Source organism: Cynocephalus volans, chromosome 2 (genome assembly GCF_027409185.1).
Source record: "Cynocephalus volans isolate mCynVol1 chromosome 2, mCynVol1.pri, whole genome shotgun sequence".
NCBI classification, from domain to species: domain Eukaryota; kingdom Metazoa; phylum Chordata; class Mammalia; order Dermoptera; family Cynocephalidae; genus Cynocephalus; species Cynocephalus volans.
In genome coordinates this window covers 99,980,683-100,052,771 of record NC_084461.1, presented here as the reverse complement: position 1 = coordinate 100,052,771, position 72,089 = coordinate 99,980,683, and positions in this window count along the sequence as shown.

Sequence of the window (72,089 nt, the reverse complement as noted above, 5' to 3'; positions counted from 1 at the left end):
TAAACATTGGCATCTTTGTTTTCACTAACTTTTAACTGAAACATCATTTCCTTTAACTAGTAATACCACAGCAGTATTAGTAGTACTTATGATTTTGTTACCAACACATATCATAGATATTTTCACAGCACCTTAGGTTATTCAGTTAACTTGAAAGATTGTTTTATGCACATTACTACTTTGGGAGGATGATAGCTTATTTTAGGTTTTAATTAAAAAGCCCATATATTCATAAAGTCTGTACCCAATCCTACTTCCTGGAGTGTTTCTGTTATGTTTTCTTGAAGGAGTTTTATTGTTTCAGGATGTATATTTAATTCTTTAATATATTTTGAGTTGATTTTGGTATATGGTGACAGGTATGGGTCTAGTTTCATTCCCCTACATATGAATGTCCAATTCCCCCAGCACCACTTACTGAAGAGGCAGTCTCTTCCTCAGTGTGTGGTCTTGGAGACTTTGTCAAAGATCAGATGGCTGTAGATGCATGAATTCTCTGTTCTCTTCCATTTGTATGTGTGTCTGTTTTTATGGCATAGCATGCAGTTTTGGTTACTATTGCTTTGTAACATAGTTTAAATCATAGGTAACCAAAGGAAAAATAAACAAATGGGATTATATCAAACTAAAAAGCTTCTGCAGAGCAAAAGAAACAACTAACAGAGCAAAAAGACATCCAACAGAGTGGGAGAAAATATTTGCAAAATATATATCTGACAAAAAATTAATAACAAGAATGCACAAGGAACTCAGATAACTTAACAGCAAAAAAAAAGTAACCCAATTAAAAAATGGGGAAAGGAGCTGAATAGGCATTTCTCAAAGGAAGGTATACAAATGGCCAACAGACACATGAAAAAATGCATAACATCACTTGGCATTCAGGAAATGCAAATCAAAACCACTTTGAAATACCATCTCACTCCAGTTAGGATGGCTAATATCCAAAAGACTGACCATGACAAATACTGGTGAGGTTGCAGAGAAAAAGGAAACCTCCCACACTATTGGTGGACTGCAAAATGGTGCAGCCTTTATGGAAAACAGTATGAACGTTCCTCAAAAAACTACAGATAGATCTACCATATGACCCAACTATTCCACTGCTGGGTATTTACCCAGAGGAATGGAAATCATCATGCTGAAGGGATACCTGCACTCTCATGTTTATTGCAGTGCTATTTACAATAGCCAAGAGTTGGAATCAGCCTAAATGCCCATTATCAAATGAGAGGATAAGGAAAATGTGGTACATCTACACAATGGAATATTATTTTGCTATAAAAAAAATGAAATACTACCATTTGCAGCAGCATGGATGGACTTAGAGAAAATTATGTTAAGTGAAATAAGCCAGACACAGAAAGAGAAATACCGCACGTTCTCACTTATTTGTGGGAGCTAATAAAAATAAATAAGTAAATAAACAAATGAATGGGGATGGGGAAAGAAAACACAACAATCACAATTCTTTGATTTTGTTACGACAAGTGGACAGATATTGGGGGGAGGGAGGAGATGGAGGGAGAAAAAGGAGGAATTGGTAAAGGGACATGAAAATCAACTATATTTTGTATTGATAAATTAAAATTTTTAAAAAGTCCATATATGGCTACATCACACTTAAAAATATTTCATTAATTATATTTCAACATAAAAGTTTTCTTTTATAATCTGACGTACTTCAGTTTATGCAAGAAAACTAAAAACATAGTTCTAGAAGAATACATATTCTTCTCAAGTGTACATGAAGCATTCTCCAGGATGGGCTGCATATAAGGCCACAAAGCAAATTTCAATAAATTTAAAAGGATTGCAACCATGGAAAGTATCTGCTACAGACTGACAATTGTGTCTCCCAAAGTTCATATATTAGAAGCTTAATTCTCACTGTAACTGTTGAGGGTGTTGAGGGTGGGACATCCTATTATGGTAATCCTACTATGGAAAGGTGGGGGTCTTGAAGAGGTGATTAGATTATAGGACCATGCCTAGTGAATGGATTAATAATGGTGGTCAGTGGCATGGTTCTGAGGGCTTCAAAAGGAGACCACGTGAGAGTCTCTCTGTTTCTGCTCCACCATTTTCTGCCATGTGAGACTCCTGCATCTCTGTAAAGCCACCACTGAAGAACACCCTCACCAGATGTGTTCCCTGGACTTTGGACTTCCCAGCCTCAGAAACTGTAGGCAATAAATTTCGTTTTCTTATAAATTATCCAGTTCCATATATTTTGTTAAAAGCAACAGAAACATACTAATACAACGCCTTCTCCATCAACAATGAAATGAAGCTAGAAATCAACAACAAAAGAAAAGCTGAAAAATTCACAAATATGTGACAATTAAACTACATACTCTTAAACAATCACTAGGTCAGTGAAGAAACCACAAGGGAAATTAGAAGATATTTAGAGACAAATGAAAACAAAACACAAAACTGTCAAAACTTATGGGATACAGCAAAAGCAGTGCTCAGAGATAAATTTATAACTACAAATACCTACATTAACAAAGACATACATCTCAAATCAATAGCCTAACTTTACACCTTAAGGAACTAAAAAAGAAGAGCAAGTTAAAATCAAAGGAAGCAGGAGGAAAGAAATAATAAAGATTAAAGTGAAGATAAATAAAATTGTGAATAGAAAAATAACAGAATCAATGAAACCAAAAGTTTGTTCTTTAAAAAGATCAATAAAACTGATAAGCCTTTTAGCTGGATGAACTAAGGAAAATGGAGAGAAGGCACAAAAAATTAAGATCATAAAGGAAAGTGGGGACATTACTGTTGACCTTACAGAAATAAAACAAATTATAAGAGGATACTGTAAACAATTGTACACCAACATATTCTATAACCTAGGGGAATAGAAATTTCTAGAAATACAAAAATTACTAAAACGTATTCAAGAAGAGATAGAGAATCTGAACATATCTACAACAACTAAAGAGATTTAATTAGTAATCAACCACCCCATAAAGAAAAATCCAGCATCAGACCTCACTGAAAACTCCACCAAATGTGTAAAAAAGATTTAACATCAATCTTTATCAACCTATTCCAAAATAAGAGAATAGGATGGAACATTTCCAAACTAATTCTGTGGGGCCATTATTACCCTGATACCAAAGCCAGACAAGGATACCACAAGAAAAGAAAACTACAGACCAATATCCATTAAGAATAACAAATTGAGCAAAGTTGCAGGGTATAAGATGAACACACAAACAGTTGTGCTTTATACACCAGCAATGAATAATCAAAAAAACAAAAAATTAAGAAATTAATTCCATTTACAATCGCATCTAAAAGGATAAAATGCCTAGGAATAAATTTAACCAGGGAAATGAAAGACATACACTGAAAACAGTAAGACATTGCTGAAGGAAATTTAAAAAGACATAGAATTACCACATGACCCAGAAATTTCACTCCTAAATATATACCCAAAATGATTGAAAAGTGGTATTCAACTTCCTAATAATCTTCCCACCCCTTATGCTCACATGAAATTCATCATTCACACTATCTGCAATTATTGAATAAAAATAATTTTTTTATTTCACCTTATGAATTTGCTACTTAATTTAATTCTCACATACTCTCTTAGAAGAAAATCCAGGTTCTTTGGTATGGCATCTAAGGACTTCCATGAAATGGCTTCATCTACTTATCTATATCTATATACTTATCTAATTATCTATATCTTCTTGCCAACTGTCTTAATCTGCTTGAGCTGCCATAACAAAATCCCACAGACTGGGTGGCTTAAACAACAGAAATTTATTTTTTCACAGTTCTGGAGGCTGGGAAGTCCGAGATCAAGGCACCAGCCAATTCAGTTTCTGGTGAGGGCTCTCTTCCTGGCTTGTAGATAACCACCTTCTCCCCGTGTCTTCATGTATGGAGGCCTTTCCTTGGTGCATGAACTGAGGTTCAGCTGAGGGGGAGAGGAGAGAGACTGAGTTCTCTGGCATCTCTTCTTGTAAGGACACTAATCCTATTGGTGTCCTTAGCATTAGTGGACACCACTAATTCTGGGTGGTGTCCTATGACTATGACTTCATTTAATCCTAATTAATAATAATAATTAATAATACTTCCTTAAAGGCCCTGTCTCCAAATATAGTCACACTGGGGTAAGGTTTCAACATATGAATTTGGGGGGACATAACTCCTGCATCCCACCTCTTTCCGGCTAACACTTACACATCTGTCAATACTCAGCTCAGTGGCCTCTCTGTCCCCAGACTGGGTTGACTGTCCTTTTGTGCTCTCTGTACACACTTCTAGCAGCATAAAAATTTCATGGTGTTGTGATTTTCTGTTTTTTTTTTTTTAATACACCAATGGTAGCCTCAGCACTTATTACCATCTCTAGCAGGTAGAGAGCTCTAAATAAATGTTTTTAAATTTTAGAACAATGAAAAAGTGAGCAAGTATTTCAAAATGTTAAATTTTGATACTGAGTTATTTTGTATAAAGCCTTGGGGGAGATCATTGACATGAACAAAAAAATAAAATTCAATAGTAAGCTTAGAAGGCTTAGTCTACAACCACAATTACTTGAAGTTGATACGACAAGCAAACAGAAAGGACATTGTTGGGGGGGAGGGGGGAGGGAGGTTTTGGTGATGGGGAGCAATAATCAGCCACAATGTATATCGACAAAATAAAATTAAAAAAAAAAAATAAAGAAGGCTTAGTCTGTAGTGTTAATGACATCATATTGACTCTGGAAAATTTTCATTGTGCATCATCACAACTGAAATAAATAGAAAGAGTTTTGGGCCATGATAGGTCCCCAATGACTTGAGGGGAAGTCACCTAAGTGAGTTATTTAAAAAACTCGTTTTCCAAACTGACTTTAATTACTTTTTCATCTACCTATCTTTCATTTACAACATTATCTCCTATGTTTATTTCTAATTAAGAATAAAAATGTATTTTCCTTCTCTGCAAAGTTGATTTGTGTGGGGCGGGGTGGGCGGGCTTGCCTTGATAAGATGTATTTTGGAAATCTAATGAATTAAATAATGATATATTCTGAACAATAAAAAGCAACTCCTCAAATTAACATGCTTTCAACCTCCAATACTAGAGAACCAGTCCTGGGTGTTTGAGGAGAATTCCTCATGTAATGTATGAGTCAGAGTTGCTTTTCGCCTACATACTATTAAGGAAATAATGTATCTCTTCATTTATTCAGGTCTCTGATTTCCTTCATTAGTGTTACATAATTTTCACCATGCAAGTCTTGCAAATATTTTGTAAGATTTGTACCTAAATATTTCATATTATATGGTGCTATTGTAAATGGTACTACTTTTTATTTCAATTTCTAATTTTCTCTTGGTAGTATATAGAAATATAATTGTTTTTCTTTAATTAACTCTGTGCCCTGAAACCTTGCTAAGTTTATTTTTTGACTTAGTACCTTTTTCTAGATTTGGGGGACTGTTTTTACATAATCGTGTCATCTGCACAGAGAGATAATTTTATTTCTTCCTTTCCAATCTGTATCTATTTTATTCCTTTTTCCTGGCCCAGGTGGTGCTGGCTAGAATTTCCAATACAATGGTGAATAGAAGAAGTGGGAGCAGACGTTTCTGCCTTGTTCCCAATATTTGGGGGAAGCTTCCAGTCCTTCACCTTTAACTATGATGTCAGCTGTAGGTTTTTGTAAATGCCCAATATCAAGTTAAGGAAGTTCCTCTGTCTATAGTTTGCTGAGAGTTTTTACCATAAATACTGAATTTTATGAAAGGCTTTTCTACATCTACTGAGATAATTGGGTTTTGTTGTTGTTCTTGTTTAGCCTGTTAATACAGTCAGTTACACTGCCTGATTTTCAAATGTTGAGCTTTGCATCTCCAAAACAAATTATACTTGGTCATGATATATTATCCTTTCTATATATGCTGAATCTAATTTCCAAGCATTTTATTGAGAATTTTTGTATCTGTTTTCATGGGGATATTGGTCTGTAATTTTCTTTCCTTATATGTCCTCATATAGTTTTGGTATCTGGGTAATGCTGACCTCATACAATTAGTTAGAAAGTATTCTCTCTTCTATATTCTGAAAGTGTTTGTACAGAACTGTTTATTTTTCTTTCTTAAATATTTGATAAAATTTGCATTGAAGCAGTATGGGCCTGGAGTTCTTTTGTTGGGTATTAACTACAAATTCAATTTTCTAAATAGCTATTAAAGGTATCTATTTTTGCTTATGTGAGCTTTGGTAGGCTCCCTACCCGCTCTGCCCCTCTCCCCAAGAAATTGGCCCATTTCACCTAAGTTGTCAAATTTATCAAATTTTATTGATTTTTTCGAGAAAAGCTTTTGATTTCTCTATGACTTTTCTGCTGTAAGTTTCATTGGTTTCTGCTTTATCTTTATTAGTTTGGTCTTTTTGCTTACTTAGGTTTAATTTGCTCTTCACTTTCTACCTTGTCAAGTTAAAAACAATATCTCACTGGCTTGAGCTCATTTTTTTTTTTTCTAACGTAAACCTATAATAAATTTCCCTCTAAGCAATGCCTTAGCTGCATGCCACAAAGTTTGATATGTTCTATTTTTATTCGAAAATATTTTCTAATTTCTCTTGTGATTTCCTGTTTGACACTGGGGTTATCCTGAAGTGTGCCATTTGATTTCTAAATATTTAGGAATTTTTAAGATATCTTTCTGTTACTTCTAGTATAGTACTGTTTGACTCAAGGGGGAAAATATATTTTCAACTCCTTTTTAATTTCAAAGGGTTATTTTTTTGGCCAAGAATCTGACCTATCTTTGTGTATGTTGCATATACACTTGAAGAGAACATATCCTCTACTGTTGTTAGATAAATGCTCTGTATATGTCAATTACATCAAGTTGGTTGAGAACACTGTTCAACTCTTTCATGTCCTTAGTGATTTTCTTTCTTCTTTTCCTGTCAATTACAGTGAGAATGGTGTTGAAGTCTCCAATTTCAGTTATGTATTGGGTCTGTTTTCCCTTTCAGTTCTATCTAGTTTTGCTTCATGTCGTTTGAAACACAGTTCTTAGGTACATTCACCTTTAAAATTGTTATGTCTTCTTGGAGAACTGACCACTTTAACATTCAGTAATGTTCTTTATTTCTAGTAATATTCTGTGTTCTAAAGTCTACTTTGTCTTCTAATAATATAGCTACTTCATCTTTCAATTAATGTTTGTATAGCATATTTTTCCTTCCCTTTACTATATTTATATATATACATAAGGATATATATATATATATATATATATATATATACACATAAGGATATCTTTGTGTGTGTGTATACATATATATATCTCCTTATATACAAAGTGGGTTTTTTGAAGACAGCATAGAGTTGGTTTTTTTAATCCAGTCTGATCACCTAGCATTTAATAACTATGTTTAGACTTTTAATTTAATTATTAATATGGCTTGGTTTAAAAACTCCCATCTCTGTTTCCTGTTTGTTCCATATTTTGTTTCCTTTTTCCTCTTTTGTACATTCTTATGGATTGAATATTATTTATGATTCAATTATATTTCCAAAATGGATTCAATATTTAATACCTGTTTTTAGCATTTTTAGTTGTTGACCTGGGGCTTAAAATATTCACTTTGAATTTCTCAGAATCTACCTTCAGAACCATTATACTGATTTTTGGGTAGTATATGGTCCTTACAATTTTATAATCCCAAGTCTTTCCTCTATGCTTATTAATGCATAATACATTGATACTATTTTTGCTCTGGATAGTCAGTTAGCTATTGAGGCAGGGGTAAGCAAACTATATTCAACAGGCCAAATGTGACCTCCCACATTTTTATAAATAACATTGTATTGGAATACAGCTATACACATTTGTTAATACATTAAACAAATGTTTACATGTTATGACTGCTTTCATACAATGGCAGAGTTGGGTAATTGCAACAGAGATTGTATGTCTACATACAATCCTTACAATGCCCAACCTGCATCCCCCAAATCTAAAGCACCTACTTTACTAGCTGGCCCTTTAAAGAAAAGGTTTGTCAACCTCTGTTTTAGAGCAATTAAAAATAAGAAAAATAAATTTCATATTTACCCCTATTTATTCTAATTTCAGTATGTTCATGTATTTGTGAAGATCCAGTTTTTGTCTGATAGTATATTCCTTCCACTGAAGAATTTCCATGAATATTTCTCACAATGTCACAATGTACATGTAATAGCAATAAATTCTACATTGCTTTTGTTTGTTGGTTTTAAGAAAGTGTATGCTTTTCCCTCATTTTTGAAAACTGTTGCACTGGGTACAGAATTTTGTGTTGATAGATTTTTTTCCTCCTTCCAGCACCTTAGTACTTAATTCTAATATACTCTATTTTGCATATTCTGCTGTAATTTCCATCTTTGCTCTTATGTATACAATGTGACTTTTTCCCCCCTCTGTCTTTGGCATTTATCTGTTTGAATAATATATACCTAGGTGTGTGTGTGTGTGTGTGTGTGTGTGTGTGTGTGTGTTTGATATTTGTACCATGTGGTTTCGTTGATATTTGTCATTAATTGTGAAAATTCTTGATCATTATGTCTTCAAAAATTTCTTACACCCTATTCCCTTTCCTTTCTCTGTTTTGCATCCCAATAGCACATATGGTAGGCCATTTAATATTGTCCCACACTTTTTGAACGTTTTGTTTTTGTTCACCCTTTTTCTTCTTTGAGTTTCAGTTTCAGTAACTTTTATTGAAACATCTTTATCTTCCCCAATTCTTTCTTCAGTTGTGTCAAGTCTATTGATGAGCCCATTGAAGGTATTATTCATCTGTTATTAGATTTATTTGACAGCTTTTCCATTTGATTCTTTTTTATACTGTACATCTCGCTGCTATAATTACTCATCTTATCATAGATGTTGTCCACCTTTTTGACCACAGCATTTAACATATTAATCTGCTCATAAATGTATAAGTTATTTAAAATTTTCCAGTCCTTAGCATTCCATCAGAAGATAAGGATCGTCTTGCTTACTACATACAGTGCTTTGACTTAGATGCCAAAATGAGGTTTGTGTTGAACAGAAAACTTACAAGTCCCAATTATCTAATTATCTAATTGACTAAATGAAACTTAACTAACAAAAGCCAACAATAAAGAAATTTGAAGAGAATATTGCAGGGTACAATAATTTAACATGACAAAAATATCAGTTAAAAGCAGAAATTTCTCTTTTATACAGATAGTTCTAGAATTGTGGTGTTCAGGTTACTCTAATACTCTAAAGACCTTGAAGAAGTGAAAATATTTTGCTCTATTTTAGACACCGATAAAGGAAAATAGTTTTAAATATATGTGTTAAAAGCTTACATGTGGACATAATAGTTAAAATTTATTAAGTATTTACTACTGCATATGTCAGGTATTGTTCTATGTGCTTCACATGCATTAATTTATTTACTCTTCACAATAACACAACTAGGTAGGTGCTATTATTTTCCCTACCTAAGAGATTAGGAAACTGAAGTACAGAGAGAATAAGTTACTCGACACAGATTACACAAGTAGTAAGTGTAGAACAAGGATTCAAACTCAGATATTGTGGCTTCAATGGTCACATGCCTCACAGTCTTCCATGTCCTGTGGAAACCTTAAATTTGAAAGTGATACAGAGGAACACCAACACATCTCTTGTAATGCCAGTTGGTGCTGAATGTGGAAAATGTCCATCTCTTTGTTTGCCCATTGCTGTTACAGCTACCCAGACCTTGGGGGTACGGTTCATTCATAAATCCATGCAGTCAATAAACTGTCTCGTGACAGAACATACCTATCTGTATATTTTCACCTAGTACACACAGGAAGATACTGAACGATACAGAGGTGAAGGCCCAACAAGATTGAAAGTGGAGATTTCATCAGTTACCAGAATTCAACAAGCTAGATTAGTTTTCAATATAAGTGGCCAATGAAAAATTATCACATATAAGATAAAAATTCACAATTTAAAAGGAGAATGGCAAGTTGCATAACAAGAAGAAATGGCTTCTACTAAAATAGAATTTTTTAAAAATCTAATTATTATACACACATACATATACATATTCATATACATAGACTTCCACTTGTGGTAAAGTCAGCCTAGGTCATTTGCACTAACCCTTTTGTTAAAGAACAGTAAAAACTTGATGAAAAAGCCAAAAAAAAGATCTTAATTAACATATAAGATCCTATAAGATATTAGAGAATTGCTTGTTGAAAGGATAGAACAGAAAGAGACGAACTACAGCCCTCCATTTCAGGGGATATTTGCCTGTATAAGAAAAGCACCTGAGAGGTGGAGTTCTTCAAGGTGAGGAGGGGGTGAGGCTTAGGGTCCCAAAGGCACCATAAATAATGAAACTGAAGAATATCCCCTCTTCCCTGGATGTCAGTTTTCCTCTGGCAAATTTGCCTATTCTTGAGGAAAAGCCTTAAAGAAAAGCAGACCTTTTTTGGATAAATTTCAGGGGCTGAAGGATGGGTCTATATTTAATGCCCACCAAAGGTAGAAACCTAATAGAATATATACTCGGCTTGTGGTAGGGACGCTTAGGGGTTACACTTTTAAATTAGGGTACCTTGGTAGATAATTTAGATAGCTCAGAAAATCTTCATGCCTTAATATGAGATTCTTTTCACTCCTAGGTACCTGGCATTAAAAAGCAAAATTCTTCTCTGGAAGAAGATGTATTCTAAGTCTCAAGCAAATTATAAAAGAAAAAGAGAAACCAAGGATGACTCTAAAGTATTAGCAAAGAAACGTAGCATTTAAGCAAATGGGGCATTATTATTAAAGTCAGACATATGACAAAAATAATAATATTTATAATTATTCAAAATTATAATGGAGGTTTGGGCCAATAAAACAAGATAAAAAAATGAGAACTATAAATATCAAAAAGGACGAGACAAGTATTTTGCCCTTGATATGACACTTGCCTAAAAAAATACAATAAATAATCTAAATAAAACTAAGAAAATTAATGGGAAAATACAGTAAGGGAAATGGATATGATAGGAATCCAATACTAACAGCTTTTGTTTATACCAGCAATGGATAAACTACAGAAAAAACATGCAGAACCTTTATAAAGAAAATATCTATTCATATGCACTTAAAAATTCTCTAGCATTTATCAAGTGAAAGAAGCTAGAGTTTATGGAACATTTAATATGATACCTTTAAAAATTACCTATACAAATTATGTGAGTTTGTGCACAGATGTGTGTACATATATACAGGAGTATATATCTACATACATAAATATATATGTATATACAGTTATACCTTTAGCAAAACTTTTAAAACTGTAAATTGTTGGTGGTGAATAGAAAATGAGAGGAAAGCTACCCTTCGAGAGAAGGTACTGTCTTTTCCTACTTTATATAGTACTGTTTATAAAAAAGCATTATAAAGCTCATGATCAGAAAAAAAACCAAAAATATTATTTTTATTCAAAAGCACAACCAGAATTCCCAGTGATAGCTGACATACTAATATTTATTAAATGGCAAATGCTGTACTAAAACTTTATGTGTATTAGTTCAGGCACTCCCATTAGCATGATAGCTCCTCCCTATAACATTAGTATGATAATTGTTTTCATTTTTCTGGTGATAAAGTTGAGACAAAGGAGAAATGCAACTTGCTCAAGTCTACATAGCATGAAAGTTGGAAGACAAGGCTTGGAATAGGAGCAGCCAGATCCAGAAGCCCAGAGTCCTAACTGCTAGGCATACTGACTGCACAAAATTACAGCTAGATAGAAAAAATAAATTCTAGTGGTATACAGTAGTGCTAGGTACCTATAATTAATAATAATTTATGTATGTACTTAAATGACTAGAAGAGAGAAAATCAAATGTTCTCATCACAAAGAAATGATAAAGTTTTGCAATGACAACCTACGGACAGCTGACTAAAGATTAAAAATCCCTGGTATCATGATAGAGGTTAAACTTCCGTATAAAGAGAAATTACTCTCAATGTATATACACCCTGCATGCTGGGGATAGAATTACTAATAGTTTTTATTTTCTTCTTCGTGCCTTTCTGTACTTTTCAAGTTTTTAGACTGTCTGTGTAATTTATTTAATAGTAAAACTAGTACAAAGTGTTCTGAGTAACAGGTTTATCAAATATAAATTACCATTACCAACTTTCTAATAAAGGGAATAAAATATGACACATCAAAATAAACAGTTTTGTGATAATAATTTAATCCTTAATGATTCCCATTGCACTTCAGCATCATATATATTAACTTTGTGTTAATGGTTTCAAAAATATTAATAAGTAGACAGAATCCTGGAACAATGCCAGATAAATCAGTTTGTATAGTATGTTAGCACATTCTTGTCCTGAAGACTGAAATTTGATGTAAATGTCAGCATTGTTATATGGGTTTTCAACATGTTATACAGCTAAAGCAAACTGTTCTGTACCGGCTGATTGCTTGAAGTTATTAGACAGTAAAAGTACCTCACAATTTCAATAAGAGCTCATATTATTATGATGTCCCTTCATATAACCAACAATTGCTATAAAATTCTTTCTGTCTCAATAAAAATAAAAAGTAGGTTGCAGGGGCCGGCCCTGTGGCACACTCGGGAGAGTGCAGCTCTTGGGAGTGCAGCGGCACTCCCGCCGCGGGTTCGGATCCTATATAGGGATGGCCGGTGCGCTCACTGGCTGAGCGCGGTGCGGCTGACACCACACCAAGGGTTGCGATCCCCTTACCGGTCACAAAAAGGACAAAAAAAAAAAAAAAAAAAAAGTAGGTTGCAGGATCAAACTGTCTGGATAAGACACTTTTCGAAACAGCAGACAGACACTCTCCAAATATTAGACCAAGGAATTGCCATCTAATTCCTAGTAGATTAGCACATTCTTATGAACAGTTTATAGTTACCCAGGGGAAAAAAGTGATCACAATTAATCAGAAAAATAACTCTCACATAAGCTTTTCTAGAACAGTCCTAAGTGTGACCCTTGATTTTACTCTTTATTCTTTCCTTGATTTAATTAATATTTGTGCATTCCACTGAATCCTGAATCCAAACTGATCAAATAGTAAGAACTACTACTTTCACTTTTACTAAAATAAGATCTGAAACAGTCAAATTATTTTCCACTGTGAACTTTGTCTCTTTCTATTTTGGTATCTGATGGACAGACTTCCATTTTCACTGGGAGATAAGATTTTCTTATAGTCACCCAGATCCCAGCTCTGGGGCTCCTGGATGGATACCGGGGGTCTGGAAATAGCCTGCAACTAGTGGGAGTTGTTTGCATGGCAATTATCTGAGAAGGTCTGAAGCATTCAGCAGATTGAGAGTGGGTCTATGATACCCTCTCCTCTAATGAGTTAAGAACAACTGGGAGAAAAGCTGTGATTTATCAATCAGCTAGGAAGTGAAGTCTGAGTGAAGAACTTTAGAGAAACTTCTTTATCTGTGAGCACTTCAGGAAAGTCCATGTGTTAGGCCAGCAGCAAAGGATATTAGAAAAGGTGACTAGAAAATTTAAGTGGAACTTGTATCATGCCAAATGCCTTTGGATTAGCTTATGTGGCTAAGTGCAGGCGTTAGCTTTAAGTCAAACACTCAAAGCCAAATCAAGACAATCGGAATAAACAAGTAGGCATTTGAGAATAAACAACTGAATAAACAACTGAGCATTTGAGACCCAGTTTGTGTAGGATATAGGATATAGCTTTTAATTGAATGGAGAAACATCACTTTTATAATGACAAGAAGAGTCATATTAAGGAGGAGAAAGTACTCAGGGTGTGAAGTTGTATCATGTAATAATAGCTGGGAGGAGGAGCCTACAAGCTTTTCCAGTCTTTATGGATGAGCTCATGATCTGAGGGTAAACATTGTCAACTGAAGGGTCCCATGCACCTTCCCGTCTCTCAGAATCCTCAGAGAACCCCCCTCTCCCCTAGATGGCTGGGAGACCTGAGGTAGGGTTGCTTGTCTCTCTTTCTTGTTCTTTTATCTGCTGCCTGCCAACTGCAATAACTCTTTTGTGTAGCACTCAATTACATTTGTGAGTTGGAATTTCTCAGCTTGAGCTGTAGGACAGTAAAAATAAAATAAACCAGTTTTGTCTAGCTTGGCAGCACCATCACCAGGAGCCATCTCATAAAGACTAGATCAAATGATTCTATCTGTGCAGAAAAATGACCCTGAGACCTATGCCAGAACTCCAGGCTAGTTTTAAGAGAGTGGTTCTTGTCTTCTAAGTCCCCTGCTCTCTTGGAGGTACCTCTGATCATGATGTGCTTCCTGTGCTCTTTTGGTTTAGGTGTCACCTGATAAGCCCTGACCCCTCCTATGGAAAACTAGAAGTCAGGTTGGTCTTTGCAGAAAGAAGGCTTTATTTTAAACAGGCAAGTGCAAAGTGCTGAAATAAAAGTCTAGGGAGGCAGAACATGACACTATCATCGTTAGCTTTGCAGCTTTGCAGGCTGTGTTTCTTGTTTTTATATAAAATGTTGGATAATCTTGGGAATGGAAAGGTTGAACCCAATTCTATAAATTCTGTGTTGAAAGGCTAATAATCATAAAAATGTGTATTAATAATAAAGGCTGATGACAGATCAGGAAAATGAAAGTAGAAAGGCAAACTAATGCATGATAAATAAGTTGGTGCATTGGACTGGACACTTTTCTCTATTCATCAGCTCTGTGTTTTCCTCTAATTTGGCTTAGATGGTTTGCCAAGATGCATGAGCTTTGGTGAGTATTAATGCACACAAGTGCTCTGCATGTGCAATTTAGGCAGTAAATGAGGTGATCTGGGAAGCATCAGGGAGAAGTACCAGGGTTGGGATCAGGAGAAAGTGGCATTTAAGGTGTTTTGGCACAGCCAGGGAGGGAGCTCCCTGCAAAGGACATAACATTCTCCCAGAAACAATGGTCATAAAAGCTTCTGAGAGAGAAAAAGAAACACTGGCTTCCCACATCAAGAGAAAAATAATTTAACTGTAAGTCTGACTCAAAACTTCTGCATCTAGATCCAACTGCCTGAATTAGCTTCAATTTACATAACTTAAGTCTGAGTTTAATGTAAATATTAACAGAATATGAAATTCTTTTTCCTTTTCAAGGGAAAAATCTTTTATTATTATTCAGGGAATAGTGCTTCCTGAAGGAAAATAAAATAATTTTTATCTAAGAGGACAAAGGGGATTCGAAAACAAAATGAAACTTGTTCTCTGCTTTATTAAGCAAAATTATGCCCTAAGAAAAACACCACTATAAAATAATAAGGACTAGATTCTAAATATATTCTATTGCAAAATTCGGGGGTCAACCAGTTCTGTGGCACTCATGCCTTGAGAGTTGAGACAATTTTTCCCTTGACATATAGTATCAGTGACATTGTCTACCCTCAAACTGATACACAAAAAATTCCCTTGCCAAGGGCAGTTCTATGAGCTGGAAGAGACACTTAGGATACAAAGAATGGGGAAGGGTAGTGAATAGACACAGAGATGCTATCGTGAGGAAGCCCGTCTAGGAAAGCTTGATTAATAAAGAGAGAAGACTGTACATGAAGCATCAATATCAGTAATGCAGAAGGGACAAGGAGAGAGGCTGATAGGAAATGAAATTCTCATGTCATCTTAAGTATATGGTGTGGGGTTGTATAAGGAATCTCAAGAAAAACTGTAGTGCTTCCCTAAAAGGGGAGAGCTGGTGGGAACTGTGAGTGAATAGAATACTTAATGCTACACACATTTAATGAGAATCAGCAAAATCTTGTGATGCTAGAGTATGCTTATCCTTGATGGGTTTGGAACAGAAGAAACTTGTGTACAGCATGCTCTGGCTCACTCTCTTGTATACCAGTCTTCATTCTCTCAGTCCCGGGAGTTCCTCATGTAGCATGGAGCAATAATTGTGGTTTGAGAAGGAAGTGGCATGACTAATGTAGAGCAGGAAGTAAGAGCTAGCAGCAGGGTTGTCCAAGAATGAGCCTATTCTGGTCCAGAAAGAACAGATACCCTTTTAACAAAATAGTTCCAGCAATTTGTAGATGGAGAGTAACTGCCAATCATCTAGGTCAGATTTTCCCCAGGCAGCTTGTCCTGACACATGTCACTTAGGCCTTCCTTGTATTAATATCAAATCCCCCAAACAGGTACTCTTTCCCACAAACCCTCAGTTACTTGGGTCTAAGTCCCACAACAGAGTGAAATAGGATTATAAGATAGAGCATTTCACAGCAGACACTTGTGGCTGTGCTCTACAACAGCCACTAGTCAGGTGTGGCTACTGACCACTTTAAATGTACTTGTCCTAAAATGAGATGTGCTGCACCTGCAAAATCCACACTGATCAAAGACTTAGTACAAAATAAAAGAGAGTAAAATATTTCACTAATAATTTTTATGTTGGTTATATATTGCAATGATAAAATTTTGGAACACTAGGTTCAATAAAATGTACTATTAAAATTTACTTTTACTAGAAAATCTAAATTTACACACATGGTTTGCATTTATGGCATGTCCTCTATTTCTAATGTACACCACTGCGCTAAAGGCACCACAAAACATTTCCTCCTGATGGTAAGATCAGCTCTGTCTTCTCTAGTCTCTCCAGGGCAGATGCAATATGGTTTGCTTTGTTTAAATCTTTTCCAGTGCTTGGCAGGGAGCTATGTACAGGGTAAGTAATCAGAAAACACCAGTGTTTATTGCCTAAGAACCATATATCGCATATGTGATGGTTAATTTTATGTGTCAATGGGACTGGGCCATAAGGCGCCCAGATATTTGGCCAAACATTATTCTGGGTGTGTCTGTGAGGGTGTTTTTGGACAAGATTAGCATTTGAATCTATAGACTGAGTAAAGCAGATTCTCCTCCCAAATGAGAGTGGGCTTCATCCAATCAATCAAAGACTTGAATAAAAAGGCTGAGTAGGAGAGAACTCCTCCTGCCTGACTGTTGAGCTGGGACATTGGTCTTTCCCAGCTTTTGGATTCAGACAGAAACACTGGCTCTTCTTGGGTCTTGAGCCTGCCAGCTTTTAGACTGGAACTTACACTGTCAGCTCTCCTGGGTCTGTAACTTGCCAACTGCAGATCTTGGGACTTCTCAGGCTCCATAATCATGAGTCAATTTCTTAAAATGAATCTCTTTACACACACACACACACATACACACACACACACACACACACACACACAATGCATAAAAATGGTTAATCCTGTAATAGAATCTTCCACAACATTCCAATTTTAAAAGTTAGTAAATAAGGGGTTGGTTTTCTGAATATATTTTACAAATGGGTCTATGACTGGCTAGTTTGAGGATACAGAAAAGTTACTTACCCTGAATCCCAATTTGCTCACTGTAAAAATTCTACCTTCTTCATAAGGATGTGCTAAGAGTGAAGATGATGCCTAAGAAAGTGCTTGGTTCCCATCAATCTATCTACAATCTCTACTTAAAAGTCATTTAGCTCTGTCTTGTTTCTCATACAATGAAAGTAAAAATCAAATGGTGGATGCATTTAAAAGATATATTCTGGTTATATAACTCATATGATAGATAAAATTCATCTCATATGCTTATGTCTATCCCGGAAGACACTAAATGTTTCATCATCAGGACAGCTCACTTCCTGGGACTGGAAGGCAAGATCATATGACCTAGAGACCAAAGAAGCAGAAGGGGTACCCTGGGTGATCTGCTGTCCCAGGGTGGCCTTTTGTGTTGGAAGATTGCTACGAGCAACAAGTTAGTTCAGATCCCAATTCCAGGCCAACAGGGCTCTTTATACTTCGCTCAGTATGACGACTTTTTGCAGTCTATACCTCTTAAAATCTTTAATGTTCTAAAATAGTCACCTGGAGTATTTTTTCCAGCTTTAGCATAAAGACTGGACCATGATGGACAGAGATACATTGACACCATAGGAGGGACTTCCACTGTGCTGGCAATAGGAAAGAAGTTACCTCCTTGTTTTCCTTCTTTTTGCTGTTATTCAGTAGTTTGTAGTTTCTGATAAAGGCACTATGTATTTTTAGTTTATACTTCATGGAATTCTGCTTTATATAAAGAGACGAGTTGATTTCTGTAGTTTTCTTGATGCTTCCACTCATACAAACTGAGCACTATGAAAAGGAAAGCTAGAAATTACTAGAAGTATGGATCATGAAAAGATGATTTTAAAAAGCACAGATTACAATTCATAAGCAGAAAAGGTCACAGAATGAGTATTGTTAATGATCATGTCTCAAGTATGAAGAAAATGTTCAAAAGAATGGGAAGCTAGAAGCTCTTGAGGAGATGAACTGTTTCCAACTATAATGATAGGACTGATCATTAAGGCATCTTTAGCTAGGAGCTTAAAATAATTACCTAATAGTAGGGATATTTTCTAGTCTGTAACTCAAGTTCACATACACTTCATCATTCAACTGTGCTACACAGCTGTGTATAGGCAATGTTCTCGCCATGCCCTTGAGAGAGTAGAAGCTCAGAGCCTTGCATGCCTGTGGGTCAGCTTGGGATGATTGAGGGATCTGTCAGAGCACCCTGCCTGGAGCTTTGCATTCACATCTGTCGGTCATGCAACATTTGTACAATGACCCCTTTGCTGAGGAGGAACTCCCTGAAGTGTCTGACTTCTCTGTGAGATGCAGGGGTAAGTGCACGGTCTGTAAGGCCCTAGTTAAGTTGGATATTTTATTAGTTGATCACAGAATATTTTTGCAAATGGAATTACACTTCAAAAAAGGGAGCATTTCCCATATGAGATAAAGCTTGAAGAATAAATTTTCCGTATTTTATAAACAAAGATTTTAAAAACCAGAAATAGAGCAGTCTTGTTGAGAGGAAGAGGCTTGGTTTTAGGTTGTATTGGCCACTGAGACAGAGCCAGGTTGAAAAGTGGTCAAGAGAGGAGCTCAGGTTGGGGGCCCATCCACAGGGTGGGAAGAAGAGAGAGCTCTTTGTCATACACTGAATAAGTCTGCCTGACTGTCTAATACTTGTTACATACTTTTAAATAAAAAAGAATGTTGACAACTTTCTTAGTCCCAATTTCATAAGGTGCAGAAGTTGGTCTCTTTTTAAATGAAACAACTGCCTTACTTCATGTAATTTTCTGGACATTGAATTTCTCTCAGGTTTCTTGAGACAAATGAGTGCCTACACATACCCCACCTCATGCACACATCAAACCCATCTGTAAGCTGTTTACCTTCAATCAAAGCTTTTTCCTTTTGCCACCAACATGCTCACCAAGAGCCAGACCGAAGCAAAAAGTAAAAGAAAGAGTGAGGGGAGGGACAGGTTAGGAAGGATAAATTAAGTGGCCAGGCCTAGATCCAGTTGTTCTAACTCCAAGACAAAAGAAATTTAAACACAATCTCCTCTTTTTATTTACTTTTATTATTTTTATTATGTATTTTTGATAGTCTATTTTAACGTATTTTCTTTAAACTCCAGATTGGGGAATAATATCACAAGACCATAACATTTTAGTGTTATAAGAAAACTTGCAAATTATCTAGGCCAAACCATCTTTTTATAAATAAGAAGACTGAAGCCCAGAAAGGTCAAATTGTTTTTTCTAGGTCACAGAGCTCATCAGTAGTTAAGCCGCAAGGAGGATCCAGGCATTCCTTCTATTACAATATGCTTTCTGTCTATCCAAGTAATGATTAAGGATGACCCTGAAAACATCGATAATAGTTAATTCTTAAAAACACAAATTTCAGCTAGTATCCTAAGCATTCCTCAAGCCCTACAGAATTTAATTTTCAATCAACCTCATCAAGTAGGTACTACTATTATTGCAATTGTGCAGGTAGGGAAACTGCAGCATAGTTGAGTACGCTTCCCAAGGTCATTCAGCTAGGCAATACCACAGCCAGGATTCACTCCCAGGCAGTCTGGCCGAGGAACACATGTTCTTATCCACTCACTTAATGGATTCTCTTGAAAAACGTTGGTAAGGCTTATATAAACTCTGGAAGTCATATAATATTTTTGTATTTTAACTGTGATTTGCTTTAATGAACTAAAACATTAATTTGCTAAATGACTGGTCTTTAGATATAACTCTCCCACTTCAGAGTCTGAAGCTACTGAAAACCTGTACTTTTTCGGGATCAACTATGAAGAAAACAAGTTGAGCCATTAATGGAAGAAGGCTGCTTTCTTGAACAGATAAGTTTTAAAAATGCTGCAATGAGAAAAGGCTGGCTCAGGAACACGGATAAATATAGGAACTGAGTCAAATTGGAAAACATAGATTGGCATAAGCACGTTGCTAATGCTATGAAGTTATAAATTGAGACATGAATCTCCTTAGATTTGGCGTACATATTATTCTTAAAGCCCTACAGTGAGATTTCTCAATGGCTGTAAAGGCCATGTCACTGTGAAGATTTAAATGTATAACAAAGTGGTGCACAGACAGTACTCTGTGCTCCTTTTGAACCAGCCTCTCCTAGTTTTCCCAGGGAAGGTTTCTGGCTTGTTCAGTTTATTAGTGACCAACCAAGGCAATCAGCACCGTGTGCCAGCTTTCCCTAGGCCCTCTCTTGAATGGTAATGCCTGGCTGAAAGCTGACAGCGTTGGGCTGCCTGTCTCCAGGGGATGCAAGGAAGCTGAGCACTTCCTGTGAACTGACCTAAGTCAATTTGCTGTTCACTGACCAGACTTTTTAGTCCACATAGACAGCCTCTGACAATACCCACAACCTCATGATTAGTAGCATATTGCAGTGAAAATTATCCTCAAAGAGAATTCTACCACAGGTACAAACATTTCTTAGGTGGTAGGTGCTTTATACATCCTGTTCCCATAAGTATGGTGATGTCCTGAACCTCTGCCTTTCAGGACACTCTGAATAGTATTTTGTACAAAAGTTTCACAGTATTCTGATGGAGAAATTGGCCTTTCTTCTCATTGAATCACATGCCCAGTGCCTGCATTAAGGAATGGGTGGGCAATAGGAAAATGTCAAACTGAAGTCTACTCCTGTGGGGCTGTGTTGGGCTGTGGGCTTGCTGGACAGACACATTATTCAAGGAAGAGCAGATATTCAAGGTCCTTGCTTTCACCATGAAATCTTTCTTGCAAATTGAATGTCTTCAAAACTACTCATTTCAGCAGTGAAAAAGTATTTCTCTGATGTTAATTAGTGATATTGCAACCATTTTCTGAGAGATCTCTGGAGAGTGGATTCCTGAATGGGCACTTCAAATGTTAACAAAACACCTGAGAGTGTGTTATTAATTTATACAGCATATATTTATTACAGGTTCATATTGAAGTGTTTAAAAATAAATAACACAGAATATCACTGCACTGGGAAAATCAATTATCTAGAGCACCACAGTGGTTGCAGACTTATGCCACATTGGCTTAAAGAAAAACATTTCTCTTTCCCACCTTTCTTCTGCACCTCAATCTCACCTGGTAAGGCTGAAAGCAGATTGTGGTTTGCCTTGCTCCATGCAAACATTGTAAACACAGAAAGGTGGGAGGACTGCCAGCTTCCTATTCGCAAACAAAGCCACCTGCACTTACTGGAACACTTAGCTAGAAGGGGAGACTTCAGGCTGTAAGATGAAGGAAAACTAGACAAAGAAGGGAAAGGGATACTTCTAAATCGTTCTCAGGGAAAAGGGAGTTAAAGGCACCAGGACAGAGTTCTTTTCTTCCATTTATTCATTCATTCTAAAAATATTTATTTGTATTCCACTATGTTCCAGGCACTGAGCTAGGATACAACAAAGGGCAAAGTAATCAAGGTCTTTGCCCCCAAAGATCTTACATTACACTACAGCGAGGAAAGACAATTCATATTTACACATATAAATTTATATACACACAAATAATAGTAGATACTAATTAGCAGCATGATTTAAGACTTCACTGACAAGATTGAAAAGATCTTGAGGGCCGACCCCGTGGTGTACTCGGGAGAGTACGGCGCTGGGAGCACAGCAATGCTCCCGCAGCGGTTCGGGTCCTATATAGGAATGGCCGGTGTGCTCACCGGCTGAGTGCCTTTCACGAAAAAGACAAAAAAAAAAAAAAAGAAAAGATCTTGAGAAGAATATTCCAGACAGAGGAAATGTAAAGCCAAGGAGGCTAAATTGTATGGTAATTTAAAGAAGAGGTCAGAGGTAAGCAAAGGTTCTGATTTATAGGGGCCGACCCGTGGCTCACTCGGGAGAGTGCGGTGCTGTTAGTGCCGAGGCTCAGGTTCGGATCCTATATAGGGATGGCCGGTGCGCTCCCTGGCTGAGCGTGGTGCAGACAGCACTGTGCCCAGGGTTGTGATCCCCTTACCGGTCAAAAAAAAAGGACCGGGATTTAACTCTAAGTGTGTGACATGGATCAACTTAGAGAAAATCATGTTAAGTGAAATAAGCCAGGCACAGGTAGGAGAAATACCACATGTTCTTACTCATAAGTGAGAGCTAAAAAATAAACAAATGAAAGAAAGAAAGACTCACAATAATACATTGAACTTTCAGGAGGAGAGAATAGAAATGAGGTCACCAGAGGTGGGAAAGAGGGAGGAGAAAGAGAGGTAAGGGAGGAATTAGTAAAGGGCCATGAAAAACGGTTACATCGTACAATGCTGAATATGCTAATTATCCTGATTTGAGCATCACTTATTGCACACAGGTAACAATATTCAACTGTGCGCCCCATGATGTGTACAATCAACTATGTTACAATAACAAAAATATAAGTGTGAAGCTAAGTTCTAAGCAGGGAGTGATACGCTCTGGTCTACTTTTCAGGAAGATCACTCCAGCTGCTGTGTGGACAATGGATGATGAGGGGACTAGAGTGGAAGGAGGGAGCCAGCCAGGACCATTGCATAGTTTAGACAAAAGATGGTGGTGTCTTGGAGTAGGATGTTGGAAGTGAAGATGGTGTAATGGGATAAATTTCGGATAACTTTTGAGTCTGAAAAGACTCTGATGGGTAAGATGTGAGCGGGAAGAAAAAAGAGGAAACAAGGATGACATCTAGGTATTCTTCTTCTTAAACTTTGAACACTATTGAATTGCAAAGGTTGAGACCAACCTAAGCCCTGATTTTACTACCTCCTAAATTCCTATGTATCCCTACAGTTTCTGAATGCTCTATTATCTCTGACCTGGCTGTTAAAACAACTCCAAACAGCCTCCAATCTCACCCTCCTGCAACACTCCCCTGCTATTGTAGTCATTTTTCCAGAATGAAAATCTGAACATTGTACAATGTCTCCTCTCTTCCTGCAAGATAAAACCCAAATTCCTTATAACACTATACAAGGCTCTGCCTGATCTGGTGCCCACCTCCTTCCTAGTCTCTCTCATCTCTCATCATACATTTCTCTCCCATCCCCATCGCTCCACATATCTTTACATCCCTCACTAATGTCTTTACACTTCCTAGAATACACCATGCTCTCTTTATCTTAATCTTTATCTTAAGTTTTTTTTTTTTTTTTTTTTTTTTGGTTGCTATCTTACTTAGAGAGCCCTCCTTAGCACTTAAGCCACCTGAAAAATTCCTCTTTATCTTTTAAGAGTCAAATCTGACATCTTCTGGAGGTAAAGCCAACATTAACAAAAATGAGGAAAACTGGGAAGAAGACTTTCATACAGAAAAATCATCTTATTGCAAAGCAAAGTGTTTTCTTTTGTCGTTGCACTGAGATGTCCTACTGGCCCTGGTAGCCTTCCTCAGCTGGAATTTCACAGCTATTCTCTTCTCAGCCTGGACATGTTCTTCTATGATGCAGCAATGTCCTAATACATTAGCTTTTCCGAATTCTCAGAACCCTATGAATCCCTATAATCATAAAAGATTCATAATCCATAAAGAGCCCATGGTACAAATAGGTTGAAATGGAATAACTATAATGAGAAGAGACAGTAATGAACATAAGGAGAGATCTCCTCCTTCTCTGAAAAGTGTCATTGCCAAAAGCTTCCCAATAGATGAGGAAAAACCAGATTGTCAGTGCTTATTTCTGGGAGTTTTATGTGAGCAGTCCAGATAAAAGGTCTTTCACTTACCTATTGTACCTCTTTCCTCTGCTTCTGCTCTGCCCAGGGAGGAAGCTAATTCCAGTCTCACTGTGGACTTCACCAGGTGCTCCTCCCATCTGACACACATTCCCAGGAGGCAGGCTCCTTTTCCTTTGGATCATTAATTCCAGACCTTTCTTATTTAGGTGTCAAAGGCACTAGGAAAAACATCTAGATCCATTACCCTAGCATCCTAGATGGAATGGAAGGCAGTTACTGGGCTTTGCTTGGCGTTGGGGGACAGGGAGGAAGAAAAGAAAAGAAACCTCTGCTTTCCTCTATGAACAAAAACATTGAAAGGATCTTGTTCACCACACTAGATGTACAGAAAGGCTATTCAAGAAATACTACCCACTAAAGAGAAGCAGAACTCTTTGAGATGAAAGGAGTTTTTAGCAAGGTAGGAAAGACCATGCTTATAAAAGGGATGTGTGTGACAGCAAAGCTGCTTGTTGAAGTGGGGGGTGGGGGGGTCAAAGAAATGCCAGCAAGACTGACAGCCCTGCCTTCCCACTGCTCCTTCAGCCCTAGTCCTCTCCTGTGTGGCCGTCCATACACGGCATCTTGTTATCTGTCATCTCTCTGTCTCTCTCTGTCTCTCTCTGTCTCTCTCTGTCTCTGTCTCTCTCTCTCTCTCTCTCTCACACACACACACACACACACACACACTCTCTCTCCACAGACAGAGTGCCATGAAAACACCAAACTTTTTCAGAATGAGCTTTTTCTGGCTATCAAGCTACAATAAAAAGAGAGAATAAAAATTTAGGGGCTATTTCCTAGGACGCTTACTTCTACAAACTACTGATTTTGATTCAGTTCTGCTCTTCTCTGTTAGCTAAATAGAAATAAAATCCTCAAATGAGATCAAACAAAGGGCCTCATTGGCCTTTGTGCCCTCCACTATGGGGGTCCATCTTATATGATAACATCACTGTTGAGAAAGAAAACAGAGAATGAACGTGTCTGTGCGATGCTCAACTACCTATCCTCGACTCTGGAACGTGACAGATGTTCCCTCCCGGAATGAGGCTGCCTGATTGCCTCAGCTGTGAGGAAATGCTCAGAGAAACTCTCTGTCACCTCAAGGTTCTATCTCATCTGAGGGAGTCTCTTTATGGTCTATTTCTTTACATTCCATTCCATTGCTATATTTTTAATATCTTGATTTTTGTTGCACTTGTTTAATAACGACTTCACGGTAGAGTACAAAGAAATAAATGCTAATAGAAAATATTTTTAGAGCATTATAAGAAACACAAAAATTGTATAGACTGAAAATATACTATATTACAATATTTTTCTATTTCTCCAGTTAAATCCAAGAAAATAAACTCTGAATCAAAAAGAAGTAATGGAATCTATACTTTCTGAGGAAAAAGGCAAAGCAACCAATTAAGCACAATGTAATTATGCAAAGATAGAAAATATAACAGTTCAGGTGGAATGATGCACATGTTACCACATCTAGTGCTTCGTTCTTTTATTTTAAACTCAAGAATTAGGGGCCGGCCCGTGGCTCACTCGGGAGAGTACGGTGCTGATAAACTCAAGAATTTACTGAATGTTATCAAAGAAATGATTTAACGAAGTCATTTGCTCTATTAAACAGCATTTAGCAAGGACCCAATAACAGCAGCACTAACAATAATAACTAACATTTACTTAGTACTGCTTTGTACCAGGCGTCTTGAATCCTTAAAACAACTTTGCAAGGTAGGTATTACTACTCTTACTTCACAAATATGTAAACTGATACTCAGAGAAGTTATGTGACTTGTTCAAAATTACTCATCAAGTAAATAGCATAGTAGGATTCAAACCAAGCTCTCGTTATTTCATAAGCTTTTGAATCATCCATTTAAATGGTGACTTCTTATTAGTCTAGATCAGGGTTACAAAATCAAATGTTTATGAAAGCTAAGCAGGCAATAAAAATGGGAGAAGCAGGCTGGTTGTAACAGCCATTGGCACCACAGTTTGGCACTGGAGAAAGGACTGTAGCTAACTCAAGAGCGCCTGCACCCTTTTTGCAAAGGGTCAAGGCTACTCAGCTCCAACAGATTGTTACCAGGATACAATGTGGAACAGGTCTTACAGAGGCTTTCAATTATTCAGAGTTTAGAAATCCATATTTTTATAGAAATCACTCTTTTTAAAAATATTGGTGTAAGTGTACCTTGCCAATCAAACCACATCAGCATCCATGCACCACCTGGCCTAGCTTAAAACAACCTGCCTAGCACTTATGGTTAGGAGGTCACAATGGACTCAGCAATGGGCGGGCAATGAATGACCTCTGGATGGCTGTAGAGAAGTGTTCAATTCCTTTCAAGTAGTACCATGTAGACTCAGGCAGTGTAAACAACTCAGTCACACCAATGTGGCTCTATGTGTGGCCCAAAATAGACTATGGCATGGCTCACTCCAAATCCTGCTTATGTGTTTCTGCATTCCTTCAGGGGCCACAGACTTCATTATATCATTTACAGGCTCCAATTACTAGCCATCTCTTGGATGCCATTTTCATCAAACTTGCTGAGATATGCCCTGTGCACTCATCCTTTTCATATTCTCAGCTGACATTTCCATCCAAGTACTGGAAATGTCTCTAATTTTGTTCTGACACATCAAAGCAGATATTGCAGCCTTTTATTTCTAAACCTCTGGTCTCAGAGAACCTTTGAAAATAAGCTCAACACTAGGTGAGCACTCTCTCTGCTCCTCAATACAAGAGACACTTCCAATTCTCCTGATACTCTTTGTGGGTGGGTTTAGAAACCCAACATAAGTCCCATCACCATGCAGAAGCTCTGTCAAGTTCCCCAGTCCCAAACCCACACCTGCTAGGATAACAGAGACCCATGCTGACTTTGGGGATAGGCACAAGTTAAACGACAATGTAGCTTGTTAATAATATCATATTCCTTTTACTAAAAGTTTATCCAAAATGCTCATATTCGACTTAGTATTTCCTAAATGATACAGATACACACTGTTATTAAAAGATTTTTCCAATTTTCCTAGACTGTTAGCAGGATCTTACTAGGAATGTGCAATTGTTTATACAGCACAATGGAAACCACAGGAACCAGGAAGTCTGTTTGAGTTATCAGAAAAGCTCACATGAGAATACCATGTGCATCATAAGTAGCCGAGACACTAGGCCACTCCCATACCATGTCAGATGGGGTACTGACGTAATACAAGTTTTGGCATTTGTATTCTTACCTGCAAATCTTCTTCTCTTCATATTCAGATCCATTACATTTTTGCAGGAAATCAGCTTAGTAGACCTCTTGCTAAAAAACAACATGCCTCTCATTCATTTTGTGTTTTGAAGCTAAGAAATTTTTAAAACCCATAACTATTTAGGTTTTTATTCATTGAGCCTAACTCCAATTTATGTCAATTTTTAATAGCTGAATATTTAATAGCTGAATATAAGAGCTGTATATTTGAATCTATTGGAATACTGTCAGTGAAAAATTCCTTTTGGAAATCTATTGATAACTTTCAGGATACCATGTTTATGTCCTCCACAAATGTAGTCCACAGAGCTTTAAGTCTGTGTCTTTAAAAAAATTTAGGCTTCATTGCCTAGGAATCATCAGCAGAACTTATAGAATATCTTACTGTTTTGATTGTCTACACTGTCCTCATGTCTTAGTTTATGCAGAAATCTTACCTCTATAGTACTTAATTCCCTCAAATTTCCTACCATTAACTCTAAAAAGGATGGTATGGTAACACCCTGTACTAGAGTAACCATACATTGCAGTTTTGAGCAGGACCATCCTGGTATTCACCTGCTAACCTGGCATAATTGCCAACAGTGCCCCTTTTACACCTGTCAGTATTCCAGTTTGAATGATTCATTAAAAGCTTACTATATGTTGTGACTCTCTTCTTCGGAGTGCTCTGTAACTTATGGACTAATGGGAGCAACTTAAATAAATTTGTTAATAATACACTCATAATATAACTGAGCCAGCAAAATTATTTGGAAATGCATGCTTTAGATAATGTACAGCATATCTCTCCATAGTCAGAAATCTACATGGTAAATAGTTACTTGAGTTTAATTCCAAAGATTGTTTTCTTCTCTGTAAATAAATTTGAATCATTCCCTATATGCTTAATGAGACCCCCAAATCATGTGTGCTTATTTTTGCCTTTGGCTGCCAGAAAATAAGCCTAACTTATTGCAAAAGCAATGTAATCTTTTAAAAACATACCTGAAAACAAATATCGATTCACTTTGCTTCCTTCAGACAGACCCTGTGCTCTTTGATCCGTAAGTGAGGTACATTTTATTGTCTCCCACCTCACATTTTCTTTTGGAGCTTGGCTAAATATATATTCTATGTTAAGTACAATATTCCCAAAATAACTAAACTTCTTTATCCTTGTCAGTTCTGAGATAAGTTAAAAATGGTACTATAGGTACCATTTAGTGGTAGAACTACCCTTGGTCAGTATTCTACTGAGGATGATGAATTTTCTTAATCTTATTATGAGGATAACAGCAACTCTCAGGCTGAAATCATGCGTATTTGAATTCTTCTAAGCCCCTAATATTCATTTCTCCCTTCCTGTTCATGTAAAAATATGAAAGAAACAAGAAGCATTATTATACAAGAAGGCCTTGGACTGAGATCCTCAAGTAGAACAACAGGAACCAATCCAAATATTGAGGAAAATGTGTTGAACTTTCTTGCCCATAGCAATCATCCAATTGGTAAAAAGAATCTAGAGTTCTGCTGTAAGTCAGGATGGAAATCAGACAGAAAGGGAAAGTCCAAAGTCTCAAGTGGAAAACACAAAACAGTTAATAATGAATTCTGAAAATAATTTTCAGAGATGTACATGGAGGGCTTTCAGTTAAACTTGGAAGAGTTTGATTGAAATATAATCAAATCCAGAGACCCACCTAAAACACAATCCCTCCCCTGAAAAAAACAATCATATCAATAATAGCTACCCTTTGGAGTGCTCGCTATGCATCAGACACTGTTGTTAGCAATTTCCATGGATTCAATCATTTGCTGTATTTCATTAAGTCTAAGCTACTAGTCAAGACGGTCTGTCAAATTCCATCATGGCATGGGTGTAGGGGCATGTTCTTAGCAAGTTCAGGCTACTGAAAAAGATTAGGCAAGTTAACTATTCTTTGTAGTTCATCTAACTATTCAATAGATAAGGTGAAAATGGATCCTAAAGTTTCAATCCTGGTCCTTTCATTTAAAAAAATTCTTAAGAAATTATTCAGCAAGACACTTTGAGTCACATTTTCTGGATTTTCCTGACTTTTGGAGGCTTGCCAATAATGGAATAAGGATTCAAAATCTAAATGATAAAAATTATAGTGCCCTGTTAATACTTTTTAATCTAAATGAAACTTTAGGAACATTTATGGGCAGACAGTGACCAAGATTCATCCTTAAGTAACAAGAAGCTGCTGGCAGGTATAGGAAACTGCCCATACACTTCAGTTAGCTTGGGTCACTCTTTGGTCCTATTCCTCACTGAGTGATAGAATCTTAGCATGTCCAGGTAACAAATCAAAGAAGGTATATTCCAAGAAAAGTCTTATTTTCTTCCACCTTCTCAATTAAATGCATTCCAATAATTTATTAACTTAGGTTTTAGAAATTATTGTTAAATTATGTTAGATAATAAAAGCATTATTTATTGAGGCTTATGGATGGAGTAAAAGCAACATTGTGTTATTCATTTGAAAGTTAAAAACCAACAGGCTTTGGAAATCTCCTTGGGATGACTATAGCAAATACCCATTTAATTGGCCTTAAAATAAATGTGCAATGGAATTTAATAGCATGACACAAAATATTAGATTTTTTACTTTTATATGATGATAATGTTGATTTAACTTTGCATAATTACTTATCACTGTATAGTTTTTCTGGATTTTCAATGATTTCGTCATTCTACTCTATGAACAATTCAGTTCATAATCCAAAATACATCAGTATAATAGATAGAAATTCAAAGATATGAAAAACGACCTTGGTATTATGTTTTATAAAATTTCAAAAACACAATAATTTTTCTACCTAAAAGTTTAGACTGCTGTTATTGCCTAAAGTAATCACAAATAATTTCACCAGAGGAGATATATAATCACCCAAATTACATTTATTAGGTAAGATTTATGAGTACAAATAAACAGAAAGAAACAGAAGCTAGTATTTCTTGGCCTCTTTAGTATTAGATACATTTTTTTTATCTCAAAGAAGTACTTGAGTATTTACAGAGGCAATTTGATAGAGAGAGTTACTCACATTCATGAAAGGAGGAATTAAAATCAAGAATAATTCAACTAACTGATCAGTGAAAACCAGAGATCAAAAGGATGATGCTGTACTGAAGCCTGAAGATGACCCCAATCCTCCAAGAAATAATTTCTACCCTAGAAAATGTGTGTACATGTCTAATGTATTTGAAGGATTTGAGGCCACATCGATGTCACTGGCCTTTATAGTAGAGGTGGTCAGAGCAAGCAGGTGGTGAGCAGGACGAGGCAGCACAGGAGGGCAGCAGGGCACACACTGGCTTAGCCTGGGAGATACATCAATGTATTACCAGCTCTTCCCCAACTTGCTAGGTGCTCTGAGGAAAGTTGTTCAGCCTTCCTGGATGTTGCTTTCCTCATCTATGCAATGGAGGCCTTGAACTAGATGATCTTAGTGCTATGTTTTTTCTTCTCCTTTTGAGAAAGGATATTGGAATTTGTCAAGAATATCGCTTATATTTCAGTCAGATAAATTGTTCTAGAGCAGACAGGCAAGCGGCTAATCAGATCTGCTTTAAACAAAAAGTCAGTGATAGTGTGGCTGAAGCATGCTGTGCATGAAATTAGAAAATCTACCATTGATATAGTTGCTGTGTAGACTTGGGCAATTCATCTTCCCTCTCTGAACTTCAATTTCTTTGTTAGTAACAACAGTCTTGAAAAGATTAAATGAAATGATATATGTGAAAGCATATGGTGAAGTATAACATGCTATACACATGCAAGGTGTTTTATCATGTGTCTTGAGAGATACCGTGTCTATCAATGATCCTGCTAATATTCAGGCCATTTCAAGTCTGACCAGACTCCCACTTTCCTCTCCCGCATAGGAAATGCAACTACAGTGACAGCAGCACTAGAGTTTTTGATTAAGGAAGAAAATTTTCCTGCTTTTACTATGGGATATTTGTTTCCATCAACTTTGACACCTTAATCTTTTATTATTTTAAGGATTTAAATATTTTATCAGTGCCTGCTTTTGTCTGATGAATTTGTTTGCAAATGGCTGAGCACTTTAATTGACAATTCTTTTTAAACAGCTAATGCATTGTAAACCCATTATTTTTCGGCTTTTATGCTGAGTAATTTGACAGCCATTAACATTTTTTGCTTTATTTTATGGAAGAGTTTCACCTGCATAGTTATCATTGAGTTACAAAAAACCCAGCAGTTCTGGGAGCTCCAAAATAAAGTACCATTAAAGGATAAGCAAACCCACTAGGAAAATGAATTTGTATTTATGACTTTAGAGACCCATAACCTGTGTATTAGGCTCATTAAGTAAAACTTCGTATAGCACAGTTAATCAAAGACATAAATATGAAGCCAGGAAGCTGTTGCTGTCATCACAAACTTTAGCAAGGGAACAGCTGGACCAGTGTCTGGAGAAGTCCATGTACCTTTTTTTCTTTCTCTCTTTTTAAGCAAAAAAGCAAAAAGTTTTTCTCAGTATTAAATCCAAAGATTCTACTAATGCTACCCTTGGGAGTCTGTTTACTACCTGCTCCAACAGGAAAATGGTACAGTCACTTTAATTTCCCCTTTTTATTTATAGGAAATTCTGGAATTTAAGACCCCCTAAGTAGATATTAATAAAGCTTGTTTAAAAACTGCCTTTAACTTCTGAATTGAGGAACCACATCAGGACCACATCCGGAGCATTCTCATGTGCATTTGTATATCAGTTGACCAGTGGATGAGGTTAGGTTTGCCAGATGTCTCTTAGGGTCAACTTCTACCATAGTTGTCTTAGAGATACCATCAGTGAATCCTTCCTTTTGGGATCCAGTACTTGTAATCTGCAGTGGTTGAAGACAGTGTTTTTAGAGTGTTTTTATGTCAATAAAGGACTCTGGATGGAAGATTGCTCATCTCCTGTTTACTCCTACCCAAAGTGAATCTTGCTTTCGTTGCCTGTAACATAAGCAGCATATTTGTGAGTTGTTATATTGATTGAGATCAAACATCATTGTAGGTTTTTGTTCATCTTTTTCTTTCCTTTTAAGTCTGAGAACTTAAAATACTGCTCTTCCAAGCCACAATCTAAATAATTTAGATTTAGAGTTTTTTGGTTTTTTTTTTTGGTCCAGTATGAAATATACAAACATATAAGGGTACTTCAAAAAGCTTGTAGATAAGAGAATTAAAAGATAACATAAATTTTTCCATGAACTTTTTGAAGTATCCTATTACTATGTACAAAGAATTTTAAATGAATACATGTTATATGTTTATTTTTATATTTTCTGACTTCACTAGAATAGATGTTCCATGAGGGCAAAGTTTTGTTTTGCTCACTGCTGTATTCCCCGCTGCCTAAACAGTATGTGACACGAAGAAAATAATCAACAGTATTTAATAAGCAGATGAGTGAACGAGTCCCAAACAAGGTATGTTGAGACTCATTTACTGACAAAGTAATGGTCAATTTAATGTTTTTCTTTTTGTTTTTATTAAATGATTTGTAATAGGGGAAACAACACAAAGATGAACACCATTTTTAAAAAGTTAAAAATCTACCCTCCCTATGTTACATTTTCCCTGTTCACAAAAATATATGCAAATACATATAGATTTCCTTCCTTCCTTCCCTCTTCCTTCCTTCCTTCTTTCTTTCCTTTCTTCCCTCTCTTTCTAACACTTACTCTGAAGTTTCTTTTATTCCCGCTTACTATTATAACATGGATTTCCCTCCAGTTTATTTGAAATAGATCTAACACTGGTCTTTCTAAGGACTGAATAGAGAATATTTAAATTAATGTAACCATTTTTCTTTTGATGAACATTAAGGTATGCCTCAACTGGTGTCACTACAAACAATTCTTATATAAATTCCCTTGTAATTAAACATTTGTGGGAAATCTGACTTCATATCTATTGGATACATTACCATCACAGGATTTCTGGGTCAAAACATGCATATTTAAACACACATATACACATATAACAAACTCATTGTCTATTATATGTATTTCAAGTATTTTTATGAAGTTTATTATTTTACTTTTGACTTCATTTATGCTATTATTGGAGGCAACCCTCCACGTGTCTCTTGACTTTCTGTATGTCTACTGAGCAGGGGCACTGACTGCCTTTGCTCTGTGCTATCTTCACAAGGATGTTTGTACAGAGAACAGCAGATGAAGATAGAGATAGTGCTTCCCTCTAAAGGGCAGGTGTGCTTACTATCCATTATAAAAAATCCAGGTTCCCTAAGTAACCCATTGTGTCTGCAGGTGCTACCTGATGCTCTCCACTTCACTATGTGAGAATTGGGCTCAAGAAACAGGCACAAGGAAATGTTGATACTCTAGTTTCTGCTGCTGCCGTGAGTAATAAAGTCCTTTGTCTCTGAGCCAGAAGTCATATCTCCTGCCAGTACCCATGAAACTGTTGCAGGCTAACTCATTAGTTTGCAAATGGATGAAATCTCAGACACTTTATGGTTTTAGACAGTTATACATACTTTTAAAAGTTAATAGTCCAATATATATATCTTTAACTCTTCTGAGTATCATATCTAATTTTGCTGGTCTCTTACATTCCCAAATTATGTGAATATTCTGGTAAATTTTCTCTGGTAAATTTAAAAATAAATATTTTTATTTCTTACACTTGAATATTCAACATAGATTTTTGTATATTGTGGGAGACAAGGGCCTTTGTTTTTTCCACACGACAGCAAACTTTATTAAATAAATAATTTATTACTAATTGAATTAAAAGTTTATCTTTATTATACACTAACTTACCATATGTACTTGAACCTATTTTGGGATATTTTAGGTTTTACCAGTCCACTTATTTATATTGTTGTGAAAACAGAAGAGTATTTTGATTATAGTAACTTGTATGTTTTAATTTTTGTGAAGGAATGACCATCTTTGCTATTTTATTCAAGATGTTTTGGTTATTCTCAAACATTTATCCTACTACATAAATTATTTAAAATAATTTTTAGCTATTCCAAAAGAAATCCATCAAAATTCTGAGAGGAATTACAATAAATTCTTTGGCATGATTGGTATTTTTGTGACATTAGAGTTTATCAAGACATTCACTATTTGCTTAGGTCTTACATATGTATTTTTGTATTCCATATTTTCCTTAATCAAGTATCTTCTGTATCTAGAGGTTTACTTTTCTTTGGATCAGGATACAAATAGACACAAATTTTTCTCATCCCAAATAATCTTTACTAACTAGATATTGCTAGTTTTCATAAAGGTTATTAATTATTATATGTACTTTTATTTAGTCATTTAACCAATTCCTTTATTCACCTAAGAATTCTTAATAAAGCCTTTTGATACTACAGATATAATTACATTATGATCAAATAGTTTTTCTTATTCTTTTCAAATATTTACACTGAGGTTTTAAGGATTTATAAAAATATTTTTTGCCTAATTAAATTAGCTAAAGTCTTCAAAATAGTACTGAATAATAGCAGTGATAAGCAGATATCTCTGTATTATTTATTATTTTATCAAACTAGTTATAGCTTTCTTTTTAAATATAATATTAATAGCAGATATTTATAAAATATCAGATATAAAAACTTTATTATATGTAAGTAACTTCCTTTTATTCTCATTTTATAAGTTTTTATGAGGAGTGACTGATGATTCTTATCAGTATATATTTGGCATCTTACGATATATTTACATAATTATAATTTTAAAATTTTTGGTATAATACACTTTGAATGTCATTTATTAGCATTGAACTATGCTTGCATTCTTGAGTAAGTTTCAGCTACTTACAAATTATTATTCTTTAATACATGGCTGTACTGGGTTAGTTAACATTTTATTTTGAATTTTTGTGTCAATATTTGTAAGTGAAAATGGTCTTTAGTTTTCTTGGGGGATACTATCTCTATAAGGTTTGATGTTAAATTTATGCGAGTTTCTTAAAATGAATGAGGAAGGTTTCAATTCTTTTCTGTTCCTTGGATTATTTAAATAATGTAGGAATTACCCTTTTTAATGCCTAAGTAAGAATTCAGCTATAAAATTATCTGTCTAATGCTTCAAAAAATTTAGATTTTAAATACCTTTCTAATATCTCCTATTGTTATTGGTTATTTTGTGTTTACAGCTAGAAGTTCAAAAGCTTCAACACCTATGACATCAAATGAATATCTCAGAAGATTTTCTCAAGAAAGTTGGTAAAATAGTAAGAGAAGAGCAAAATCCCACAAGAAAACCCTTAGAGAGTTACTCCATTAACTCACACTGCACAGAACCACCTTTTATACGTGGATGTTAGTAACCACTGGAAACAGCAGGGCAGATAACTAAAGGGTCCAAATTATTGAACACAAAAAGAACCTTTATTTTCTCCCTTCTCAAGTTTTCCTTCAACTGAAGAATCACAATGGTCCTATTTTTCTTTGTCCCCAAATCTGCTTTACCCTAGTTAGGGTCCATTTTAAGACAAGGAAATAAAATAGTCCTTTTCTTTGTGGAAGTGATTTTTGAAAGCATCTCATGCCAGTATTTAGCTCTTAAATATATTTCTCTAAATTTCTCCATGAGAATATCCTCTGTACCCTTTGTACTTCCTACCAGTTAATTTCCCCTCTTTCTTCTCATAGTCTTTGGTGGCTTTTTTATTAGGCAGCTGAAAGGTGTCCCCTAATATCAGTCATTTCCTGCATCACAGGGTTTATAATTTTACATTTGCTTCTCCAGCTGAACTATTTTCCCAAGTCTCCTTTCTGCTACACACACACACTAGACATGGGCTTCTCTCCATCACGCTCTTACTGTTACTTTGAGTCACCAGAATCACCCCCAAAGAGCACACTAACTCAGCAGTAGCCTCTTCCCAAAACAAAATTTCATTGCTTCTGATGCAATCTTTGAATGTCTCTTTATCATTATCAACATAAAAATAAAATCTGTTATTGTTTCAGAAAGTGAACCATATTGAACATGCTGCACCACCAGGAGATGAATGCAGAACAGCAACTAGATGATAAAGACATCATCAAAACCACAAGTAAGTCACATCAAAGATTGTCAGAAACCCCGTTTGTACTCTGTTCTCCATCTCAGCGCAACATATAAAAATAGGCACGTGCTTCAGGAGAAAAGGGCCTTTGCATTCTGATCTATGTAAAAAGAAATAGACTGCTCAGGCTGATAAACCATGGGATAGTAAAATTACATTCTAAATTAACATAAATTGCTACATCTGCACCCTAAAGTAGAAACCTGAGAAACCGTTTTTTTTAAAAAATTGAATTTCAGTACAATAGAAACCAATAATACAATTTTTTAAATCTTATTTTCAACCCTAAAAGAAAGAGAATTAGGAGTCCTCATAGAAATATTGTATATTTTCCAAATATTGTATATTTTTCAAAAGATTTCCACACTGGAAATCTTTTGAAAAGGATAACTTACAAGAGGATTGCAAAGTACCTTCTTAGGAAATATCTGCTATTTAAGTATATCTAGACTTTACTCTAATCACTCCACCCTACTGCATTTGAATTATGTTTTTTGTACTTGGTACATGTGCTGGTAAGACGTACTGTGTACCGAATTCTCAGTGTGGTCCCTATACAACCTCCTTTATAGTTGAGGCCATGTGTCATAGTTTGACCAATGGGCTCTGAGCTCAAACGTCACTTCTGAGCTAAGTCAGTTAAAGGCTGGTATACTTCCTCCATCCATCTCTTCCTAAGCTGCTACAGCCTAAGAGGCCATAGAGTGAGAGCACAGAATCACAAGACTGAGGTCCCTGAGTCACCTCATGGAGGAAGGACTCTGCCAACCCACAGCAGACTATGTGTGAGTTAAAAATAAACTTTCGTTGGCTAAGCCACTGAGATTTCAGGCTTTATCAGTTGTAGCAGCTAGAGTTAATTATCCTAAATAATATAATGCATAATCACAGGACATTAGGGCAGAAAGGGACCTGAGAGATCACCTATTCCAGTATATTTCATACTTTTGATTGGGCTTATCGAAGGAAGAATTTCATCACATGAAGTAAAAAATATACTTAGATGAAAGTGAAGCTGCTCTGTTAGTAGTATTGGTAGAGCTCCTGGAGTCCCAGCCTTGTCTCTTCTTCCTCTCCCTTATCTCCACCTTCAGGCACCAAATAGTCTCTGATGTCCACACCTCCACAGACACACTGTGAGGCCACCACAGGACTCAGTTTGAAAGATACTAATCTAGTCTGACTTCCTCAATTTTCAGAAGTTGCGGGAGCTTACATGTCTTGTCTAGGTCCTTTTTACTAATAGAGAACAGAATCAGGGCTGTTTCTCTCTCTCTCTCTCTCTCTCTCTCTCTCTCTCTCTCTCTCTCTGTGTGTGTGTGTGTGTGTGTGTGTGTGTGTGTGTATGTGTGTGTGTGTGAAAATTTTCTCAACCCAAATCATGAGATGGAGGTTTGAATCTATCAGATGGTGAAGTTTTTGAGAGAAAGTGACTATGGTTTGTTGTTTGGCCCCTAGGGCAAAACCCAGCCACTAGCAACCTGTTGTTTTTAATGAATATTCACTAATTGGATATTGATCAAAGGACACATCAGTGTCTGTAACCATCCAAGGAACAAATAAACAATTAAAAATATAAATAGAAAGTGCTGTAGTCATATTGATAATCAGTTATGCATTATTTCCTCAAGCTGAACAATCACATACGTCCTGTAATCCAGAAATTCCTATGTGAACAGTGATCTTCCATGGGAGATTTGGTGACATGACATGGTACATTTTACAGAAGTTGAAATGAATAAACTAAAGTGACATGCAAAATATGATGAATCTTAGCAAAGTAATACTATGAAAAACTCATTTCCAAAAGATTGTATACAGCATGATATCCTTTTTCATAAACAACAAATAAAACAAATGTGTGTATATATGTGTGTGTAAATATGTATTTGTAATAAATATATGAGAAGTAAATATATATTTGACATACAGAAAACAGGTTAATGATAAACGCAGGATTCAGGGTGATATTAGCCTGAATGAAGGGAGGCACAGGAAGGGGTTGAAGGCATTATTTCCAAGATTTTAGCTTTCACTTTAGGCTCTGGGTTTGTGAGTGCTTATTATTTTAAGACAGATAGATATGGACCCACAATAAGCACGTAATTTGAATCCAGGATTATAATCAATTCAATTCTAGGCCTGGGATCTTAAGGAAAAAAAATGATGTTAAAGAACCCAAACAGATTTTAGGACAAAAAATGGAAGCCAAACTTGTTTTCATCTCCCTCCACAAACACACCAACTACACACTTAGCTACTCTTAATTTGAATGCAGAAGGGAAAACTAGCCATTTTCTGATGTGATTAGTAGCTTTTTGAAAGATAGATGAAGAACTGTCCTAGGAGAACTAAAGAATGCAAACAATAAATGATGACCAATTTAAAAATAACAGTGGACAACCATGCCCCAAGTAGGAGAAAAATATATATGACATACCTGATTATGGTTGTTTAGATATACAAATACATATACTCACATAATCCTCACCCAAGGGGGAGGATAAAAGAGAACCAGAATAGGTCAGACAGCCACCAAGTGCATCCCACTTCTCCCTGCACGCCCCAACACCAGCAAAGCCCACTTTCAATGATTAGTTTTCTCCCAGACCAGCTGGGTGATCTTGAGCAAATCACCCAACCAGTTTTTAAACTCAGTTTCCTCATCAGTTGTTTGAGCATTAGGAAATAAATTAAAGCATTAATGCAGGGTCAGATAATTAATAGTTTCTCAGAAATGTTGGCTGAATTTTAATTTCAAAATAGATAAGATAGAAGATTGCTGTGATGCATATTCAGTGATGTTTAAAGCAAGCTACACTATGATAAGATACATTTAAGCCCTTTAAAAATGGATAGTTTAGCCTCATTCCTGTCATTTACAGTGAATCTGTTCATCCAGAAACATAGAAAAAGGAAATGTATACACATTGGTGATCTGTATGCACATTTTCTAAATCAGTACCAATGTATAGGTCTAAACTATATGTATAGATTACTAATATACAGGCTTTCTATTAAATAATCAATGTTCATTTATGGAATATTTTGAGTTTTCAGAGTAATTATTTTGTTTTTTTGGCACTATTATAACTAAGGTAATGAATTTCATCTTCATTTTTTGGTGCTAGAGTTCCATGAAAACATTTACTAAAAATAGGGAATTTTTAAGCCACGGAAACTTAATTGCATTAATTATCCTTCATCACCCTCAAATATTTTGTAATGAAACTAAATAATGAATGCAATAATGAAGCAAAAGACAAGTTGGATTTGCATATTTTATAAACATGCTCAGGAGACTAATGGTGCTACTTTGCTTGGAATGGTAGATAGGTTAATCATGTGTTTATGAAAGAGAAAGTCCAATTTCCTTGGGACAGGGAAGGATGAAGAGGGGTGACTTTGAAATAATGTCCACCTTTACTCTCATGTGGGAGAAGATAAGAATACAAAGGTTTCAAAAGAATATTTATGTTCATAGAAAAGTTAACTGTGAAACTGGTAAAGCAATTTTTCCATTGCCCCCCAAATGGGACAAAAATGTTTAATTTATTTAGTGCTAATGGAGATAAATTGAGAATATCCTCTCTAAGTTTTAACTCATGATATGTCCTGAACTTGCTTTATAAAATGAAGACTACCTTTAAAAAGTTTAATGCAGCTCTATTTACAATAGCCAAGGGTTGGCACCAACCTAAATGTCCATCATTGGATGACTGGATAAGGAAAATGTAGTATTTATACATAACGGAATACTACTCTGTCATAAAAAAGAATGAAATTCTGCCATTTGCAGCAACATGGATGAACTTAGAGAAAATTATGTTAAGTGAAATAAGCCAGGCATAGAAAGAGAAATACAACGATCACAATAATATGTTCGACTTTCAAAAGGAGAGAATAGAACTGTTACCAGAGGTGGAAGAGGGAGAGTGGGGAGGTAAGGGAGGAATTGATAAAGGGCCATGAAAAATGATTACATTGTATAATGCTGAATATACTAATTATCCTGATTTAAGCATCACTTATTGCACACAGGTAATGATATTCAACTCTGTACCCCACAGAAATGTACAATCAATTATGTTACAATAAAAAGTAAAAAAACATAAATAAAAATAACAAGAGTGAAAGAGGCCCTTTGCTCCCTAGGCAAGCTCCAGGGAGGTCCGCTATTCACTAGGTTGGCAGCCATCCTGCTCTGCTCCCCAGTTGCTACCCCTTAGGGTAAGCAGAATGTGGTCCTTGGCCACTCTTCCTCACCTCCTCTCCTTCTCCCCCTACCTTCCAATATTCACACTTACATTAAGACTGCAGATCCTCCACAACTGTGAAGGAAATAGCATGGTGAATTTTTGAAGGCATGTTCCACCAAACCATGTCTTATTGGATGAAGGATCTACGAATAAATGAATACCCTAATTCATCTAGAGCCTGTTTTATTTGATATACTACATTAATTCAGTATAATAGGGATAGCAAAGCCCTGGGAAACAAAGAAAAATGGCACCTGAGCAAAGCAGGATACAGTCAGCTCTCCAGGTCTGCAGGTTCTGCATCCACGTTTAACCAACCATGGACCAAAAATATTCAAAAAGAAACAATAAGAAATAACAATAAAACAATTTTAAAAAGTATAACAACTATTTAAGTAGCATTTACACTGTATTAGGTATTATAGGTAATCTAGAGATGATTTAAAGTATATGGGAAAATGTATATAGATTATGTGAATATACTAGGCCATTTTATATAAGGGACTTGAGCATACATAGATTTTGGTAGCCACAGGGGTCCTGAAACCAATCCCCCACAGATACCAAGGGATGACTATATACTACATGAAATTCTAACAGAATGTTAGAAATTAAGTGGAAACTGTGCATTTCTGTCTCTCAGTCCAATTTGTGCATCTGAGAAGAAAAACTGTCCACTACACATGTGGACAAAGAGATGTCTTTTCTCTCTGTTTATTGAAGATGCTAACCTTACACTATTTGAGGATGAGTGAGAGAAAAAAATTCCATCCATGTGACCTATGAAAAAATTATCAAATAAGGGAAATATTCAGAAGATAAATGATACGTCTGAAAATAATCTAGAGTAGGATTCAGAAGAAACATGTAGGAACTGTTTGAAATCCTCAATAAAGTTCAAAAGACATGGTCCCTATGAAATAAAAGGAGACTTGTAAGTAATTAGTTGAGAAAACATCAAATGAATGAGATAAGGACACATTGCTAGAAGACAAAAATGCTATGGCCAAGTAAAATTCATGTTGGAGGCTATAGCAAAAAGTGTCAATTCTAAGGAAAAGTAAATTAGGGAAGCATATGAAAAAGAGCCTTCTCAGAACTCAAGAGTGGGACAAAATTAAAATAATGCAAGAGAAAATGAGTGATGTAGAGGATGAACAACAGAGAAGAAACATGCAAACAAGTAGCTTTCTTAAGGGTCAGAAGAGAAAAATCAGAAGAAAAGCAACCAAAGATAATGCACACTCACTATTTTCCAAGCAAATTGAAAAGTCTCATTGTGTTCTCATGGTGTTTAATCATGACGGATTAAAATACCCATATTGGTAATTTTTTGAACTATAAGAATAGAAAAATTCTGGTATTTTTTGAACTATAAGAATAAAGGGAAAAAGTAATTCTGTATAAATCTAGTCAGGAAAAAGAAAGTGGTTTCCCACAAGGGACCCAAACGAAGGTGGCTCCAGACTTTTTCGCCATATTATGAAACAAGGAGTCAAGGGAAAACATGTAAATAATCAGAGGAGAGGAGTTATGGGCCAATTCAAAATATTCCATGAGAGCCATTTTCATGAATCAAGGCAGAAGTATATCCTTAGACATGTGAGTGATCAGAATATACAGTATTTTTATGCTAAAATACATAAGAAGCACTGCAATTGGCCAAGCTTAATTATAATTAAAGATTCAAAATTGCCTGTTATATTAAATAAAGGACAGTTGTAAGCTTTAAAATGAGTTATAAAATGCAAGAGACTAAATTATTTTTGTCTATGGTAAGAAAGTGAAATAGAATGTAAAAAAAAAATCTCTGAAAATCGGTAATAAGCATTCATTTTTCTTTAAAAGCACCCTCCAGCATGATCAGTACCGCTAATCAATCATAGAACTCTTTCCTGCTGAGCTCTTATGAAGACTCAGAATTCTTCTGAACACAGTGTTCTGGGCCATCATTATCAATTGATTGGAATTGGCCTTTAAGATAAAACTACCTGACACCACAAGGTTAAAGAACAAGACTTTTTAAGCTAGGGAAGATAATTCAATGGGGATTCCTTACTAAAAAGTTTGACAAATGAGATCATCTGAAGATGACAATAGAAAAGATTCAGAAAAACTTTTGGTTGAGACTGATTTATTGTGAAGTTGCATTACTGTGAATAGTTATGTGTCCTCATGAACACATAAAAAGGCCTGTTGTAAATAAAAAGTTATGAGGCTGAACTATTTATGAACAGACTGGAAGGTAATGTGCAATTTTAAAAGATTACTGGTGGTTACCAGTGACTAGATTTCACGTTTTAATTTTTTTTTATATAATTTAGATAGGGAGAAAAGGAAATACTGTATGATTTAAGATGGACTTAATTTTTATACCTTTTTAAATACTAATTTAGATTTTAATTTAATGTAATATCTTGTGGAGTAAATAGGATTGATCACATGTTCTGATCATATTTCTGATTCTGACTAGTCCATTAATTCTCTATTCAGTGAGTCTTTCACCTTAATAATTTCCTCCTACATGTCATGTTCTGTTTCAACTCAAAACAATAACAAGTATGGCCAAATCACAGATTCTCAGGTGCAAACAGTGGGGTATAATGAACTGGGATTCCCACAATTTTTGCAATATTGCTTATCTTTAGAATACCAGTGGAAGTCTTAAAAGCTAAAAAAATTGAGATCAGCAAATTAAAAATGTATTTTTTTAACTGAATTCAATACATTGAACTCAATTCATTTAAACTGATTTTTGGAAAGTCAGATGCTATTAGATTTGAATTCAGACAGAGCTGTCTACCTGTAACAGCCTAATGTCAACTAGAAGGCTTTAATAGAAAGAAAAAGAAAAAAGAAAAAAAAAACACGAGGCATTTCATGGGAAGACAGAAACTGAAGAAGAGGACAGAAGTAATTAAGTCATCTAGTGATTGTCATGGCTCTGGAGAATTCACCTTTCCTAATCACATAAAATTCAGCCAGCCGGTTCAGCCAAAATTTTCTTTTAATTGGCTGACATAGTTTTTAAACCATAACTGGCAAGCTTAATTTACACTTGGGTTACAAAAATCTTAGAAGTAGACGACTAATAAATGTGGCCATGATGGTCACTATCAGCATAACTAATCACAATGTCACCTACCATCATGTGAAGACACTTAAAATCAAAGAATAAACCAGTTTCCCTAGGTAACTTTAAAATAAGAATCTCACTATTCCTTGGGTCTATCATTGTCAATATTTCTCAGAAATGAAGAATCCTATTTTAGCTCTAAACTTACCCTTCATAATCTTGTTTCATAAATAAATACATTTAATGGGCAAAATTAATTACCAGTCTACCTCAGAAGAAATGATACAATCTCTTAGTTGTAAGTCAAACTCTTTAAACTTCAATTGTGTGTTTGAACCATTTTTCATTTTTAGGTCTATCTGTTACAAAAATTTAGAGTATCTAATATACCTGGCATTTAATCCAAGCAAAAAGAGACAGTTTCGTTAGGAATGTTCCAGCTGGGAGGATAAGCTTCATGCAGGTTCAAGTCCATTTCCAGGGCTCAGCCTCTCCCATTATCCCTCATTTCTGTCTCTAAAATACAAACTTATTTCTGTCTCCTTTTCACCAGTTTGCCACGTTTTCAAAGATCCAATTTCTTGTTTTTTTAATTAGCACCACCATAGTAATTAGGGTTTTTCCATTAAAAAACAAACAAGGTTATTTTTGCTTTGAATATACATATATATATTCTAGAAAGAAATCATCATTATCATATGAATCTCTCCAAAGATGAACACTGAGTAATAAAATGGAAAATATCTTCATCTGAAGTTCTGAAAAAGGATCAAATTTGCATTCATTTTTAGGACAGTAATAAATTTTTGAAGCTGTACTTTTTCCATCACTTAATTTAGCCTAATTAATCAATGTAATTATTTAAATAATTAAATTAAATTCATTTCTCTTTGAACTACTTTTTTCAAACTTTTTATTTATTTTTTTATTTTAACATTTCCTTGTACATATTTTTGGGGTAGAGTATATTTCAATACATGCATATACTGCACAATGATTCACTAAGGGTAGACAGCATAGTTTTGGATACCACAGTCCACCACTTGTCTTCTCCCCTGCACTCCCCCCCACCCCCAGCCTCTGGTAACTGTTATCCTACTCTTTACTTCTATGAGAACCACTTTTTTAGATTCCACATATGAGCAATATCATGTGGTATTTGTCTTTCTATGCCTGACTTACATCACTTAACATGATGGTTTACAGTTCCATCCATGTTGCTGCAAATGATAAGATTTCTTTTGTTTTTTTAATAGCTGAATAGTAAACTATTGTGCATACATACCACAGCCTTTTTATCCATTCATCCACTGATGGGCATTTAGGTTGACTCTATCTCTCAGCTATCATGAATAGTGTTGAGATGAACATGGGAGTGCAGGTGTGTTTGATATACTGATTGCATTTCCTCTGAGTATATACCCAGTGGTGGAATAGCTTGGTTATATGGTACGTCTAAAATCCTAAAAAATATTTTTAGTAATTTAAAAAATTAAATTATTAGAACTAATAAATGAATTCAGTATAGTTACAGGATATGAAACGAATAGCTTTCCTATAAGCCAATTATGAAGTAGCTGAAGAAATCAAGGAAGTAATCCCACTCACAATAGCTACCAAAAAACGAAATACCTAGGACTAAATTTAACCAAGAGGTGAAAGACTTCTACTGTGAAAACTATAAAACATTGGTGAAAAAAAAAAAAAAAAAACTGAAGAGGACACACATAAATGGAAAGACATCCCATGTTCATGGGTTAGAAGAATTAACATAACCATAATGTCCATACTACCCAAAGCAATTTACACATTTAATGCAATCCCTATCAAAGTGCCAACAGCATTCTTCACAGAAATAGGAAAAAAAGTTCTTAAAATTTGTGTGGAACCACAAAAGACCCCATATAGCTAAAGCAGTCTTGAACAAAAAGAACAAAGTTGGAGGCATCACACTTCCTGACTTCAAAATATACTATAAAGCTATAGTAACCAAGCAGCATGGTACTGGCATAAACAGACAAATAGACCAATGGAACACAGAAATAAACCCACACACTTACACTCAACTGATTTTTGACAAAAGTACCAGGAACATACAGTGGGGAAAGGGCAGCCTCTTTAATAAATGGTGCTGGGAAAACTGGATATCCACATGCAGACAATTGAAACTAGACCCTATTTCTCACCATACACAATAATCAATTCAAAATGGATGAAAGACCTAAATTTATGACTCAAAACTATGAAACTACTAGAAGAAAACATAGGGCCACACTACATGAAATGGGAGTGGGTAGTACTTTTTCAAGTGAGACTACAAAGGCACAGGCAAAGAAAGCAAAAATCGGTAGAGTGCTGCACTGGGAGCGCGGCGACGCTCCCGCCGCAGGTTCGGATCCTATATAGGAATGACCGGTGCACTCACTGGCTGAGTGCCGGTCACGAAAAAACGACAAAAAAAAAAAAAAAAAAAAAGACAAACAGGACTACATCAAACTGAAAAGCTTCTTCACAGCAAGGGACACTGTCAACAAAGTAGAAAGACAACCTACAGAATGGGGGAAAGTGTTTGTTAACAACACGTCAGACGAGGTGCTAATATCCACAAAACACAAGGAACTCAAACAACTGGACAAAACCAAACAGAAAAATAATAATCCAATTAAAAAATGGGCAAAGGACCTGAACAGACATTTCTCAAAAGAAGATATACAAATGGTCAATAGGCACATAAAAAAATCCTCAACGTCACTAAACATTAGGGAAATGAAAATTAAAATCAAAATAAGATGTCATCTCCAGTTAGAATGGCTATTATCAGTCTTGACATATTAAGCAAGACATAAAACAACGAACACTGGTGAGGATGTGGAGAAAAAGGAACTCTCCTACATTGATTGTGATAGTGTAAATTGGTACAGCCACTGCAGAAAACAGTATGGAGGTTCCTCAGAGAACTAACAATTGAACTATTTTCTTTTATTGTTATATCCAGAAACTATCTATTCTAATGTTTTAAAAATATTAGGGTCATTAGACAATATGCCGTGAAATTGATAAATTATTGCTGTTACTGTCTTTTGTTTTTGAAAGTAAAAATCAAAACACTTGTAAAGAGAAAATATAAATAATAAATTTTATGTGTGAAAAAGAAAGCCATAATATTGACGCTTAGGTCGTATAAACCCAAAAGTCACTTTTAAAAAATCTTGCATGTGATTGACAACGTTCTGCAGTTTCTGAACTCCTAGATAATGCAGAAGTCACAGTCTGATAAACATGAATATACTTTCCAAGTAAGGTGCTGAATAAGAAAGCTCCGTTTACATAGCAGAAATGGAGTAACTTATAGAAATTACTGCAATTTCAATTTCAGGCATCATACTACTATTTGCTCTGTGTTCTGATTTTTTAAAAATTCCAATTATTTCCAATTATCAATAGTTACTTCCTTTTCTCCCAAAAGTAGAATATGTCACAATTTTATTTCAAAAATTATGTAGATGGCTAAAGGTTATAGATTTTAAGCTGACGGGTTTTTAACTTAGTTTGGTTGAGAACATTTTAATATTTGAAATGCAGTGGCTAAACTAGATTCATTTCATTGTTTTGGCAAATGCAAGTTTCAAGATTTTCTCTTGTATTCCACATGCTAATAAACTTTACATACATCTATGTTTGTTTACTTCACCTCACAGAACCTCAAAAGTAATTGAGATATTCTTCATTTCATTCTGAGGATTATATTAAGATGGGGTGCTATATTTGCTAATTTCTCAATTGAACTAGAATTTGATTTTAACAGATTGAAAGGACATATCAAGACTGGAACTCTATTGTTTCAACATTGTAAATACCAGAGCTTCAAATATCTTAAATAAAATTGTATGTCCTTGTTTTAATCACTTAAATGAAAACGTATGTCCTTGTTTTTTATCCTTCCCCAAATTATAAGAATTTATCAATAGGAATTCTACTAAGGCTTGGGACTTCATCATCATCAGTGTCTGGCACACAGTAGGACTCAAATGTTTACTGAATGAATGAATAAATCACAAAATATCCACCTACTATGTTCCAAGAATTATGCTTCACATGTACTCTTCACACATACCTCACATGTGTATGTTTCATGTTTATTCTTCACTGCAACCTTGCAAATTAGGAATTACAATCCTAATTTACAAGTGAGGAAAGAGGTGTGTAGAGATTAATTCAAAAACAATATCACACAACTAAGAATGAAAAAACTAGGTTTCATACTTTTTTTTTTCTGTTTCCAAATTTCATTATTTTTCCACTAAGCCTTCTACTTAAAGTATTAAGATACCTGTGATATTTATTCAATTCAATTAAAAATTCTGTCAACTGCAAGGCACAATGATAGGTGCTCTGGAGGACAGAAAGATGAGTGGACATGGGCTCTGCCCTCAAGGAGGTTATAATCTACTGAGAAGACAGTTGTGTGGACGACTAATGATATTATTTTGGCAGAAGTCAGTATGGGGTAAGTGTTAGAGTACTACAGTACAAGAGTATCATTGGGGCATGTGTAAAGGAGAAAGTCACTTCAGAGGGCAAAGGGATCAAGGGATGTTTCATGAATAAAAAGAAATTTGGACTAGATCTTGAGGTGTAACTACAGTTTGACAGATATTATTTTTAGCAAAGGGAATAGCAGAAACAAAGGGAAGGAGGTAGGAAGACACTGTATGTTTATCATTCACATTTGCATGCATTCATGCATTGATTCATTCATTCATTCTCTTATTGACTACTATAAATGCTGAGAATAAAGAAGGTCAGACAAGGTCCCTGCCTAAAAAGGCTTACGTTCTAGAGGTGAATAGTGTAAAATATCAGAAAAACAAATAAATAAAGAAAAATTTTCAGAGTAATAAGTAAGTTAAAACAATATTTTGGATTCACTGGTCAGGGAAACGAAAAGGTTAATGTGAAAGAAATCCAATGGCTAAAATTGGACCCATGATTTGACCCAATCTTTCTTTACATAAGGATACTTGTTCAAGAACGATTACTTTTAACAACAGCAGCAACAACAAAATGAGCATAATCTGAATAAATAGCTACTATGAAACATTATGCACGTATATAAAATAATGAGTTTGATTTCTCTCTTTATTAACCTTAAGCAATAGTCACGATAAATTGTTAAAATAAACAGCAAGTTGAAAATTAGACATGATCGGACTGAGGCAAAAATGTAATTGGTTATATTAAGTGTTGTGAAGATGTTAAATACTGATGTTAGAATATAAATTGGTAAACTTTGCTACAGAGGATTTGCCAGTATCTACCATGTTGAGAATGTTCATATCCTTTGATCCAACATTTTAAAAAATAAAACACTCTAAAAAAGCATTAAATACTCTTCATTGTAAGAACATTTAACCTACAGTTTCCTTTATGTTAAGACATATATTTTTAAAAATTAAATGTATTTGTATATTCACATACTGAAGAAAATAGGAATGCTTTGTCTTCTTCCTACCTTATACTCTTTACCTTACTCTTCCTTCATCCCTTAACCCACTATTTCTTCTGGTGAGATCTTTGGAGATTTTAGTCCCTGGTTGTTGCTTTTTTAAAATAAGCCACAATTGTATTAACTTTGCTACATAATTTATTAGTTTATTCACTCACCAGTCTATGTCTTTCTTCAATTCATTTTTGTTTTGCCAGAACACAGGCTTAAATGCTTTATTTTACAGAGTCTGCAGACAATTATATTTCTGAGTCTCAGTACGTTTAGTTTATTTTACTTAAATGTTAATGTGAGGGCCGAGCCCGTGGCGCACTCAGTAGAGTGCTGCGCTGGGAGCGCGGCGACGCTCCCGCCGCGGTTCGGATCCTATATAGGAATGACAGGTGCACTCACTGGCTGAGTGCCGGTCACGAAAAAACGACAAAAAAAAAAAAAAAAAAAAATGTTAATGTGGCTGGCTATAAGAATTTAGATTCAAAACCAATTTCCCTTAGAATGTGAAATTTTGTCTCACTTAGTAACTCTAATTGTTAAATCTTACAGAAACCTGATTCTCATTTTTGTTTTTCTTTGTAGACATCTTAGGTTTTTCTTTTTATCCTTGGTGTTCTCAAAATTTACCTTTTTCTGTTTAGATTTATTCATTTGATAAATATTTATTATGTTGGGAATATATCAGTGAACACAATAAACAAAAATATATATGCTTTGTTATTTAATTCACTGGCTACCTGTAATTAGGGTGTACTTAACTCCAAAAATATTTTATAAGTAATTTCTGTGATTATTTTCTCTATTCCACCTTTCTCTGTTCTATGTGCTTAGAAAGCTTAGAAAACAGACTGTGTATTCTCAACCCATCTTCCACATAACATAAATTTTCTGTTATTTTTAGTCTCTGTCTTATTCTCCACACTGGAGAAACCCTTTACTTGCTACTCATCAGCTATGTCTATTCTACCTTTAAGCTAATAATTGAGATCTTTAAATTTCTGCCATCATATTTTAATTACAAAGACTTATTTTTTTTCAATAATGACTTGACTTTTTATAGATCTTATATCCTTTCTTCAATATCAAAGTTTCTTTAATACTTTTTGTTTAAATGACTTTTTCAGGTATAAAGTCTCTATTTGTTGCATTTGGCAACTCTTTCTCATAGGGACAAATTTTCTTGTGCAATTATTGGTTGTGTTCCTTGAGTCACTGTTTGACTCTTTGGGATGCCCACTCTTTTCTTGGATCATTACCCCAGGTGCTTGTGGGAAAACAGAAGAGCATGTCGCAGACCAACTGAGCATGCAGCTAGTCTTCCGTTCCCTTGCTCCATGCCTCTCCTGGACATCACTAGCTTCCCACGGGACTACCTGTCCTGACCTCACAGCCTACACTCATCACTTTATTTTGACAGCAAACTGCTACCATCCACTACTCAGAACTATTGAAGAAAAAAAAGGGAGAACTGACTGGTTGTCAAGCTCAGAAAACAATTACACAAAACTACTGATCCCAGTGTCCCAGAAACTTTACCTGCTCCTTAAATTCATTGACTTTGAGCTGGGAGCTCCCTGGGAAGCACTCTCACATCCACGGTGGCGTTCTCTTGCTTTCTTCTGTGCTGTGCCTTTTCTATAGTGTTGTTTTGCATGAACCTAATCTATCTGCTTTTTTTCCTCCCTTGTTGCTTTCTTTCTGTCACGAATTACTGTTTTAATACTTAATTAAGATTTATTTTTAAAATACCTTTTAAGCAATTTTTTAAAATTTGCAGAAAGTACATGCAAGTGTTTATCCAACCATCTTTATCCAACTACTTTCTTTTCACCCTTTATTAATTCAGCAAGAAATACATTTCCTGAAAAATGATTATTTTTACCTAGTATAAGGAAAGGCAAGAGTGTTGAACGTATCTTTTATGAAATAATCATATAGAAGGCAGGAAAAAACAAGTAAGTTATGTTTTATTTTGCTTTTTCCTGGGCTTGCTGTTAAGCTATTACCTCTTAGCTTCAAATCATTCTTCTGTACTTCACTTTTTGTGAATCTGGGGATGGGACTCTGAAAACCACAGTTCTCTTTTGCCTGCTGGATCACTGGTAGGCTCTATCAATCAGGGGCACTAGTCAGAGATTAAAAGGCTAGAGGAGAGAGAAGGGATACTTTCCTTCTAGGTTGTTTCCTCTTCCTATTTTGTTTCCTGTTCTCTACATGACCCAAAGCTGCCTCACCCAGGCTGGTTGTTCCAACAGTGCAACTGATTCCAGTTTGCATTTTTTCCGGTATCACTGTGCCCCCTCACGAACCCAGCTCCTCAAAGGTTTGGATACCAGCTCCCTGCAGTACCTCTGTGGGATTCCTGAGGCAGCCACACAACTCAGGAAAGCCACCTCCTCAGAAGTTTGAGTCCTAGCTCTTTGAGTCCCTCATCCAAGCTTCTAAGTTTTAATAACCCTAACCTCTTCTTTTTATTCCTTCAGCCCTATGAATATTCTGTGAAAAACTAAGTGTTTCCTTTTTTCAGGTTTCCAATTCCTGATTGACAATTCCTTGTATTAAATTCTCCTGTTAAAACAATCGCTGTGGTTTCTATCTCTTAATAGGACTCTGAATAATATATTTCCCTCTCTCTAATGGCTATCTTTGAGTGCCCAATGAGATTCCTGTCTTACTGTCAAAAAAATGATACCATTAATTTTATTACATGTGAAAATTATCATTGAATATTATTTATATATTTTATTGAAATTTTTTAAAATATGGTTAAAGAAAAATGAACACAAGTCTCTTTCTCTCTCATAATTTCAAAGCAGTTAGTTCAAGATCACTTTGAAGGGGTAAATAAAAGCATTTCCATGAGATTGTTATCCAAACAAGTTTTTTTGAAGCTGCAATGCACCAGAATCCTCACCATATATGTTTGGAATTTTTTTTGTTTCAGTGGACTAATTAACCATGTGTTACTTTTCTATCCAGGCCTGCAAAACTGTTAATGCCAAACAATGGATGCTATCAATTGAAGTATCACTGTGCCCAGATATTAATATTTCTTTAACTTTTGATCTAAATTATACATCTTTTAAATGAGCAGCAAAAGAAAGCAAAAATTATTTAGTTTGTATAGAATTATTTAGTTTATGTATTTTAGTAGTTAGAAAGATGGAAGGCATGAAAGCAGAAGGGACCTCAACATGCATTATGAGCCCTGACATTCATCTTGCTGCCCTAAATGACTAAATATATACTCTAGGCAGCAGTGCCCTCTCCGCAGGTAGTCATACCACCAGTTTTTAATAATCAAAAACTCGAGATGAACTGATAATACAATATACACAGGAACTGAACTTTTTAAAAGTTGACTTGCCAGGAAGTACCATTTAAATACTTATTTTGAGACCTGGACCACTTTTTCACCAAAAGTTTGACTTTTAACATTAGTGTCTCACTCAGACTTAGCAACCGTGAGAAAATAGATCAGAAGCTGTGCCTGTGTAAGGTAATCAGAAAATTAACTAAAGAACCTTGAATATTAATGTCAGTACCCTAAATGTACCCAATGGATGACTGGCAAGCTGGGTAGGGAGCAAAAGTATAAGAGAATTACCCATACTCTACAAGATGATGATTTTCTTCTGCAGGGTGGAGCTGCCAGACCATCTTTGAGAATGCTCTAAATAAATAAAAAGGCATCAATGCAACGTAGGCACAGAAATTGCTCCTAGGCTGAGCAAGTGAAGGTGAATATCTGTCAATTTCATGTAAAGACAACTGAGTGATATATCCTGAAAGAGTACTTAATTAAGAACTTTACCTTTAAAAACCTCTCTTTCCAACAAAGAACCATTTCTTGTTGTTCTTGTTCAGACAAAACCAAGGAGTATTTTTTTTCACCTAAGATTCATTTATTCATAAACCTAAGAGAATTCCACAGAAGAATGTCTCTCCAAAAATTATTCTTTGAAACTTGCCTTAAGTTCTTAAAAATGTAGAAATTGTAACATGTTTTTAATTACTTGTTCTTTTTTATCACCATCTTCTGTTAATAACAAACCAAGGATATGATTCCTTGTACTGGAATTGTGCTGAACCCTAAAATTAATTCTGGAAGACTCAATATTCCTATCCCAGAGTATAGTATAATGCACCATTTTCAAATGAATTTAATTTTTACTTTTTTTGCACACTGAGATAGAAGGAAAATCGATTTTGCCATTCTTGAGTATGGTCATTTACATCTCAACCCCCCTAATGATTTCACTAATGGTTTCAGAATCAAATGTAGCCCCAAAGCATTTTGGGGAAGGCCACTGAATAGTTGGTCCACTTTTCCCTTTGATGTCCATTGCCTGCCCATGTGGCCCCTCCTGGTCTGGTAGTTCTAGGTGCTGACCTTGTCATAAAAATGGTTTTGAAGGCTGCATTTGTCATAGTGTGCCTAAGTACACCATACTTACTGGGGTCTTACAGCTTCCTGCCCACAGGACCCTGGCTGGGTCCTTAAACTTTTTTCGTCTCTGTCGTCTACTCCCTTTTTGTTCCTTAATTTTTTGAAAGGAAATCCAGGAGATCCTGCAAACTACTTTGCATTCTGCCTTGAGTACACATTCACTAAAGCATTAAATGCTTCTCTGGCTAACGGATGGTGAGACATGTAAGCTGGGGAAAAATAAACATTTTAAACATATTTTCCAGCCATGTATATTATCTTTTGTAACCTCAACTTCCTGGCTACTTAACATCACCATCCGCAGTTTCAGATGGGAAAACAGAGGCTAAACAAACTGAAATAATTTGTTCTAGAATGCAGGTTGATTAAACGCAGAGCTAAAACTAAAGCATATTTTCTGATACTTAATCTAACCAAACTGCTGTCTCTCATCAGAAACTATTCTTAAAATTTAAGTAAGAATACATTTATTCATTCAAGCAATATTTGCTGAGCACCTTTTATATTTTTTTGATGTAGTGGTGGTTGGTAGTGAGAAAAACAGGAAGTTAAGGTTAAAAAAGAATGAGTCACTAAACTGAAAACAGTGAAACCACAGCAGGAGAGAGTCCAGTTGAAGTAAATTCAGCTAACTTAACATTAACATTTTTTTTTCAGTAAAATGACTGTTTTACATTATAATTAAATGCATATATTTCACTACTATTTTTACTCACCACTATTGCTTATATCCCACTCCATTCTTTGGATTCACTTTTACTCTTGCTGGAGTTCATCCTTTTGTAGTTCTCTCTGCAAAAATCTGTAAGAGGTAGAATCTATTAACCTCTGTTCAAAACTTTCCTTATTTCATCCTCACTATTGAATGGTAATTTAGTGTTGTGTAGAGTCTTAGGTTGAGGTTTTTTTCCCTCAGCACTTAATGATTTTATTCTATTACCTTCTACCATGTATATCAGTAATTAAAAAATCAACAGTCCACTTGATTTGTTTTTTTTTTTTAATTGTTGCTACTTTGTAAAAAATCTGTAAGACAATTCCTCATTAGAGCCTCTCATTTTTCAACTAGGGCCACACCATGTACAGCTATGTAATTCTTGTTCCATACAAAGTAATATGGTGAGGAAAGTAAGTGGGGGCTGAAAACCAGGCCATGGGCCACTCACCGTCATGAAATTAAAGGACAGCATCTGTCAGAGGACACACTTTTCTATTTCACATAAAAATATCATATAGGTTAGTGGTGACATTATAATGTATACAGCAATGAATTTATTTTTACTTCTCATATTCCCCACTTAGATAGTTAACTGAGGAATCATGTCTTTCCTCAACTCAGAAGAAACTCTCATTAATTCTTCAAATCTTGCCTCTTTTCCATTGTTAGATTTCTTATTTTTGAAACATATATTGGGCATACATTGGAAATTCTCAGTCTATCTTCTGATCTGGGTCTGTAACTTTACTTTCACTTTTAAAAAGCTTTCAGTGTTTTTTCTTCTGGGTTTTCTGATTTATTAATTATCTGTTTAGCTGTGTTCCTCTGTTAATTCAAAAATAATCATAATTTTCAATGCCAGGATATCTAATTGGTTCTTTTTTGTTTCCCCTGTTAGTGAGTCTCTTTTGTCTGTTTTGCATGATTCTTTTTTTCATTTTTTTTTTTTATGAATGCTACTTAATCCTATATTTCAAAAATACTTAAAAATCTGTTTTTAAAAAAATCTGTTCTGGGGCTGACCCTGTGGCGCACTCAGGAGAGTGTGGCGCTGGGAGCGCAGCAGTGCTCCCGCTACGGGTTCGGATTCTATATAAGGATGGCCGGTGCACTCACTGGCTGAGCGCAGTGCGGACGGTCACAAAAAGACAAAAAAAAAAAAAAAATCTGTTCTGGAAGATTGCTTTAGTGTTTGTATTTCTTTGGATGATAATTCACCTGTTTATTGAGTTTATTGACCATATTTCATGAAGTATTTGTTTTCATCTTCTTGAGTAAAATTTTTTTCTCTCTCCTTTTGTTCACTGTCATAGTGGGGTAGCATCCTGACATTTTAAATATATATTTTAAAATATTTTGTCCACCATTGCTATGTTGAGTGTTCTGAGGGAGGTGGTTAATGCATCAATTAGCAATATCATTTTAATTAGACGTTTCAAATATACATTTCTAATGTGTTATTTGCTAAGCCAAGAATAAATATTTTATAGGTTTGGTTTGCAAGGTTAGCATTCAGAACTTTTTTTTGTGAGACCAGTGTTTCTAATTACACAGTCCAGGGATCAGCCAACTACAACCCACAGGCCTAATACAAATTGCCACCTGTTTTTTTTCAGACCAGTTAGCTAAAAATTGTTCTTCCATTTTTAAAGGACTGTAAAAAAACAAAGAATAAAATGCAACAGAGACCATTTGTGGCCTGCAAAGCCTAAAATATTTATTATTTTGCCTTTCTTTTTTTTTTTTTCCTCCCTCCCTTCTCCCTCCCCCTCTCCCCCCCACCAATGTCCTTTCTGTTTGCTTGTCGTATCAACTTCAAGTAATTGTGATTGTTATATCTTCTTCCCCCCCCTGGTTTTTTTTGTGTGTGTGTGTGTGTGTGTGTGTGTGTGTGAATTTATATATTAATTTTTAACTCCCACCAATAAGTGAGAACATGTGGTATTTCTCTTTCTGTGCCTGACTTGTTTCACTTAATATAATTCTCTCAAGGTCCATCCATGTTGTTGCAAATGGCAGTATTTCATTCGTTTTTATAGCTGAGTAGTATTCCATTGTGTAGATGTACCCCATTTTCCGTATCCGAAAAAGTTTGCTGACATCTGACACTCTATCTATAGATGTCACCCTAGTGATTTTTATTTTCTGATTATTTTAAATAAACTTTATTTTTTAGGGCTGTCTTAAATTCACAGAAAAATCCAGAGGAAGATATAGAGATATACTCCTTTGCCCCACATATACATAGCTTCTCCCATTATCAACATTCCTCACCCCAATGAATGTACATTCATTACAACTGAACCTATATTGACACATCATTATAATACAATGTCCATAGTTTACATTAGAATTTACTCTTGGTGTTGTGCAGTCTATGGTTTTTGACAAATGTACCCATCATTACATTATCAAACTGACTAATTTCACTGCCCTAAAAATCCTCTGTGCTCTGCCTATTCATCCCTCCCTCCCCACGACTCTAACAATCACTGATCTTTTTACTGTCTCCATATCTTTGCCTTTTCCAGAATGTCATATAGTTGAAATTATACAGTATGTAGCCTTTTCTTATTAGCTTCTTTCACTTGGTAACAAGTATTTAAGGTTCCTCTATGTCTTGTCATAACTTGATAGCTCATTTTTTTGGAACACTGAACAATATTCCATTGTCTGAATGTACCATGTATTTACCCATTCACCAATTGAAGGACATCTTGGTTGCTTCCATGTTTTGGCAATTATGAATAAAGCTGCTATAAACATTCATGTTCAGGTTTTTTTGTGAATAAAAGTTTTCAGCTCCTTTGGGTAAATATCAAGGAGTGCAATTCCTGGATCATATGATAAGACTATGTTTACTTTTGTAAAAAATCACTGAACTCTCTTCCAAAGTAGCTATCTATACCATTGTGCATTCCCCTCATCAATTAATAAGAATTCCTATCATTCCACATCCTTGCCAGTGCTTGGTGATGTCAGTGTTCTGGATTTTGGGCATTCTAATAGGTGTGCAGTGGTATCTCATCGTTTTTAATTTGCCATTCCTTGATGACATATGATGTGGAACCTATTTTCAGATGCCTGTTTGATATTGTATCTTCATTGGTGAGGTGTCTGTTCATGACTTGCCCATTTTTAAAAAATTGGGTTGCTTTCTTATTGTTGAATTTTAAGTGTTCTTTGTATGTTTTATATAGCAGTCCTTTATCAATACATCTCTTGCAAATATTTTCTCCCAGTCTATGGCTTCTCTTTTTATTCTCTCGACAGTGTCTTTCACTGGGCAGGAATTTTTAATTTTAATGAAGTCCAGCTTCTCAATTCTTCTTTTCATGGAGAGTGCCTTCAGTGTTGTACCTAAAAAGCCATCACCATACCCAAGGTTATGTAACTTTTCTCCCATGTTATCTTCTAGAAGTTTTATAGTTTTGCATTTTATATTTAGGTCTGTAATTAGTTTTTGAGTTAATTTTGATAAAAGGTGTAAGGTCTGTGTCTAGATTTTTTTTTTTTTTGCATGTGAATGTCCAGTTGTTTCAGTACCATTTGTTGAAAAGACTATCTTTGCTCCATTGTATTGCCTTTGCTCCTCTCTCAAAGATCAGTTCACTATATTTATGTGGGTCTATTTTGGAGCTCCCTAGGCTGTTCCATTGATCTATTTGTCTATTCTTTTGCCAATTTGGGTAGTGCTAGTCCTCTAACTTTGTTCTTCAGTATTTTGTTGGCTATCCTTAGTCTTTCAACTCTCCATATAAATTTTAGAAACAGTTTGTTAATATCCACAAAATAACTTGCTGGAGGTTTTATTGAGATTGTATTGAATCTCTAGAAAAAGTTAACAGGCATATTCACAATACTTAGTCTTCCCAACTATGAACATGGAATATCTCTCTGTTTATTCAGTTCTTCTTTGATTTCTTTCACAAGTTTTATATTTTTTCTCACATAGGTCTAGTACATATTATCTTAGATTTATACTTAAGTATTTCATTTTGGGGGTGCTAATGTAAATGGTACTGTTTTTAATTTCAAATTTCACTAATTCATTGCTGGTATATAGGAAAGCAATTGACTTTTGTATATTAACCTTGTACCCTGCAAATTTACTATAATTGCTTATTAGTTCCAGGAAGATTTTTTGCTTATTCTTTTGGATTTTCTGCATAGATGATCACATCCTCTATGAACAAGGACAGTTTTATTTCTTCCCTCCCAATCTGTATATCTTTTATTTCCTTTTCTCGTCTTACTGAAGTAATTAGAACTTCCAGTATAACATTGAAAGGGAGTAGGGAGAGGGGACATCCATGCCTTGTTTCTGATCTTAGTGGGAAAGCTTTGAGTATGATGTTAGTCATATGATTTTTGCAGATATTATTTATCGAGTTGAGGAAGTTCCTTTCTATTACTAGTTTACTGATATACTTTTTTTCATGTTGGATTTTGTCAAATGCTTTTTCTGCATCTATTGATACCATCCCAATGATTTTACTTAATAAAAATCTAGAGTGAAGCTCAGGAATTTATTTATCTTTTACATAAGAACATCAGATGATTCTGATTTACCTGGTCCAAAGACCACACTATAAGATACCATGTTCTAGAGTAGATATACTGATATCAAGGACAACATTTTGAGATCCACCAAGCTAAGTTTCCCCAAAGTGTTAATAACTGATTCAAATCAATTCAGCATCCACAGCTGTCACTGATTGCAGAGCCCTGTGCTAATATCAACTATCTTCAATGTTAGCCCAACCATACACCATACATAAGTGCAGTCTCCTCTCTCAGACCAAAAATGAGGAAATAAGTTACTTTGTTTCTTATTTTTCTCACATTATTGAAATTCCGCATTGTTTTTCACTTCTCATTGTAGTAATGTTGGACTGATAAGAGAAATTTATATTGTTTTTTAAATAATATTGTTTTTTTTTAAAAGTGAATCACTGAATCAAAAACATTTGAAAACCACAGAGAGGAGAAACCCAGTTGAAGCAAATTCATCAGACCAAACCTAGCATTCGTTTCAATAAAATAAGTGAGTTCCATAGCAGTATTTTAAAAAACAAATAGTACATTTGTCTCTGAGAATAGTTTGGATTACAGACTAGTTAATTTTTTTAAAATGCTTTTAATTCCATTTAGTGGAGCCGTAGAACATATTTATTTCTTAATCTTATTCTAGGTACTGAAAACTGCTGAAAATTTTTGGCTTAAACAGGAATGTTCAAGGGCAAATTCACATCCACTTTCTAATATAAAGGTCCAAAAGAGCTTTTTAAAATTATTTTTAGAGCTAGTTTCCAAATAATGTAAAGGTTACAGGTGACTTTCAGTTGGTGGTGAGTGAGAAAACAATCCATTCTTGCCACCTTTCTTTTTCCAGAGGCAGGGAGTCCAGAGATTAATCAACACAGAAACACAAGGTAGAAATTTTGATGCACAGAGAGAATGGTGCATGGAGGGAATGCAAAGGGAGGTCTGACTTGTAGCATGGTGTTGTGTCTTGGGTATTAAACTGATTTATTGATTTAACTGTAGCAACAAGACTGGACTATTTTTCAAAGCCTGGCGACAAGCATGAGCCCTTCCTGCCTCAGAGTGTTAGTCCATAATCATGCTGAAAGGGTTTTGTGCTACTGAGCATAAGGAATATGTTTAACAACGAAGAAAAGCAACTCTCCTTTGCTATACTTTATCTAGCTACCGGTTTCTTTCTCACAGCTGAATATAAAGTACATTTTCCACTTTAAAATTATCCTTTAGAAATTTTGTTCTTATCCACTGTGGCAGAGAAGATAAAAAGTGATTACAGTTTCTATCCTGAGCCTGGGATCCTGGTTACAGCTGACAAGTCTATATTCTAGGAAGAATAAAATCTTAAATGATTGCTATCTTGCTGGCTTCCTACACAATACAAAGACAAACTGTGAACCAAGTCCCTTTGAAAAATGGAAATATTTCATTAAGTCTGTCCAAGTTATGCTCTTGGCAAAGCAAAGTCTTGCTGTCACTAAACCAGTACCTTCCCTCTGCCTCCTAAGCCCTTGGTTATGCGGAGGTGCTAAGTAAACGTTTCCTGTGATGTTGATTCCAAATGAATATGAGAACATATTATTCATTTGGAACCAATGATACCATCTGTTTCTTGTTACCAAAACCATGTGGCTATAACATAAAAGTTAGTCACTGATGGCTTTACTGAATTTCTCCTTTTGATTAACAATGAGGTTCCTTTTAAAAGTTTCCCTCAGAAAAAAATTTTTATTTTTTATTTTTTAGGATATTGGAGGATTGAAAAGCAATTAAGTTAAAACTGCTAATTTTGGTGCCATTAATCTATTTTCATTATTTCATTATGTGAAAGCAGGCATCTAACCCATATGGTGAGCTCCAAAGATTACAGCAACGAGCTCAGGAAGAAACTACAGGAGTTGTGAGGAGTCCTCCACCTCTTTTTCAAGCACCAGTGTTACTACATCAGTAACTCTGTTTCCTTCCTCATCCTTTTAGTCAACTTCCTATACTGAGCTATCTCATCTAGGGCTTCGAAATGCCTGTGCTTTTGTTGAGTGTTTGCCTAGTACCAAGAATGTATTCATCTTTCTGCCTGGAGTAGAACTTAGCTTCATTACCAGGTGTTCATTATTTCTGGGTTTTTTTTTTTTTAATATTATTATCTCAGGCAGGGGTGCACAAACTATGTCCCACAAGGCAAATCTAGCCCATCATCCACTTTTACAAACAAAGTTCTATTAAAACATTACAACACTCATTCTTTAGATAGATAGATAGATAGATAGATAGATAGATAGATAGATAGATAGATAGACAGATAGACAGATAGATAGATAGATAGATTATATATACTTGAGGGGTACAGAATCTAATATCGATATATGTGAACAATATATGGTGATCAAATCAGGATAATTAGTATATTCCCGTTTACAAAACTTAATCAATCTTTATGACCTTTAACTAGTTTCTCACCCCCCCCCAGTCCCCCCCCCACCTCTAATAACCAGTTCTGTTCTCTTTTTTATTTTGGAAAGTTTAATGTGTCATTGTGATTGTTTCTTTTTTTCTTTCTTTATTTTAGCTCACATTTATGAGTGAGGACATGCAGTATTTCTCTTTTTGTGCCTGGCTTATTTCAATTAACAGAATTTTCTTTAAGCTCATCCGTGTTGCTGAGAATGGTAATATTTCATTGTTTTTTTATGGCAGAGTAGAATTCTGTTGAGTATACATACCACATTTTCCTTATCCAGTCATCTGTCAATGGATATTTAGGTTGATTCCAACTCTTGGCTACTGTAAATACAGCTGCAATAAACATGATAGTTCAGGTATGCCTTTGACATGGTGATTTCCATTCCTTTGGGTATATACATAGTAGCAGGATTGCTGGATTGAATGGCAGTTCTATCTGCAGTTGTTTGAGGAACAGCTGTACCGTTTTCCATAATGGCTGCGCTAATTTACAGTCCCACCAACAGTGTAGGAAGGTTCCCTTTTATCCACATCCTTGCCAGCATTTGTTATTCTCTGTCTTTCTTATAATAGCCAGTCTAACTGGGGTGAGATGATATCTCAGTGTGGACTTGATTTGCATTTCCCTGATGGTGAGTGATGTTGAGCATTTCTTCATGTGCCTGTTGGCCATTCGTATAACTTCATATGAAAAATGTCTTCAGCTCCTTTGCCCACTTTTTAATTGGGTTACTTGTTTTCTTACTGTTCAGTTGTTTCAGTTCTTTGTATATTCTGGATATTAATCCCTTCTCAGATGCATACTTTGCAAATATTTTCTCCCATTCTGTAGGTTGCTTATTCACACTGTTAATTGTTTCTTTTACTGTGCAGAAGCTTTTTAGTTTGGCATACTTAATCCCATTTATTTTTTCTTTTGTTGCCTGTGATTTTGGGTCATATTCATAAAGTCTTTGCCCAGTCCTATATCCTGAAGTGTTTCACCTATGTTTTCATTTTCTTTGAGCAGTTTTATAGTTTCAGGTCTTATATTTGAATCTTTAATCCATTTTGAGTTGATTTTGGTATATGGTGAGAGGTACGGGTCTAGTTTCATTTTTCCACATGTGGATGTCCAGTCTCCCAGCACCATTTATTGAAGAGGCAGTCTTTTCACCAATGTATGTTCTTGGTGCCTTTGTCAAAGATCAGTTGGTTGTAAGTATGTGGGTTGATTTCTGTGTCCTCTATTCTGTTCCAATGGTCTGAGTGTCTGCTTTTACTCCAGTACTATGTTGTTTTGGTTACTATAGCATTGTAGTACAGTTTGAAGTCAGGGAGTGTTAATGCCTCCAGCTTTATTTAATTTATTTTTTGGTCAGGATTGCTTTGCTATTCAGGGTCTTTTGTTGCTCTATATGAATATTAGGATTGTTTTTTCTATTTCTGTGAAGAATGTCACTGGTATTTTGATGGGGATTGCACTGAACCTGCAGATCACTTTTGGTAGTATGTGGCGCGGTCCACGCCATGGCATGATCCTAAAGGAATCAGCTTGGGCTGCCCTCTCCGAGTTGGCAAGGCCGCCGGAGGGAGGTGCTGCTGGCAAGGCCGCAGCTACAAGCACTTGCTACAACCATAAGGGTTCCTGCCTCGGCTTCGTGGCTCTTGCCTTTTCTTTCGATATTTTGGTTAGCGTGGCAGTTCTGTGAATTCCCAAAAGATTATAAAAATAACACAAACGATTTTGCGATCATTGAACTAAACATTCCCACAGAGGATCCGAGTAAATTGGACAATTTAAAATTATCCCCTTATGATAAATTGACCACACCAACATATATTCCAAAAGCACCGCTCATGACTAAATATGAGCTGCAGCCTAATGTAAGTTGGCAAACATCATTTACTGGAGATTATATTAATGGCAAGAGAATGGTTGGCATTAATGAGAAATTATATGATTGGGACAAATTAAGTATATGGGAAAAAACTGTAGAACCTCCTTTACTTGGTGGTGTCCAGTTTTAAATAAATCATTAAGAATCAGGTGTTGGGATAAAAATATGTGCTGTAAAATTATTAAACCTACAAAATTAGATCTTAGAAAATAAGAGAGTGTAACTGGTTTTGTGAGGGATGGTGCTGTGCACAGGACACTTTAACATTTAGATCAAGATTACAGGGCCACAGCAAATGCATAACCTCAAAATGTGCATGATAATGCTGCTCAAATATCCACTGTTCTTTTTCCATATGAACAGTTGGTTCATTCCATTAGAACATAAAATCATTACACCCCCATTAGAATTTAAATGTTAGTATTGTTCCTTTTAGCAAATTTGTACTTACATTTAGCAATAGACATAGGTCATATGATAGTACTGTCTATCACTTTGTAAGCAATAGTCCCACCCTGTTAATAGGGTAGATATTAACCACAGCTTGCCAACAGGAAAAGGTCACAGGTTAACTTCAGGACAATGAGAAGATGGTCCCAATCTGATAACCTGATACCAAAAGGAGGAAGCACGAGCTAATCACCTGAGACATACTAACGAAGGAAAAAAACTGGCTTCCCCTGTCCTTTTTAAATTATTAATTCAAGCTTGCTGATGTAATAAAAATAGTACCCAAAAAACCTCTGCAGAGAAAAAACTAAATAAAAGGCACTGTCTCATGCTCTACTGTGCTCAAGCTGCAACATGCTGACAGCCTGCAGAGAGAGAACATGCATACTGATGCATTGAGGTCTCTGTCTGTGTTTGTTATTTTCGCCGGCTTCCTCATCCCTCTTCCAAGGACCCACAACTCGACTGGAGCTGGTCTTCGGCAAGTATGGACATTTTCACTATGTTAATTCTTCCAATCCAAGCACATGGAATGTCTTTCTTTTTGTGTCCTCTAATTTCTTTCATCAGTGATTTGCAGTTCTCATTGTAGAGATCATTCATCTCCTTTGTTAAATTGATTCCTAGATATTTCACTTCTTGTGGAGACTATTTTAAATGGTCTTGCTTTCTTGATTTCTTTTTCTGCTAGTTTGTTATTGGAGTATAAAAACGCTACTGATTTGGGGTGTTGATTTTATATCCTGCAAGTTTACTGAAATTGTTTATTAGCTCTAAGAGATTTTTGGTAGAGTCTTTAGGTTTCTATATATATAGGATCATGTCATCTGCAAACAGAGACAGTTTGACTTCATTTTTTCCAATCTGGATGCCCTTTGTTGCTTTCTCTTGCCTGACTGCTCTGGCTAGTACTTCCAATACCAAGTTAAATAGGAGTGGTGATAGTGGGCATCCTTGTCTTGTTCCTGTCCTTAAGGGAATATCTTTCAGCTTTTCCCCATTCAGGATGATATTGGCAGTGGTTTTGTCATGTATGGTTTTAATTGTGTTGAGGTACTTTCCTTCCACACCTAATTTGTTGAGAGTCTTTATCATGAAGGGATGTTGAATTTTGTCAAATGCCTTTTCAGTGTCTATTGAGATAATCATGTGGTTTTTGTCCTTGATTTGGTTGATCTGGTGTATCACATTTATTGACCTATGTACGTTCAACCATCCTTGCATCTCTGGGATGAATCCACCTTGATCATGGTGTATGATTATTTTGATGTGTTGCTGCAATCTTATTGATAATGCTTTGTTGAGGATTTTTGCATCTATGTTTATCAAGGATATTGGCCTGTAGTTTTCTTTTTTTGTTGTATCTTTGTCTGGTTTTGTTGTATCTTTATCTGATGCTGGCCCCATAGAATGATTATGGGAGAATGGGTTCTGTTTCAATTTTTTGGAATAGTTTGAGGAAAATTGGTATTAATTCCTCTTTAAAGGTTTGGTAGGTTTCAGCAGTAAAGCCATCCAGTCCTGTGTTTTTTTTATTGGGAGACTGCTGACTACAGCTTCAATCTCATCGCTTGTTATTGGTCTGTTCAGGTTTCCTATTTCTTCTTAGTTCAGTCTTCTTGGTAATTTGTATGTGTCAATAAATTTATCCATTTCCTCCAGGTTTTCAAATTTTTTGGCATATAGTTGTTTGTAATAGTCTCTAATGATTCTTTGTTATTTCTGTGGTATCAGTTGTAACATCTCCTCTTTCATTTCTGATTTTTATTTCTGTCTTCTCTCTTCTTTTTTTAGTTAGCCTTGCTAATGGTTTGTCTATTTTTTTTAACTTCTCAAAAAACCAACTTTTCATTTCATTGATCTTTTTTTTATCATTTTGGGGTCCCTGTTTAACTTAGTTCTGCTCTGATTTTAATTATTTCTTTTTGTCTACTAAGTTTCGGGTTAGATTCCTGTTTTTCTAGTTCTTTGAAGTATAGCATTAGGTTGTTTATTTGAAAGCTTTCTATTCTCTTGAAGTATGAGTTTATTGCAGTAAACTTCCCTCTTAGTACTGCTTTTGCTGTATCCCACATGTTTTGGTATGATGTGTCTTCATTTTCATTAGTGTCAAGAAATTTTTTGATTTCCTGTGTAACTTCTTCTTGGATTGATTGGTCATTTAGGAGTATATTTTTAATTTCCATGTGTTTGCATAGTTTCCAGAGTTTCATTTGTTATTGATTTCTAGTTTTAATCCATTGTGGTCTGAAAAGATACTTGAAATGATTACAATTTTAAAAAATTTCTTGAGACTTGATTTGTGACCTAACATGTGATCTATCCTCGAGAATGTTCCATATGATGAGAAGAACGTATATTCTGTGGTTGTTGGATGAAATATTCTATAGATATCTGCCAAGTCCAGTTGGTCTAAGGTGTAGTTTAAATCCTGTGTTTCTCTGGTGATTTGTTGCCTCGATGATATGTCCAATGTTGAGAGAGGTGTGTTCATGTCCCCAACTATTACCGTATTGGAGTCTATCTCTTTCTTTAGGTCTAACAGTGTTTGCTTTATATATGAGTGCTGTGGTGTTGGGTGCATATATATTTATGATAGTTATGTCTTCTTACTGAATGGATCCTTCTATCATTATATAATGGCCTTCTTTGTCTCTTTTTCTGGTTTTTGGCTTATAGTCTATTTTATCCAATACAAGAATGGCTATTCCTGCTTGGTTTTGGTTTCCATTTGTGTGATATGTCTTTTTCTATCCCTTCACTATTAGTCTGTGTGCATCTCTACCAGTGAGATGAGTCTCTTGAAGACAGCATATAGTTGAGTCTAGCTTTTTAATGAAACCAGTCAGTCTGTCTTTTGAGTGTGGAATTTAATCTATTTGGGTAGGGTTGTTTTTGAGAGGTACTGTCTTACTTCTGTCATTTGATTGCTTTTCCTATGGTTGATTTAAATATCTTTTGTTCCTTTCTTTCACTTTTGTTGTTTGTCTTCAGTTTTTGTTGGATTTTTGAGGTGGTAGGGTATAGTTTCTTTCTCTTTCTCAATTGCATACCTTCTCTACAAGTGGTGTTTGTTCTTTCTGGTGTATTAATTGTAGTGATTATCATTTTGCGGGTTCCAGCTAAAGGACTCCCTTAAGGATATCTTGTAGAGCTGGTCATGTGATGGAGAACTTTTGTAGCTTTTGTTTGTCTGGAAAATACACTATTTCTCCTTCATTCTGAAGGATAGCCTTGCTGGGCAAAGTATTCTTGGTTGGCAGATATTTTATTTCTTTTAGTACATTGAATATATCATCTCAATCTCTTATGGCTTGTAGAGTTTCTGTTGAAAAGTCTGCTGTTAGTCTGATGGGGCTTCCCTTATAGGTGACAACACTTTTGTCTTTTTTAGGATTCTCTCTGTCTTTGACTTTTGACAATTTGACTATGGTGTGTCTTGGAGAGGACCTTTTTGGGCTTGAATCTGTTTTGGGACCTTTGGTCCCCTTGGATCTAGAAGTCCATATCTCTACCAGTACCTGGGAAGTGTTCTGCTATTTATTTCACTGAATATGTTTTCAACGCCTTTTCCTTTCTCCTTCCCATGATTCAGATGTTTGTGTGCTTAAGGTGGTCTTCTAGCTCTCTTAGTTTCTCTTCATTTTGTAAAACTCTTTTTTCTTTTTTGTCTGCTTGGGTTATTTCAAAAAGACTGTCCTTGAGATCAGAAATTCTTTCCGCTGCTTGCTCTAGCCTGCTGCTTACATTCTAAGTTGTAGTTTTTATTTCATTGAATGAGTCTTTCAGTTCCAGGAGTTCTGCTACATTCTTTTTTATGGAATTTATCTTTTTGTAAATTTCATCCTTCAAGTTCTGGATTGTTTTTCTTGTTTCATTGTGTTGTTTGAGTCTTTCTGCATCTCACTGAGTTTAAGATTGTTACTCCAAATTCCTTTTCAGTCACTTCAAGTGTTTCCTGCTCTATGTGGTCTGGTACTTGAGAATTTCCTTTGGTGGTGTCATATTTACTTGTTTTTTCATATTTCTAGTCCCTTTACATTGATTTCTAGTCATCCAGCTGAGCAGTTGCTTCTTATATTACTCTGAAGCGGGCTTTGATGAGTGGGATTTCCTCCTGTAGATGTGTTTTATATTTATTGTTGAGTAGGGGGTATTAGTATTGATTCTGAGTGGACTCAGTAGCATAGTCTCTGTGTGGGTACTTCTGCCATATTCAGTGTTGGAGTTGCGTGTAAGTGCCTCTGTGGTGTAGTTACTAGGGTATTGATTTCTTGTTGAAGATGTGGGCTAGCTCTCAAGATCGTTAGCAAAGTGCCTGTGTTCCTTGTCACTTTTTGGCTGGGGTGAGTGAGCCTAGGTGGACTTGTTGGCTCCCCAGGTAGTGCACTGTTTCCCTGACAGGTGTACAGGATTATACTCGATCTCCTCAGCTTGAGTGAGTGACCATGGGCAAGGTTTTTCTTTCCTTTTTCCTACAGACCAAAGCTTCTCCTGGGTTCTTGCTTCCCTTGGTTGGGGGCTGGGTTGGTGGTGGTTGGGAATTTTCTTCTGTACACTATCTGGCTGTCCTGGTTTTCTGTAAACTTCAGGTTTTTGTACATGTGACTCTCCCTGGGTGAAAGCAGTCATGCTCACTGCACACGGGGTGAAATTCCCTCTGTGAATTGTGTCACCGGGGTGTGTGGGTCTATGCTGGCTTACCTCTTTCTGGTGTCTCTGTCTGTGATCCTTATTGTATCAATGTGTGGGGACAGTGGGAGGTCCTGTCCTTGGCTAGTCTGAGTAGTGCAGCAGCAGTGATAGCAGTGTGTGTGTGACTGCCAGTGATGGCAGTAGCAGAAGCAGTGGTGCAGGCAATAGGGGTCAGGGTCCCAAACTCAGGTGGTCTGGCTACTGCTTCAGCACTGGCAGCGGGTTGTGCCCACTGTCATTCTGGCTGATGCGGTAGCCTGGTGGGGGTTCTGTGCCCTATCTGACTGGTGTGTTGGCTATGTAGCAGTCACACTGTACAGGCGGGGGTCCCACACATAGCAGGGCCAGCTAGTGAGGCGGCTTGGGCAGGGGTCCCATGTGCAGCCGGTCTGGCTGGTGAGGCAGCATGGATGGATCCTGGCAATGGCAGGATGCAGCAGGGGTCCTGCTCACAGCTAGGCTGGCTAGTGAGGTGGCTTGGGTGGGAGTCCTGTGGGCAGTTAGTCTTGCTGGTGCAGCAGCAGGGAAGGTCCCTGGTGATGACTGCTGTACTGTAGGCGGTAGCAGAGGTTCCCACCCCCCGACGGGGTGGATACTGCTTCAGTGTTAGCAGGGCTTCCCACACACAGCTAGGCCCGCTGTTGCAATGGCTATGGCAGCAGCAGCAGCACTGCATGCAACTATGACAGGGGACCCACAAGAAACTGAGCTGGCTGTTGAGGCTGCTTGGGCGGGGATCCCATGCATGGTTGTTCTCGCTGGTGCTGCTGTATAGACAGCCACCAGCAAAGGCTGCTGCATTGCGGGCGGTTGTGGCAGGGTACCCACGCACGGCCGAACTGACTGGTGCAATAACGTGGAAAGGGAACCCATGCACGTCTGGCCTGGTCGGAGCTGCAGCGTAGGTTTGGATGTCTTCCAGCAACAGCAGCAGCTGGAGCAGCACTGCAGAAGACAGTAGCATGGGATGGGGCAAAACTCACAGTGGACGATGGTCCTGAGTCCTGACAATGTCACTGGCAAGTGAAGCACTGGTAGCAGCGGGCCTGTTCTGGTTGTCTTCTGTGGAAGAAAAGCGTCCAAGGTTTCCCTAGTCCTCCATCTTCCCACAGTTCTCAGAAGTTATCTCTACAACACTCTTTGTTTTCACATTGCCTACGGCTGTTTTATGCTACAATGGCAGATTTGAGTAACTGAAACAAAGGTCATATGGCATATAAAACTTAAAATATTTACTAACTATCCCTTTATAGGGGATGTTTGCTGAGCCCTGTCTATGGTCGTGAAACTATCTCTTTAAGACTTTCTCTTACTTTCTGTGTGACCTTTCTATGGGCTCAGCTTTCTCATCTGTAAATTGGAGATAGAAATAGAACCTGTCTCATAGGGTTCTTGTAAGGATAAAATTAGATAAAGCACTGCAGTGGTTATCACCGGGCCTGGGTACACAATGAATGTTAGTGTTGCAGAGACTTGATTTCTTGTTTAAAGCTATCACTTTGAACTCTTTTCTTGGGAAGCAGTTAAGTACAGAAAACACGAGCTTCAAACTTGGGTTCAGTCCATACAGTACAGTTTACTACTTGTGCTATCTTAGGCAAGTTATTGTACCTTTATTATCTTCTCTATAATGGGAATAATGAAAACTACCATGGAGACAAAAACAAATCTTCAAAAAGTTCAGAGAACAGCAAGACCAATAGCAATAAGACAAATTACATACGGTGGATTGAAGATCATAACAGACAACAGTTGCTAGGAGCTAAAAAGAAATGAGAAAATGTTTTCAACATTTTGAAGACAATGGATTTTTAACAAGAATTCTCTGCTTAGCCAAACTATCAACTAAATGTCAGGGTAACATAAAGAAATTTTAGGAATGCAAATTCTAAATCATGAAAACAAAACGAAAACTCCTATAAACTCTTTATTGGCGATTTATTGGAGGATGTGTTTTATTTATTGGAGGATGTGATTTATTGGAGAAGTAAACTAGCAAAATGGAAGATACGTTATCTGGAGGGGTTCTGGGAAGAAGGTAAGGGGTGTAGTGTAGATTTTAAATCTCCTTGAATGCTCCCTAAAGAAAGAGCAAATAAGATAAATTAAATAAAAACTCATGGACAACATCTACAACAAACCTTGGTGACAAGACATCCCGAACATCATGAAATATGAGTGGTAGAGAAGAACCACTGAAACAGAAAGACCTGCGTGTTAGCAACAATGGGGACACAGGAATTTCTGATGGCCTTGAGAGCTGGAGTACACAAACACTGATAAATTTTCTATTAGTGTCCTACTCTAAAGTTAGTTAGCATTCTCCTCTCCCTCTTCTTCTCTCCCTGTACTCCCAGCACCATCTCAAAGGCAAGTATTAGGCTTATACTACTTTTTATAAACTTGTCTAATCCCCCCCATAGTAATTAGTTTTATTATTATCTACATTGTTAGCACATATAGCCTTTCACATGCTACTATAAGTATATTCATATAATTTGTCATCTAAATCAGAACAGTTTTGAGAGTGAAGGGGGCCACTATTAATTAGTCCAAGACAAGAGATATAAATGACTCTACTGGCAAATTAAATATATGAAGGTACTTCAAAAAGTTCATGGAAGGTTCATATTATCTTTTAATTGCTTTTATCCATGAAGCTTTTGAAGTAACCTCATATGATCATCTTATTTATAACAATCATTTGGTCTTATTAATAAAGGTAAATATATATTTAATTCTTGTTACCTGTCCTTACACCGACAGCCCTCAATCATTTTAATTTTCTGAGGCCCTTTGTCTAGGAGATTTTGCAGGGATAGCTCATGAAAGCGATGTTTTGAGCCTTTGCATGTGCTATGGGTTAAATGTGTCCCCCAAAAATTCATGTATTGGAAACGACCCCCATTATAAGAGTGTTATGAGGGTAGGAAATCCAGTTATGGTATTTGAAGGGTGAGGACTTTAAGAGGTAAATAGATTGTGAGGACTATGCCCTCGTGAATGAACTGATTCATTCATGGAGTATGGGTGTGTTTCTGATGGCTTTGTAAGGAGAGTGAATGAAAAGCTTAACTAACTCTTGCTCAGCCATTTGTCATGTGACACCCCACATTGAAGAAAGCCCTCACCAGATTTGCTTCCTGGACCTTGGACTTCCCAGCCTTCAAACTATAGGAAATAAGTTTTGTGTCTTTATAAATTATCCAGTTTCAGGTATTACATTATAAGCAAGAGAAACCTACTAATGCAGCATGATCATGGCAGTTTTTCAGACTTTATACTCAAAGTTCAGCTAGAATGAAGATAAAATGTGATTCATATTTTTAAAATTAACTTTGAATAACAGATTTACTGAGATATAAATTGCTTACAATACACAATTCACTCATTTAAAGTATATAAATAATTGGTTTTAATATATTTACAAGGTTGTTCAACCTTCGCCACAATCAATTTTAGAATACTTTCATTACCACAAAAAGAAACCTCAACCCTATTGGTATCATTACCCATTTCCTCCCAACCCTTGTAGCCCTAGGCAACCACTAATTTACTTTCTGTCTCTATAGATTTGCCTATTATGGGCAATTCTATTATGAATGGAA